The following is a 72089-nucleotide window of genomic DNA, read 5'->3' on the forward strand; positions in this document are numbered from 1 at the left end:
ATTTGCGTTTTTTTTCGCGGTATTTTAGCGCTAAATAGCGCATGCGTTTTTTTTTCCTATACTTTGCATGGGATGCGCTTATGTGCGCATACACATGCGTTTGTACGCGTTTTACCGCGCATGCGTTTTTTTGCGGTATGCGCTCGGGCGCACAAAATGCAACCTGTTGCATTTTTTGGGCGTCCGACTTGCCTCAAAAAAACGCATGCGCGCGCAATGCGTTTTTTTACAGCAAGACACCCATTATAAGTCTATGGTGACCATATGTGCGCATTGGCATGCTTATGTATGCGTTTTTTTGCACATGCGTTTTTTTTTTTACCATTAGTTTAGACAATGGAATTTAGGGGTTTGGGTTAGAGTTAGGGTTAGTTAAGGGGGTTTAGGGTTAGGGTTAGGGTCAGGGTTAGGATCAGGGTATGGTTTGGTTAAGGGTTAGGGTTAGGATCAGGGTATGGTTTGGTTAAGGGTTAGGGTTAGGGTCAGGGTTAGGTTTAGGGTCAGGGTTAGTTAGGGTTTAGGGTTTGGGTTAGGGTTAAGTATGGTTTGGTTAAGGGTTAGGGTCAGGGTTAGGGTCAGGGTTAGGTTTAGGGTCAGGGTTAGGGTTAGTTAGGGTTTAGGGTTTGGGTTAGGGTTAAGTATGGTTTGGTTAAGGGTTAGGGTCAGGGTTAGGGTCAGGGTTAGTAAAGTCATGGTTTGGGTTAGTGTGAGGGGCCACCTAATGTTGGAAAAAACGCAAACGCGGTAAAAACGCACTAAAAACGCATACAAACGCATAAAAACGCTGCGTTTTTTTCATGCATGCTCATAAAAATGCTTGAAAAAAACGCAGCAGTTGCATGCTTTTGTATGCGTTTTTTCAATGCGTTTTTTTGCGGGAAAAACGCGCTGCAAAAAAAAGCAAGTGTGAAACTAGCCTTACACACACACATACACACACACTATGACTTATCTCGGCTAAGATAAAGCCTAGATCCTCAGGCTATATTCACACTATGGGCGTAGCCAGGATCAAACCTGGGGGGGGGGGGGGCAGAATCTCATACTGTTCCGCAGAATTTCATACTGCACACCTCAGCTGCTGCAGAACCTCATACTTCACACCCCTACACTTGAAAATAAAGCCTGCACCTTAAGAAGACGTGGTGATGAATGCAGTCTATTTATTCCAACTATCAGTTGATGTTGATGTTACTGAAGACGAGCAATGCCTGTCCTGGGCGTCCTTTTGGGCAGCTATGTGTACCTGACTGGTGCTAAAAAAAAAAAAAAGGAGTGCTAGTCTGTGTGCTATCCGGCTTTCATTCTTTTTGGTACAGATATGATATGGATAGACAGATATGGATAAATGGATATATAGATAGAGCAGATTTCTAATCTGCTTTTGCTATTGAAAACATTATCTGTGAGCGCAAAAACCTTTCAGGTGATGTGGTTTTTTAAAAAGCTGATCTGCTTTTGCAACTGAAAAACGTATCCCCAAAAACGCAGGAAAAACGCTGTGTGTGAATGTAGCCTTAGATCAGGAATAGAACAGTCATTTATAGGACATTTCATAACTTTCCCAAATTCCTATGAAAAAATATTCAGCATATTCTGCATTGAACTACTGTACCCAATTTATTATATATTTTAGGAGTCTGAGTCGGTCCATTTTATACAGACTCCAACTCCGACTCCACCAAAATGAGCACCGACTCCACAGCCCTGTATAGAAATCTTATAAATATATGGAGTCTCAAAACTCCCAAACAAAGTAAAAAAAAAAAAAAGGTTTTCTTTACATTCATTACATAAGAGATAAATCTAAAGTACATAAAAAGGTTTTAATAATAAAAAGAAACTAGCTTGGTCCATGCGAAATTTTCGCCCATTGGTCATCGGGGGCACAGGCAATTTCAGAAAAAGCAAGCTGGTCAAAAGTAAATGTATTTCATGAGCTGATGAACACAGACAGGTATTTATATATGTAGATTGGTAATACAATAAATTGTTTTGATAAGAAGAGGCCAAAACATTGATTTTTGTGATAAACCGTAAAATCCTTTTCTCCGAGACGCTCATTGGGGGACACAGGACTGTGGGACTGTGGGTGTATGCTACTGCCGCCAGGAGGCTGACACTAAGTAAATGAGAAAAAGGTTATCTCCTCCTCTGCTGTATACACCCTCGCCCCGATTGCAGGTGAAACCAGTTTGGTGCAAAAGCAGTAGGAGATCAACAAGACGACAAAATTACCCTTAATGCAGGTAGCAACATGTCTAGAATACCCACCTAATATCAAAAATACATATTAGTAAACAAACAAGAGCCAATTGGCTAACAGGGTGGGTGCTGTGTCCTGCAATGAGCGTCTCGGAGAAAAGGATTTTACGGTGAGTTATCACAAAAATCCATGTTTCTCCTTCGCCTCATAGGGGGACACAGGACTGTGGGACATCCTAAAGCAGTCCCTGGGCGGGAAGTCGACTCACCAATCCAAGCTACATGCACCTCCTGTCTAAAGGTGCGCCACCGCTGTTTGGTGAATCCTTCTACCCAGGCTCGCGTCCGCTGAAGCCTGAGTATGGATATTGTAGTGCTTGGCGAATGTGTGCAGGCTGGACCAGGTTGCCGCCTTGCAAAACTGTTGCAAAGATGCCTGGTACCGAAGAGCTCAAGAGGCGCCCACTGCCCGAGTAGAGTGTGCTCTGATCCCTGCTGGAACCGGTGCACCTCTGATGCGGTAAGACTCTTGAATAGTCAAACGAATCCACCTGGCTATGGTCGATCTTGGGGCAGCGAGTCCCTTCCTGCGACCCTCGGGGAGCACGACCAGCGCGTCTGACTGATGAAAGGGTGCTGTCCATGACACGTACCTCCAGAGAGCTCTCACCAAGTCCAACGTATGAAGAGCCTTTTCCACACGGTGTACCGGTCTGGACAAAAAGAGGGCAAGACAATATCCTCATTAATGTGAAACGAGGAAACGACCTTCAGCAGAAAAGGAGGAGCTGGTCTGAGAACCACCTTATCCTTGTGGAAAATCAGAAACGGGGCTAGACAGGATAGAGCTGCCAGCTCCGAGACCCGCCTGATTGAGGTTATAGCTACGAGGAATACTACCTTCCAGGAAAGACATCCTGCAGCGGTTCGAATGGAGCTTCCTGCAGAACGCTTAGGACCAGGTTAAAGTCCTAAGGGTCCAGGGGCGCCCTATAGGGAGGTACCAAGTGGGAGACTCCCTGGATGAAAGTCTTTACCTGCAGATTGGTAGCAATCCTGCGCTGGAACAGGATGGATAAGGCCGATATCTGTCTCCTGAGGGAACTTGGGGCTAAACCTGAGTCTAGGCCAGACTGGAGAAAGGCCAAGATGTTGGGAATAGAGAATCTCAGTGGAGAACAACCATGGTCCCGACACCATGTGAAGAAAACCTTCCAGGTGTGGTGGTAAATACATGCTGAGGCGGGCTTCCGGGCGCTAACCATTGTAGCAACCACATTGCGGCCGAACCCAGCCTGGGTCAGAATCCAAGATTCAACGGCCAAGCCGTCAAACACAGGGCCCCTGAGTTCGGGTGGTAGATCGGGCCCTGGGAAAGTAGGTCTGGGCGCTCTGGCAGCCGCAAGGGAACGTCGGCGAGTAGCTGCACCAGGTCTGCGTACCACACCCACAGCAAATCTGGGGCCAGCAGAATCACTGGAACCCCTTCTGCCTTGATCTTCTTGATGACCCTCGGAAGTAGTGGCAGCAGGGGGAAATAGGTACGAGAGGCGAAACTGGTTCCATGGCAGAACCAAAGCATCCACAGCGATTGCCTGTGGGTTCCGGGACCGAGTGACAAATGCGGGCACCTTGGCGTTCACCCTGGAGGCCATCAGGTCCACATCCGGCATTCCCCAACGTTGGCAAATTTGCCGGAAGGCCTTGGGGTGTAGTGACCATTCTCCGGACACAAGACCCTGCCGGCGGAAGAAGTCTGTTGCCCAGTTCTCCACGCCCAGGATGTGGACTGCCGATATCACCGAGTGGTTTCTCTCGGCCCAGTGAAGGACGTGCCCCACCTCGTGCATGGCTGCCCTGCTGCGAGTGCCCCCCTTGATGATTTATGTAAGCCACAGCCATGGCGTTGTCTGATTGAATCTGGACAGGGTGGCCTGCTAGAAGATGATGAAAATGTTGCAGAGCTAGCCGGATCGCTCGTATCTCTAACAAGTTGATCGAGAGGTGCGCCTCCTGCGGCGACCACCGTCCCTGGGTCGTGTGATGGCGAAAAACCGCTCCCCAGCCGAGGAGGCTGGCGTTGGTTGTGATCACCAGCCAATGGCCTGGGGGAAAAGGTTTCCCCTGGAGAAGGGAGGAACTGGTTGTCCACCACTCGAGTGCCTGTCTGATCTGCACGGACAACTGGCACTGGCGATCGAGAGTGAATGGGTTCTTTTCCCAGGATGACAAGAGGGCGTGCTGCAGGGTAACGAAGATGGAGTTGGGCAAACGGAATCGCTTCCATTGCTGCCACCATTCTTCCTAGGATCCTCATGCAGAAACGGATGGTATGAGGGACTGGTTGGCGAAGTGTCCGGACTCCCTGCTGGAGAGCTAGGGCCTTGTCCTGAGGGAGAATTACCAAAGATCATCCCTAAAAAGGAAATCCTCTGAGCTGTAACAGGGGATGATTTCTTCAGGTTGACCAACCACCCTAAGCGGGAAAGAGTATCTAGCGTGATGTTGACACTCTCCTCGCATGCCCGAAATGAAGGACCCTTGACCAAGAGGTCGTCTAAGCAAGGTAAGACAACTATGCCCAGGGAGTGCAGGATGGCCATGATGACCGCCATGACCTTTATGAACACTCTGGGGGCGGTGGCTAGCCCGATGGGCAATGCTGCGAACTGGAAATGTAGGCCGTTGATGGCGAAGCGTAGAAATCTTTGATGCCGAGGGAAAATGGGGATGTGTAGATAGGCGTCTTGGATGTTGATAGAGGCCAAATATTCTCCCCGCCCCATGGCAGATATAACTGAACGGAGAGACTCCATACTGAAATGTCTGATCCTGATAAATCTGTTCAGGAGCTTCAGGTCCAGAATGGGCCTGACAGCTCCGTCTTTTTTTTGGACCGTGAACAGGTTAAAGTAGAACCCCTGAAATTTCTCGTTCTCAGGTACGGAAATAATGACTCCGTTGTGCTGGAGCAATTCGATGGCCTTGAGTAAAGCCCTTGCCCGGGCAATTACTTTGGGAGGACGGGAAAGAAAAAACCATCTTGGGGGGGTACTTGACAAATTCTACCTTGTACCCCGAGGACACCAGCTTTCTTACCCATGTGTTGTGTGTGACGATGAGCCAGACGTGGCGAAACCAAAGTAGGCGACCGCCTACCTCGCTGGTGTCGCCTCAAAATTGCCTCGAGTCATTTGGCTGAAGATCTGTGGGACCTAGGTCCCCTTGTCCTGGCTGGTGGGTACGCACTCTCCCCAACAGGTTAACTCTATATGAGACTTGCCGATCCCTGTCCTGGCTGGGACGAGCTTAAGTGGAGGGATTGGTCGCTGCAGCCCACCCCCGGGGTTGCAAAAGGACCGGAAACATGCCTGAAGCTGGTGATGAGAACTGTTTGACCCTTTGCTGAGGGAGAAAACTGCTCTTTCCCCCTGTGGAGTCAAGAGATGAGCTGATCTAACTTTTCTCCGAATAGGCGGCCGCTCTGATAAGGCAAAGAAGTCAAGGATTTCTTGGAGGTTGAGTCTGCCCGCTATGTCCTCAACCAAGAGCCCTCCTAATGGAGATTGCATTTGGGGCAGCGAGTGCCGCGCAGTTGGCCGCATCCAAAGATGCATTGATTAAGTAGTCTCTGGCCAAAGTGATCTCATTTGCGATCACTGATACCTCTCTGCAGGTAGGTCCATACCCTACAAGGCTCTGTTCAATGATTCTGACCAAGAAACCATGGCCTTGGCTACCCAAGTTGCCACAAATGAGGGAGAGAATGCTGAACCTGACGCCTCAAACACTGAGCGAGCCAAGCTCTCTCTGAGACGGTCAGTGAGATCTTTGATAGAGGAACCACTAGGTATGGATAATAGAGTTTTAGAGGCCAAGCGTGACATGGGTGGATCTACCGTTGGGGATTCTGCCCATTTTTTTTTACGGAGATCAGGCGCGAACGGGTATCTAGCCTTGAGCGCCTTCTGGCCTGAGAAACTCTTGTCTGGCCGTTCCCTGTGTTATTGCACTATGTCCTCAAACTCTGGGTGAGAGCTAAATACTCTATGAGACTGCTTGACTCGCTTAAAATGACACCTTGTGACCTGAGGACAAGGTGGAATCATCTTCAATCCCAAGAGTCTGGTTGACGGCCTCAATGAGGCTGTCAACTGTTTCCTGGTACCCTGGAGTATCTAAATCAAGCGGCTCATCCAAGTCGTAATCTGAGCTTTGCTCGTTATTGACTACTGGTGAAGGTGAGCGAGAGCCAGAGCTCATGGATGCCGAGGTACCGGATGAACCGGGAGACGCTGTGTGGGTTCATTTACCCCGCGTCTGCCTGAAGTGAGAGCGGCCCCTGCAGGCCGGAGGCTCCTGTGAGGTGGAGGACCCCTCTAAGACAGGCGAGCCACTGTCCCTGCCTTTATCTGGGGCTTGAAGGGACTCGATTGCTCTAGTAAGTGACGCCATAGACTGCGACAGAAATAGAGCCCATTCCAGGGAACTTGGTACACTGGGCTCGGTCACAGGGGAGGGCTCCTGGGCGCGTTCGGAATCGCCGGCTTTGCATAATCACTTGCTCTGTGCCTTCGGAAAAGCAGACCGACAGGGGATGCATGCAGCGTATAGAAACATGTGTATCTTAGCTTTTCTGGACATGCTGTATCTGCCAGGCTATAGCGCTGCAGACTGCAGGAGCGGAGTATGCACGCCCCGCTTTCGCCTAGAGTGGCCTCTGGAAAACCTCAGGACCCTAGTTCTGTGTCCCCTCACCGTCCTGGAAGTGCAGAGTGCTGCTCCCAATTCAAAATGCGCGGCTCAGCAGCAGGCAGGCCGCCGGAAGAAGGAGGAGTCCTGGGGACGGTACTTCCACCCGCGGCCTAGCGTTGATCCGAAGCTGGGGGGCTAAATTTTTCGCCGGGCCCGCCGGAAGTGACGCGCCGCAGTGGGCGGGACTTCCGCCCGCGGCCTAGCCACGGCCGAAGCCGGGGGCTGTATTTTTGGCATCCGCACGTGACGGGGCGACCTCACCATACACAGAGGCCTAGGCTGAAGACGCGTTGCATCTTGGATCCGGTGCTGCCACATGCCCAGAGCGCTCGACGACGCCCTACTTGCAGCGGAGGCCGCACCGCTCTGGCCCCAGGGAAATGGGGCAATGGATCGGAAAGCTGCTACAGGAGCCCTCCCAGGCGAAATTCGCACGTGCTCGCCCGTTGTTGGTTTGGGGAGATCGGACCCTTTCAATAGGGTCCGTCACCCCGTCTCATCTTCATGGGAGGAAAAGAAAAAAAGAAAGTCTGGGAAAAAAAAACAGACGTGTGCCTCCAATGGACACTGAGCATGAACTGGTTTCGCCCGCAATTGGGGCGAGGGTGTATACGGCGGAGGAGCTAACTTTTTTTCCATTTACTTAGTGTCAGCCTCCTGGCGGCAGTAGCATACACCCACAGTCCGGTGTCCCCCAATGAGGCGAAGGAGAAAAAAGTTTTCCAGTTGAGGTGCCACTTGCAGGTCATTGTGTCTTTCTGCATGTTTATGAAAATTAATGTTTAAACTGTATTTAGTGATAAAATCGTGAATGTGTGGTTTGTTTGGCTGTTTTCTTGCTGAAGAGGCAAGTTTACCTTTCAAATAGTGTATAATTTGTGTGTGTGGGTGCAGTATGAACGGGGATACAAAGGAATCACCGAAAAACAGTGTTTAGCAATAATAGAATAAATAGCTAAAAAATGGAGTCCTGCTGTGGGCCCGCTACATAGATGATATATTACTCATCTGGCAGGGTTCAGAGCAGGATCTCCTCGCTTTTGTGGGCTTGTTGAATGACAACATGCTCAATATTAAATTGACGTGCAAGTATAGTCAGAGTAACATCGATTTTCTGGATATTTTGATTTCGAAGGGCAGCAATGGCATTTTGGAGACCAATGTGTTCCGAAAGGAAACCGCAGTAAACTCTTTATTGCATGCCACATCCTCGCATCCACAACTGCTGATCAATGGGATTCCTACGGGCCAATTTTTAAGAACTAAAAGAATCTGTTCCAGCGAACAGGCGTTTGTGAATAAGCTAATCTCTTATCATTCAGATTTCAAGAACAAGGATATTCTAAGAGGAGTATTAAAAAAGGACTCCGGAGAGCAAGAATGACGCAAAGATCTGACTTACTACAGCCAACTATCAAATCCGCTAATGAATCCAAGGTATGATTCATTTCAACTTACAATCATAAATGGATGGATATGAGAAATATCCTGAATAAATATTGGCCAATACTACAGATGGACCGCACTCTGGCTAAGCATATTTTTGATTATCCATCAATCACATACAGGCGGTCACCAAATCTCCGAGACCAATTTTATTCATAGCTGATATTTTGGGCCTCAACTAAATAAGGCTTTTGGATCTAAGGGACCCAAATGGGGATTCTACCCTTGCGGAACATGTATAGGTTGTCCCAACATGTCAAGAGCCTGTACCTTCCAATCAAGTGACGGTAAGAAGGAATTCACAATCACACAACACATCACTTGTGATACCATAGGCATAAATTATTACGCAGTATGCCCCTGTCCTAAGGTTTCTTAGTGCTCAGAATGTGGATGATTGTACATCTCCGAAAGCCATACCCAGGCACTTTAGGGCTCATCGTAACTATGACGCCTTGGCCTTTAAGGTCACGGGTATTGACAGGGTACATATAGATTTGCGGGGGGGGGGGGGGGTGATTGGAGGAAAACCCTTGGGCAACTCGAGTCCAGGGGGATTTATAAAATACAGTCAGTTCAGCCATTAGGACTCAATGAAGTACTAAGCTTTGCCCCTTTTTTGTAAAATTGCTCCGTTTTTGCATATGTTTTTACATGTTCTTAACGTTTTTTAGTTTTTATACTTACGCTTTGATGTTCATTGTTAAAGATGATGCAGTCCGTCTGGCTTTCAGGATTTCAGCTATTGTCACAAATTTACATCTGTAAAATACAAGAATTGGACTTTAACATGATATGTTTACTGCAATGTGGCGTTGAGATTGCAGCATGTGAATTTGATTTTTTTTTCTTATCTTTTATTTTTCATTTTTTATTTTATTTTTTCACCACTATATTTTTTTGTTCTTGTTTTTTGTATAATTGGTATAACATTTGCACGTTTAGCACATTATTTGTGTATTAATATATTTATATACTTTGTAATAAATTCACTTTTATACAGTATCTTTCACTGTTTTGTTTAGGTGCACCACTAAGTTTTAGCACTTATATGCAATAAGAGGTTTATTTAATAATATGTATCTTAAGTTTCCCCCATTCATGAAATGAATCGATCAGCTACAATTGTGGCCAAAAGTATTGACACCGCTGCAATTTTGTCAGATAATACTCAGTTTCTTCCTGAAAATGATTGCACACAAATTCTTTGTCATTTTATCGTCATTTAATTTGTCTTAAATGAAAAACACAAAAGAGAATGAAGCAAAAAGCAAAACATTGATCATTTCACACAAAACTCCAAAAATGGGCCAGACAAAAGTATTGGCACCCTCAGCCTACTACTTGGTTGCACAACCTTTAGCCAAAATAACTGCGACCAACCACTTCCGGTAACCATCAATGAGTTTCTTACAATGCTCTGCTGGAATTTTAGACCATTCTTCTTTGGCAAACTGCTCCAGGTCCCTGATATTTGAAGGGTGCCTTCTCCAAACTGCCATTTTTAGATCTCTCCACAGGTGTTCTATGGGATTCAGGTCTGGACTCATTGCTGGCCACCTTAGAAGTCTCCAATGCTTTCTCTCAAACCATTTTCTAGTGCTTTTTGAAGTGTGTTTTGGGTCATTGTCCTGCTGAAAGACCCATGACCTCTGAGGGAGACCCAGCTTTCTCACACTGCGCCCTACATTATGCTGCAAAATTTGTTGGTAGTCTTCAGACTTCATAATGCCATGCACACGGTCAAGCAGTCCAGTGCCAGAGGCAGCAAAGCAACCCCAAAACATCAGGGGACCTCCGCCATGTTTGACTGTAGGGACCGTGTGCTTTTCTTTGAATGCCTCTTTTTTTCTCTCCTGTAAGCTCTATGTTGATGCCTTTGCCCAAAAAGCTCTACTTTTGTCTCATCTGACCAGAGAACATTCTTTCAAAACGTTTTAGGCTTTTTCAGGTAAGATTTGGCAAACTCCAGCCTGGCTTTTTTATGTCTCGGGGTAAGAAGTGGGGTCTTCCTGGGTCTCCTACCATACAGTCCCTTTTCATTCAGACGCCGACGGATAGTACGGGTTGACACTGTTGTACCCTCGGATTGCAGGGCAGCTTGAACTTATTTGGATGTTAGTCGAGGTTCATTATCCAACATCCGCACAATCTTGCGTTGAAATCTCTTGTCAATTTTTCTTTTCCGTCCACATCTAGGGAGGTTAGCCACAGTGCCATGGGCTTTAAACTTCTTGATGACACTGCACACGGTACACAGGAACATTCAGGTCTTTGGAGATGGACTTGTAGCCTTGAGATTGCTCATGCTTCCTCATAATTTGGTTTCTCAAGTCCTCAGACAGTTCTTTGGTTTTCTTTCTTTTCTCCATGCTCAATGTGGTACACACAAGGACACAGGACACAGGTTGAGTCAACTTTAATCCATGTCAACTGGCTGCAAGTGTGATTTAGTTATTGCCAACACCTGTTAGGTGCCACAGGTAAGTTACAGGTGCTGTTAATTACACAAATTAGAGAAGCATCACATGATTTTTCGAACAGTGCCAATACTTTTGTCCACCCTCTTTTTTATGTTTGGTGTGGAATTATATCCAACATGGCTTTAGGACAATTCTTTTTGTGTTTTTTAATTTAAGACAAATTAAATGAAGATAATACCAAAGAATTTGTGTTTGCAATCATTTTCAGGAAGAAACTGAGTATTATCTGACAGAATTGCAGGGGTGTCAATACTTTTGGCCACAACTGTATGTATATACTCTCTGCTGAGAGATTTATTTCAGCCTAACACCGTTTTGCAGTCTTAGTTGGTGAATGTTCACCCTTTGTATATGCCGTCACCATGGTAGCAGAACTCTTGCCAGCTCCAGCGGTGAGCGCTTCCGCTCACTTCCTGTTTCAGCCGTCACAGTGGTAACGCGTCTCTGCTGGCGCCTTAGCACTTCCTGTCACATGATGCTGACCTGCGTTGACGTCAGACGGGTCACGTGAACGGAAAGCGCTGTCATCATACTGCTGCCATAAATGACATCTACGCCCTATAAATACCCACACATAGGAGCAACAAAACACGCACACTACCTTAGAAGAACGTAAAACGCGCGTCGGGGTGCCACGGTTCACTAGAGGTACGGAGTATTTCACTCAGCTGCCATAATTGTTAATGAACTATTTCTCGTGATTTTTTTTTGCTGCATACTTTCTGAGCTGCATGTATCACTTTGCACTTTGAGTAAACCTACCTCTGAGAATAACAGATCTTTTATGTAAACTAGCTGCACTACCTGAGCCACTTGTGTGGGTTGTAGAGTCCGTCTCATGCTACCACAAGTATGAAAGCACAACCAACATTCCAAAGTGACCAAAACATCAGCCAGAAAGCATTGGTACTGAGATGTGGTCTGTGGTGCGCACCTGCAGAAACACTCATTTATTGAGGGTGTATTGATAATTTCCATCTGTTGTCTATTCCATTTGCACAATAGCATGTGAAATTGATTGTCAATCAGTATTGCTTCCTAAGTAAATAATTTGATTTCACAGAAGTTTGATTTACTTGGAGTTATTTTCTGTTGTTTAAGTGTTCCCTTTATTTTTTTGAGCACTGTATATGCTATAGAGATGTGTGAAGAAGACATTGCAGAGCTGTGTAAAATATTCTTCTACTTTTCCTAAATTGTAAACAAATCATTGAGGGGTTTTTCTAACAAAATGCTAGAAAACACCTATATTGGCGATGGAAAAGGAGGCTATGAGGGGATATGGAGGACGCCTATGGTTTTAAATTTTATTTTTCGGTGTGCAGATAATCTGCTGACAATTTTGGAAAAGTAGCTAAAAACCAAGGAAACTGTCATAATTGTTAAGTTTAAATATGTAGGATGCATGAAAGTGTGTCTTTTTTCTATAATATGCTTTATAATAAAGGTTTCTATGCACAATTGACTAAAAGTCAGCTGATTCTGTAAATGTGAATATGTTCTGCCTGCCTTGTCCCTGCTGAAATCAGGGTCTCTGCTCTTACATTATGCTCTGCTCTATAATAGGTGCTAAAAATCATGAGGGTAAATTCCTTTTAAACGCAATCTATTGACTTTTATAGGTCTTTTAAAAAAAAAGAAAAACACATGTTGATAAACCATTGAAATGCACTGGGAATGTTTTTTTTTTTTTTTGTGAAAAAATTATGTAATTAATACAATTCATAACATAGTATATGTGTAATATACCAGTAGGGGTTAGGTGGAAAGGTCACCGGTTAGAACACTACCTTTGTAGGAGGAGATTTCAGAGGTGATATAGCAATTTTGATGGATGTTTGAATCGATGACTCCATAGATGTCCCGACAACTCCTCCGCGTTCAGTGATTGTGATGGCTTTGGTTGCACCTCCAGAACTACTGTGGGAAAGGACTCCTGCCTGCAAAGGAATCATCAACCCCTTAATTTCCTGATTCTTCTTTTTAAAGTGTAACGTAATTGCCATTTTCCCCAAAGTACAAAAAACAGCCTGTACTCACCTCTGATGCCGGCGCCGTTCCAGCGACGCTGGGTCTCCTGAGGCGCGTGAAGCGTTGTTAGGACTTCAGCCAGAGGCTGCTTCACACTCACTTCCTTTAGATGAAACGGACATCTGGAATAAGTGAGAACTAATGCCAAACTGGCAGGTGCTGATTGGTTTCAGGGTTCACGTGACATAATATCACACTCCAGTAGACCAAGTACTGACGTCTCTGGAACGGCGCAGGCACCGGAGGCAACTACAGGCTGTTATTTTACGTGTTGAATATGGTGATTCAATAGGGGTTGTCCAAATAGTGGACAGCCCCTTTAAGTGAAGACATTATAAGATAAGGGCTGCATGGGTGATTTTGTAGATGGGAAACAAGCTCCTGGCTGTGAGATAGACAGGCACCATTGTAAGAGAATGGTCAGTTATAATATACTGAGCAGCCATGAGCGACCAGGCAGCCATTTTAGGAAAGTTAGGAAAGAATATATTCAATTTTTACAATAGAAATAATACGATGCACCCTGTAAAAGCAGATGGAGGATGTAAAATGAGATCATGCCCATTAACAAATTTAGTAGATGTGCATACAGGTAAATTGGATCAGCCTCAGGGCAATGAAAAAATAAAACCAACGAATATATGGTAAATGTGTGTATTTATGATCGTGTTAGTAGGAAACAGACTTCTACAATTGTCAAATGTATGAATTTATGGGTTTAATCTAAGAGCAGTAATAAGATTAATGACAGTAGTTAGAGATAATATTGGATTTATGTGTTTTTTAATGTGGTCTGGTGAAAAGTTAATTACTGATGTAATGTTGTGCCACTTCTTCCTTTATCCAAAAGGATATGATGTAACCATATACGCCCTTTTGCTATAATATGTATACAGCTTTCTTTGTTTGCATAATGTATAAAAAGCCCCTGTTACTGTTTCTCGGGGCCATTCCATCGCCATCATGCCACTGTGCCTCACCATGGCCAGGGCACAGAGCCTTTATCACCGCCAGACTTCCTAGCGAATCTCTGCCCGTCTGAATTCCTGTTTTTGCCCGCATATTTCAACTTCTCTGATTTTCTGTTCTGTTTTGCCGTGTATCTCCGAATAAACTTTGACCTCAGCTTGATAAGAGATTGTCTACGACCTTTTTCCCGGCTCTTCCAACTCTCCCAATTAGGACTTTTTCTTACAAGTGGCGATTGCCAGCCAGGAGGAGCGGCTCCGGAGAGCGGCCTCCAGAAGAACCACCATAAGAAAGCTGTAGATGAGGGCTTGGAGGTTGGAAGAGTGAAGAAAAAAACAAAAAAAAAGCGTATGGCCATACGTTAAACCGATCAAAGGAAGCCAGCCTGAAGGAGAACCTCTCGTGATCGCTCCGAAACCGCCTGCCCGATTTTTTTTATAAGAAAACTACAGAAGAAAAAAAAAAAAAAGACTATAAAAAAAATATATGAGCAACTAAGAAGAAGCTATCTATAAGGACGTGAGAATTTGTTGTGGCGGGTAGCAAGAAGCTTTAAAAGGGCGTGGGGAGATGCTTGTCAAGCATAACGAGTGAGGCTGGAATCACGGCTGCACCTCTTTTGATATCTGGTCGACCCCAAACAGCTGCAGCGAGGTCTTCCATCTGAGAGATGTGAGTATCTAACTTTGCTTAAATTGCATTTGTTGATACTAGAACAGAGTAAAATTCGTCCTTGTAGACCACTGTAAATATGGAGTGGTTATGGAAGCAGGCAGAGAAATATGCTGGCACACCCCAGCTGGAGGGGGTTAATGTGGAAACCACGTGGTTAAATTATATGCGTTGGTTTACCACAGGGAACAGGGAACTAGATAGAAAGAATTCGCTAGGGAAAGCTAACAGCCGGCTAGCGGCTTTGTGTAAGACAGTCATATCTTTTGATCAGGCTCTTGATAGACAGCCTAAACCGCAGTATGTGTACGGGGTCACCCGGGGAGGGACAGTGTATGGGGAGAGATTAGAACAGTTGAATGAGACATTGAGACAAGCAGAGGAAACACAAAAGGAGGGGGTTGAGTTTGAGTCTTTGACAGCACTTATAGCACAGATGGAGTCTGCAGTGGAGAAGTGCGGGGCTGACGTAGACACAGTCTCAGAATGGAAGTCAATGTTAGGAGACTGGATCAGAGAATATACAAATACACAGGATAGATTGTCCCGGCAGATTCAACATATGCAGACACAGCTGGGTAAAGAGTTGGCAGAGGATGAGGAAAGAGATGATTTATCCCAGGAGGAATATAAAATCCCTGCCCAAATGCCCCTGGTCCATCTTAAATTTATTAAAAATTTGCCTAATTGGGAGGAAAGTAAGGGAGTGTTTCGTAATGTTCTTGGTTTTGAGTCATGGCTAGATAAATTTCAAATTAAATCTAAGGAAGATGCTTCCCGTTATTTCAGGTCTTTTGTGCCCCGAGTTCATGTCCCATCTTCGAGCCCAGCAAGCGAAGGGTGTTCTGTGTGATCTGACAGAGCCGCAGGGAAGAATGAAGCTTGTGATTTCACAGAAGTTAGGGGGGAGAAAGCCCTCTCCGGCATTGTTAGATTCTTTTAAAAATTAAGAAGGGGAGTGATCTCAGGATAGAGGCAGATAAATGGGTTGCAGCCTGGTGCGTTGTGTTTGATAAGACCTTAGATACTATGGACCAGGGTGATAAATTTGCTATGATGGAACAATTTGTAAAAAAGGTACCCCTGGAAGGAGTTTTTAAATCAGGAGTTTTGCAAAATGCGGAATCAATTGAGGAAGTGGTGGAGGCTTTATTGACCAATGTTAGAATGATGCAATCCGAGGTGAAGGGTGATGAGTCTAATGTTTTTGCGTACCATTCACCTCGGGGTGTATCTGCTGATTCAGGGAGGCCAGGAGTTCCGGGGGGGGTATGCGCAGCTGCCGAGAATGGGCAGGTCCCGTTCGGCAGAGCTCCCACGGGATCCCATGAGAGGTCCCCCCTTGTGTTATTTTTGTGGACATCTAGGACATGTTAGACGTTTTTGTCCCAACCTTGTGCCAGGGATTGTACCTCGAGAACCCCGGACACCATTTAACCCCCAACAGCCCCGGGAGTTCTCTAGACCACCTTTCGGAGTTAGACCTCCGTATCCAGCAGTGAATGACCCTAGACAGTATCAGCAGTACAACGGTCTTCAAATGGTTAACCCAGTCTCACAGGAGCCTTCTGCTCCTGCTCCCTCCCCAATAGCTTTCACTCATCCGCACCCGGAGGTCCATGCTATTCAGGCAGGGGTCACTCCTCCTCGTCCCTATGCTCCGCTGATTAGGGAGCTACAGGAACATGAGGACTGGACCCTAAGGATCTCTTTGGGGCGGAGGTGGCAGCTGTTGGACGGAAGCCGTGTCCAGATGGGGATGATGGATTTTTCGAGTGCTCCCCCTGTTCCCCTTACCCTCCTTGCCCCCCTTTCCCTGGGCAGGGACGGTAGACCTTATGTTAGATGGAAAATAGAGGGGCTGCCTTGGGAAGACATCCTCATCGATACAGGAGCCTCAGTTTCAGTAACAAGACACAAATTGCAGTCACCCCCTGGACTGCCTGAGACTACCACTTTGGTAGGATTTGAGGGCTCCTGTATTCAAGCAGTAAAAAGTCGTCCAGTGAACCTGAGATTTCAGGACACAGGGGGATCGAAGCAAAGGGGTCTTCGATGCGCTTTTTGGGTAAACCCACAGTTACGGTCCACTATTTTGGGAACTGATGTTTTGGGAGCAATGGGAATTGTTGTTGATTTATGTAACAAAGTCTGGTGGCGGAACAAGGAAGCCACTATCTGTTCTGTAATTGTACCTGTGGAGGAGGATGAGGGGAGTCATAAATTACCCATTGCTGGCTTCGGAATAGGTGCTGATGAAAATGTTGAAAATGCTGCTTTGAAAAATGTATTGAAGCAAAGGTTCCCTGAATTGTGGATCTCAAAGAAAACTGATTGTGGGTTAATGCAAACTCAGGTTAAAATTGATGGTGAAAAACTGCCACCTTTCCAGCGTCAGTACCGTATTCCTGAGAATGCAATCCCTTACATAAGGGTTGCAGTCAAAGAGTTGGAAAAGCAAGATGTTGTTGTGAAAGATAATTCCCCATGTAACAGTCCTATTCTACCTGTAAAAAAGGAAGATGGCAGTTTTCGAATGGTAGTAGACCTGAGACTTGTAAATAAATACACTCCCTCAGCAGCCCACCTTGTTGCATCTGTCCCTGAAGTTATGTCACAGCTGAGGAGTGATTGTAAAGTGTTTTCTTGTTTGGACATTGCAAATGGCTTTTTCTCAGTACCCCTAAAACCTGAATCTGCCCTCTGCTTCGTATTCACTTTTGAGAATGTGCAATTCTTGTTCACGCGGTTACCCATGGGATTTCACAGTTCTCCTGTGTATTTCCATCAGGCATTGGCTCAAGTGTTAGAACCCCTTGGCTGCGGAGACAAAGTCTTACAGTATGTGGATGATCTATTGATTCAAACTGTCGATGAATGTGAACACAAAAAGACCCTTGAAAATGTTTGTCAGGCTTTACAAGATGCAGGACTCAAAATGAGTCTAGACAAAGTACAATTGATGAAATCAGTGGTTAAATTTCTGGGTGTGTCTGTCGCAGCAGAAGGAAAGAAACCCATGCATGATAGGGTTAAAGCTATTCAGGCTGTCCCCATACCAACCAATATCACTGAGCTCAGAAAATTTTTGGGTCTTATCAACTTTTCCAGAGAATTTATTTAAGATTTTGCTTATCTGGCTAAACCACTGTATGATTTATTGAAAGATGTTAAGGATGATTTTGCACCTGTCAATGTGGAGGGTGCCGCCTTACAGGCTTTTGAGGGATTGAAGCGCGCCCTTACGGCAGCTGCTGCATTGGTTAACCCCGATCCTTCCCAGCCTTTTTACACTCAGACTCATACCAGTGATGTCTCTATTTCTTCTGTGCTTCTACAAAAATGGCCTAAAGAAAGCCCAGAAGTGTCTAGTCAGTTGTATGCCCTAGGCTACTACTCTAGGTTGCTCACCCCCGTTGAGAAAGGATTCACTTTGTGCATGAAGCACCTACTGGGCGTGCACTGGACTATGAATCAAGTGAGACATATAGTGGGGTTTGCTCCTTTAATTTTACAAACCCTGCATGTCACTTTAAAAACTTTGCTGAAAGGAAAACCTTCAGGTATTAATTCACAGAGAATGGCCCAATGGATCATTGATTTTGAGACAAGAGACTTACAAGTTGAAGTGGGTGAGAAATATCATTTAGCTCACATGATGCAATATGCAGGAAAAAGTCACGATTGTCAAATCGAACAGGCTAATGTCACTCCCTCCCCCTTCCGAGCAGATTTCCAAGAAGGAATTTCTTGTGCCTATATCGACGGAGCTCGCTATTGGCATGAGGGGCATTACGTCACCGGCTTCGCTGTGTGGCTTGCAGCTAAGCCATTGCTGCTGCAGTATAAACTCCCTGGTCATTTCTCCGCTCAAAGAGCTGAATTGGAAGCAGCTTTACAGGTCATTCTTATGTGCACAGAGCCAATGAATATCTTCAGTGATAGTGCATATGTCGTTTCCTCCCTCACCCTGTATCTCAATGTATGGGCCCTGAGGGGGATGGTTTACTCACAGAATAGGCCTTTGCAACATGCAGAAATTCTCAAACAAATTGAGCAGTGGGGTAAAGAATTCCCGAATTTATGGTCCTTCTGTAAAATCAAGGGGCACCAAAGGAGGACGTAAAGGCCCAGGAGAAGGACGGAGACTCATCCCTGTTCAATTCCCTTGAGTCCCTGTCCATTGAGGCGGAGTGTCTGTACTACAAAAGAATTAATGACAGGCTGGTGCCTTATATCCCAACAATAATGATTAAGTCTTTGCTCAAATTTAACCATTCAGTCTTTGCTCATCCAGGACCAGAGGCTCTATTAGAGCTTGTTCAACAAAAAATGTGGCATCCCCAATTAAGAGCTTTATGCCAGGAGATACATGATCAGTGCCTTATTTGTTTACAGAATAACTCCAAAGGAAAAGGCAAGCCCCATCTCCGCAGAATACAAGTAGCAGAGGGGCCCTGGCAGTCAATCCAAATTGATTTCATTGGTCCCTTCCCTCCTGCTAAAGGTGGTTTCCGATATGCCCTGGTTCTGGTAGATGTCTTTTCAAAATGGGTAGAGGCGCTCCCAGCCACTAATACTGCTCTTACCACAGCCAGACTCTTGTGGAAAAATGTGTTTTCACATTGGGGTATCCCTAAAATTATTGAAAGTGACAATGGCCCTCACTTTGTGGGTCAGGTTATGAAGCATCTCTGTGCTCTGCTGGGGATCCAGCAGCGGTTTCATGTCCCCTATCATCCGCAGTCGGCAGGGATGGTAGAACGCATGAACAGGACCCTGAAGTCCAAATTGTCCAAAATGATCCAAGAAAAAGGAAATTATTGGATTAATCATCTACCAGCTATCCTGTTAGCCATCCGTGCAGTAGCATCCAAATCTACCGGCATTTCCCCATTTGAATTAATGACAGGAAGACAGATGCCTGTCCAGTTGCCAAGTGACATTGTACTTCCTAGCCCGCAACAAGCCGTAGTACAGAGGGATCAGTGGTTACAGCAAGTGCAGCAGCACATTACACGCCTTCAACAGTACGCTGCTTTCCAAATGGTGAAGAGTTGTGCTGATCCTACTGACAAATCCTATGAGTCTAAATTCGTTATAGGAGCTCAGGCCATGGTCAAAAATGTCAGAAAAATAGGACCCTGGGAAGCTAATTGGGAGGGTCCCTTTGTTGTCACTCAGATCATAGGCCCCACAGTTTTGGGAGTATGGAGAAGTAGCAAACCAAGAGACAGGGGTGTCAAAGTCATTCACATTGATCAATGTAAGCTTCTTAAGAATTCTACTAAGACCACTGGTAAGAACTGATACTTCGCTTTTTTTGTTTTCATAGATCCTTGACGGGACTCTGGAGCCATGAATCCACGGGAGTTTCCGGACACAGTGCTTCACACTATAAAGTTGGAATCTGATAGTGTGACAGAGGGAGAAGACTTCGAGGATCCAGAAACTGGAGGACCGGAGGAACAGGACACATGTAACAGAGCATTCAAGGACTCTTGCGGAAATCCTTGTTACTTTGGGACTCAAACGTTACTGACTTTTATTGTACTTTTATGTCTTGTACTGGGGTTGTTTGTTCTCCCGATACGGGCCCAGGAACAAGTTTTTCATTATAGTAGACCAGTTAAGGAGAGAGATCTTTTTTTTTTTGAGGACGGGTCATTCCCAAGAGAGGGGAGGCCTTGTTCTTTTACTTTTGGTATTGATGGAGTAGCATCCACATGTGTTGGTCTCTCACGTAGAAAAGATTATGCAACCACAGTATCTGTATGTGTTAAGGAGTGTTGTATCTTGAATAGAGCTTTAGGCATTAATATTGAAGCATTGCTACAAAATTTTACTCTGACCTTACGCTTAGGAAGACAAATTTGTGCTACTAGTGTAGATATTGTGACCACATGGCATATTCAAATAGTTACTCAGTTTACAAATGAAACTGCAGAGGGCAATTGTCGTGTTATGATTGGAAAGGAGTGGAGGGATCCCTTTGGTGGAGAAACACCCCGGATGGGGGAAATGGGAAAGAGAAAGACATCTTGGAATTGTGATAATGATTTCACAGTGTACCCATTACACCTTAAGACCTTGTCCCCTGAAAGTACTACAGACTATCTTGATTTCTTTGTATTATCTACCAATTACACACGGTCACGCATAGCTCCAAAAGTACCAAGCCCGAGTGATGGATTATCTTAAAGCTCAGATTAGAGCATTGTTCCAGGTTACTAGAGAAATTAGCAATGTAACCCAACATGCCCTTGCTTGTATTGCCCTTCAGGGGGAGATGCATACTAATGCTAAGATACTCCTCCAAACCCTTCTTAACGGTCACTGGCCATGGGAGATGGGCCGCACGTGGCCAGGTATAACTGAATTTGCCAAGAAACATGTTGATTGGTGGAAAATTGGGTGGATGGGTTGTACCAATCTCGATATGGAAGATTGTACCTTCGGTGCTTTAATACCCATCCGAGGTACTGTTCACCCCCTTCTGAGTCAAGTTGATATGGGACTGGTCCATCAAAATTTATGGGTTCGGACACAGTCAGACACTTCTGTTAGTTATGTCCGGACTCCAGATGGAATTCAAAAAATTTCTATCGCCTTATGGGGGCAAGAACGTTCTGATCTGGAATGCCCTTATGGCGTCACTAATCCTGCCCAGAACAATCCCTGTTGGGACAATGAGGAGACTACCTGTCCTCTCATTCTCGATATCGCTGTTCCAGTCCAAAGTTCACAAGGAGTTAATCCAAGGACCAAGCAGTGATTATAACTTTCTTTTTATTCCAAAAACTCTACGCGTTTCGTGTACACACTGTACACTTCCTCAGGAGCAAAGTTACACTGGCATCACATTCCATTCTCCTTATATACTAACTCCCCCAGGAAGTGAGGTAGGTGCTCATTGCACTTAAAAAAATTCACACATAACTATCAACATAATGTAAAATCACAAAAATCACTAAAATTCATCTATAAAACACACTTATATAAAAACACACATATGTAAAACTTCACACTAGAAAAAATGTAAAACATTATAATAAAATTATGATTATACTCAATAAAAGTCTAAAATTCTTGGTACATCATATCAATTAGCAGAACAACATTCACAAATCTCTTATATAACTGCACTTATATTTTCCTTTCAGTATTAACCCGGACTTCTCTCCTTCCTATATATGCAATTCTAGTGACCGGCTGATTGCTGCAGTTCATCGGATCCTACCCATTTGTGCTTATGGTTGTTGTGTTCCACACAACTGAACCAGGTGAGTGGATCCATATCTGTTGAAACGTTTATATCATTGGATAAGACCCTATTGTGCGCTTCTGTCTCCCCCTTTTTTATACTCTCATTCTCGAGGAACTTAGAGGTCCCCTGTTTTGGCAGTTCAATAATGGAGAAATGTGTTTCCATGTCCCTACTAAACAATTTGTCACATTTCGAACTCCATCCTTCATGATTACAGACCTGTCCCAGCCAGCCTTGTAGTGTACGACTACACCAATTATCGATATTAGAGTTGATGAACAAAAATGGGTTTACCAGCCAGTTATCCTGTTGAAAAGAGAATTTAATGTAATATATCGTTCTCCCAGGTTAGCCTTTCCCCATCTGTCTATGGGTAAAGGTCTGTATCAAATGATTCAGGACCTAGAAGTTCTGGAACATTTCCAGAAACTGTACAATCAGACCGGTCAACGAGCTCTAATCACCATCGCCCACAATAAGGAAAAAATTCAGAAAATTATTAAACAATATGATGAGGTGAATATCTCTTGGTGGGACAAGATTGTCAAATTTTTCTCAGGAAAATTTCCCCCACTGAGGAGTGCAGCAGTACACTTCTTCACACATCACAAACTTTGGGTATTCATTGTAGGCGGAATTGTTTTTGGTTGTTTTATTTGTATTTGTTGTAAGCAAATATTTCTGCGCCAGAATATTGGCCATGTCGAGGAGCTGTGCAGGCTGCACTCCCATGCCCACAATTATAGGCCAGTAGTAAGACGTTACAGGAGACTCCTTCCCACCACGGATGTTAATCCTCCTAGACCCACTCCAACTACTACTGAGTCAGGTACCGACAGCCAATCTACCTCAGCTTCCCGTGTATATGAAACAATGGATCCCGTTTACCACAACACACCTACTCGTGATGCACATATCCGTATTACCCATGTGTAAAGGTTGTACTCTGGACAGAGTACAAGAGGGGGATTTGTAAGAGAATGGTCAGTTATAATATACTGAGCAGCCATGAGCGACCAGGGAGCCATTTTAGGAAAGTTAGGAAAGAATATATTCAACTTTTACAATAGAAATAATACGATGTACCCTGTAAAAGCAGATGGAGGATGTAAAATGAGATCATGCCCATTAACAAATTTAGTAGATGTGCATACAGGTAAATTGGATCAGCCTCAGGGCAATGAAAAAATAAAACCAACGAATATATGGTAAATATGTGTATTTATGATAGTGTTAGTAGGAAACAGACTTTTACAATTGTCAAATGTATGAATTTATGGGTTTAGCCTAAGAGCAGTAATAAGATTAATGACAGTAGTTAGAGATAATATTGGATTTATGTGTTTTTAATGTGGTCTGGTGAAAAGTCAATTACTGATGTAATGTTGTGCCACTTCTTCCTTTGTCCAAAAGGATATGATGTAACCATATACGCCCTTTTGCTATAATATGTGTACAGCTTTGTTTGTTTGCATAATGTATAAAAAGCCCCTGTTACTGTTTCTTGGGGCCATTCCATTGCCATCATGCCACTGTGCCTCACCATGGCCAGGGCACAGAGCCTTTATCACCGCCAGACTTCCTAGCGAATCTCTGCCCGTCTGAATTCCTGTTTTTGCCCGCATATTTCAACTTCTCTGATTTTCTGTTCTGTTTTGCCGTGTATCTCCGAATAAACTTCGACCTCAGCTTGATAAGAGATTGACTACGACCTTTTTCCCGGCTCTTCCAACTCTCCCAATTAGGACTTTTTCTTACAACCATGAGGCGAAACTGTATGTTACAACAAATGAAATTAGAGTCCACACGTCTTAGTGAAGTGAAAAAAATGTGCTCTAACTGTGGTGAACTAACTATAAAGATATGCACTCTGTAAGCAATTATGTATATATACACACACACACTGAATTAATTTTAATTGCCTTTCTTCTACACAATGTTACAAAATTTGGGGGTACTAATACTAAACGAACAGTTTGATCAAATGATATGCACCCATCTGCCACCAACAAGGTGCTCTTCAGATGGGACCCTACACTAAACCTCCTGGGATGAGGCCTACAGAATAGGAATGCAAATAAGATCCAGCTACGCTCTGTTGCACTTAAATGGGCTTTCCAGGCTGAGAAATAAAAAGCCTGCAGTCATGAGACTGCCCACTTGCTGCAACTACAGGCGAGTCACTATTCGGCAGTCTGCAGTCACAGAGAATGACTGCGGACTTCTCTCCCCTGCCTGGAAAACCACTTTAGAACAGCTTTGGATACTTGGAGAGGCATGCGACTATTTCTATTTTAATCAATCGTGAGCTTTGGATAACTTTTTTTTTTTTTAAGATCATTGCTGCATATTAACCTTTCAACGAGCTGTGATGCATATTTTCGTTACAGGCAGTTTACGGAATATATAGAGGGGACTCAGGAACTGAGCCTGCGCTAAACTGGGCAGACGATGGCTGTTTTATACAGCTAGCAGTTGCCTCTAAGAACATTGACTGGAGCTAATTCTTATCGCTGCCATTTATACATTAGATGACAGTAGCATTTAATTGGCTTGTTTGCATGCGAACCAGCATCCCCATCTGCCATAGCCCTTCTGTGAAGCATATTATGAGGCTGGGCTTTATAGAACCTCACTTTCTACTACCGTATTTTTCGGACTATAAGACAAATTTTCAGAAGGAAAATAGGGAAAAAAAATTAATGCGTCAAATGAGGGTCCGTCTTACAGTCCGAATTATTCAGCTTACCTGGGGGGTAGGGTGTGATATGGAGCGCTGGTGGAGTGGGGTCACAGGAGGTGGTCAGGCTCATCCCTGGCTGGTGCAGCAGGTTCGGTGGTGTAGAGGCTCTGCCATTTTGTGAAAGCCCACACACATCCATCCTAGGCTGATGGGCGGCGATTTGGCAGCTGATCGGTGGTGCAGGGGCTCCGCCGGCATTTTGTGAAAGGAGCCCCCGCACTTCCATTGTTGTAATGCTGATTTGAAAATGGTTGCGCATATTGAGATCTCGGCCATTTTCCTGAAGCTCTATTCAGCATTACATTGTGGCCACTTTCCTGAAGCTGAATTGAGCCTCAGGAAAATGGCCGCAGGAGGCGGCGCAAGTGCAGAGTGAGATCTCAGGAGACGAGATCTCGTCTCCCGAGATCTCACTGTGCACGGCCATTTTCAATTCAGCATTACAAGAATAGAAGTGCGGGGGCTCCTTTCACAAAATGCTGGCGGAGCCCTTGCACCGCCAATCACCTGAAAAAGTGTCGCACCAGCCCGGGATGGATGTGCGGGGGCTCTGGGATTTCCACCAATGCCGGCGGAGCCCCCGCACCACCGATCATCTGCCAAATCGACGCCCATCAGCATCGGATGGTGTCTCCTGGTAAGTGCATCTGGACCATTAAGACGCACCCCCATTTTTCCCCAAAATTTTTTGGGGAAAAAAAGTGCGCCTTATGGTCCAAAAAATACGGTAATTACTATTTTGTATCTGTGTTCTCTAAGAAAGAAATTGTAACATCAACTGATCTTCAAAGTGCTATCGAAGGAATAAAAGAATCCACACTATCTATAAACAGAGAGATGGTGAGGGAACACCTAGCTAATTTAAATTAACTGAAATCTCCTGGTCCAGATGAATTACATCCTAGGGTACTGAAAGAGTTAGAGGAAACTGCAGAACCACTACTCAAAATCTTTGAAAAATCTTGGAGAACAGGATGATTCTTCAGGATGAAGCAGATATGCTCATCTGATACTAAATTTGAAAATCAAACAAGATCTTATGACTTGATTCATGGAGAGGGGGTATAGTAAAAGATGTGTAAAATGTGCATACAGCAGAGCAAGGTCCACCCTTCGCAGTAAATGACTGCAGTCAACAAAATGGAAAGATGATTCAGTGTCAACTCCGATTCATTTCCACTTATAACCACAATTGGGGAACTACAAGAGCCATTCTTGAGAGACATTGGTCCGTGCTACTAGCCGCCGAACCGTCCCTTTCTTCCCATTTGCAAAAGTCTCCTCTTAAGACGCCTTGACATTGTAAAAGCCTTAAAGATATTTTGGTTAAAAGCTAGTACGTTCCACCAAAACCTAACCCATTTATATCTAAGGGACCCGACAGCGGGTGAATTCCTTATGGCCACTGTATGGCTTGCAACAACGTCTCTCGCAGTACTGAATTCTCAAATCCATCTGGCAATCGCCAATATAAGATCAATCAATACGTCTCATGCGGTAGTTCCAATGTGATATATTACACAACTTGTGGTTGCAGAAAGATATTAGTTTAATATGGTGTAGGCCCACCTTTTGCGGCGATTACAGCCTCAATTCTCCGAGGTATGGATTCATACAAGGTGTGAATTGTTTCCAAAGGAATTGAAGCCCATTCTTCAGTTAAAACACCCTCCAGTTCTTTGAGCGACGATGGCGGCGGAAATCGACGTCTAACTTTAATCTCTAAAATCGACCATAAATGCTCAATAATGTTGAGGTCTGGGAATTGTGGGGGCCAGATGAGATGCTCATCTTCATTACAATGTTCCTCGTGCCATGCTTTAACAATTCTAGCTGTATGAATTGGTGCATTATCATCCTGAAAGATGGCGTTCCCCTCCGGGAACAGTGCTTGAACCATATGATGCACTTGGTCGCCCTAAATAATCTCAGCTGTTAATTCTTCCATGAAGGGATATCATTGGCCCGGCGGATCTCCACGAAATAGCACCCCAGATCATCACAGAACCTCTGCCATGTTTTACGGTTGGGAGAAGGCAGTCTGGATGGAATGCTTCTTTCGGCTGTCTCCAAACGTACACTCGGCCGGAGGTCGGAAATAGGGTAAACGATGATTCGTCTGAGAATATCACGTTTCCACTGCTTGAGGGACCAATTCTGGAGGTTTCTACACCACTCTAAACGCTTGGAAATATTTGTCATTGAGAGCAGCGGTTTTCAAATTGCAGCTCTTCCGTGGAATCCAGATTTGTGCAGCTCTCGACGAACAGTTTTCGTGGAAACTGGGTTCTGTAGGTGTTCATTGAGCTCAGCAGTGATTTTCGGAGCAATGGTCCTGCGATCCTCTCTCACAATTCGCTTTAGAGTCCGACGGTATCTCTCAATCAGCTTCGACTTTCGGCCGGACCTGTGCTTTGCTGCGGATGTTTTTCCTTCTCTTCAAACGCAGTCATTACTTTGGAGACAGTACCTCTTGACACGCCAAGCATTCGGGCACTTTCTGTTACACTAGCGCCTGCCATACGAGCACCAACAATTTGGCCTCTTTGAAAATCCGAGAGGTCTGCCATTGGTATCAGGTTTTCATCAATGTTCTTACAATTCGGAAAAACAAACAGTTAATTTACATACACATAACACAAATAATCAACTACAAAACAGTACCATACAGTGGGGCAAAAAAGTATTTAGTCAGTCAGCAATAGTGCAAGTTCCACCACTTAAAAAGATGAGAGGCGTCTGTAATTTACATCATAGGTAGACCTCAACTATGGGAGACAAACTGAGAAAAAAAAAATCCAGAAAATCACATTGTCTGTTTTTTTTTTTATTTTATTTGCATATTATGGTGGAAAATAAGTATTTGGTCAGAAACAAAATTTCATCTCAATACTTTGTGATATATCCTTTGTTGGCAATGACAGAGGTCAAACGTTTTCTGTAAGTCTTAACAAGGTTGCCACACACTGTTGTTGGTATGTTGGCCCATCCCTCCATGCAGATCTCCTCTAGAGCAGTGATGTTTTTGGCTTTTCGCTTGGCAACACGGACTTTCAACTCCCTCCAAAGGTTTTCTATAGGGTTGAGATCTGGAGACTGGCTAGGCCACTCCAGGACCTTGAAATGCTTCTTGCGAAGCCACTCCTTCATTGCCCTGGTGGTGTGCTTTGGATCATTGTCATGTTGAAAGACCCAGCCACGTTTCATCTTCAATGCCCTTGCTGATGGAAGGAGGTTTGCACTCAAAATCTCACGATACATGGCCCCATTCATTCTTTCATGTACCCGGATCAGTCGTCCTGGCCCCTTTGCAGAGAAACAGCCCCAAAGCATGATGTTTCCACCACCATGCTTTACAGTAGGTATGGTGTTTGATGGATGCAACTCCGTATTCTTTTTCCTCCAAACACGACAAGTTGTGTTTCTACCAAACAGTTCCAGTTTGGTTTCATCAGACCATAGGACATTCTCCCAAAACTCCTCTGGATCATCCAAATGCTCTCTAGCAAACTTCAGACGGGCCCGGACATGTACAGGCTTAAGCAGTGGGACACGTCTGGCACTGCAGGATCTGAGTCCATGGTGGCGTAGTGTGTTACTTATGGTAGGCCTTGTTACATTGGTCCCAGCTCTCTGCAGTTCATTCACTAGGTCCCCCCGCGTGGTTCTGGGATTTTTGCTTACCGTTCTTGTGATCATTCTGACCCCACGGGGTGGGATTTTGCGTGGAGCACCAGATCGAGGGAGATTATCAGTGGTCTTGTATGTCTTCCATTTTCTAATTATTGCTCCCACAGTTGATTTCTTCACTCCAAGCTGGTTGGCTATTGCAGATTCAGTCTTCCCAGCCTGGTGCAGGGCTACAATTTTGTTTCTGGTGTCCTTTGTCAGCTCTTTGGTCTTCACCATAGTGGAGTTTGGAGTCAGACTGTTTGAGGGTGTGCACAGGTGTCTTTTTATACTGATAACAAGTTTAAACAGGTGCCATTACTACAGGTAATGAGTGGAGGAAAGAGGAGACTCTTAAAGAAGAAGTTACAGGTCTGTGAGAGCCAGAAATCTTGATTGCTTATTTCTGACCAAATACTTATTTTCCACCATAATATGCAAATAAAATGAGAAAAAAAAAGACAATGTGATTTTCTGGATTTTTTTTTCTCAGTTTGTCTCCCATAGTTGAGGTCTACCTATGATGTAAATTACAGACGCCTCTCATCTTTTTAAGTGGTGGAACTTGCACTATTGCTGACTGACTAAATACTTTTTTGCCCCACTGTATGTCAAGGTTTGCATGTTTATAACATGTTAGAAGATTATGATGCCAAAACGTTAGGTGTTTCCATTATTTTGTCCAACCCCTGTATGTAGGTAAGAAAGTTATATTTGCACAAGGAAGACTAGAATCAATGTGATGAAACTGAAAGGGAGAAGATACAGATTAGATATTAGAAAAAACTTTTTGCAGTGATGGTGATCAACTAGTGGAAGAGGCTGCCACGAGAGGTGGCGAGTTCTCCTTCAATGGAAGTCTTCAAAATAGAGGCTGGACAGACATCTGTCTGGGATGATTTAGTGAATCCTGCTTTGAGCAGGGGATGGACCAGATGACCCAGTAGGTCCCTTCCAACTCTACTATTCTATGATTCTATGACTTACATCTAGGGATCTGAAAGTAAGGATCAGAGAGCATGTGAGTGACACTAGTGCGGCGAGGACAGTGGCTGACATGACGCTATTAAAGACAATACCACGTTATTTTGAAATATACCATGATAGTAATCCCAGAACTTTCTTGGTATGTGACATTGACATTATTCATGGTGGAAAACAGGGTGGTAATGTGAAAAAAAACTTTTTGCCCAGAAGGAGACAAAGTGGATTGTGGAGCTGGGAACCAAGACCCAGAATGGTCTTAATGAGACTGTCAGGAACACCGCAATGCACTTGCTCACTGAGCCAGTGCGCGTTTCCTGAGAAAGACAAACTGTGCTCAGAGATGCCTGTGGAGCGGGCAGCAGCAGAGAAGGTGCATGCTTCAGACCAACAGGACCTGAAGAACGTGACTGCTGGGGGCGTGGCCTAAACCTCAGAGAGCTAGGAGCTGCAGGAAAACTCCTAGCAGGGTAACTACGGGACAAAGTTACCAAGGGGCATAGACAGGGACGTAAACAGATGAAGCCGGGGTCAAAGCACGAGATAGCACGACAAAACCAGAGGATTAGACAAAACGGAAAGTCAGGACGTAGCCAATGAGTCATACACTGAGATAGCTGCAAAGTACAAGAGGGGCGAGCAAAGAATAGTCCGGTCACAGGCAATGAGTCATACACAGAGAGGATAGCGCAGTACAGAATCGACAAACTCACAACGGGGGACAGAACCGGGTCAGAACCATATAAGCAAGCTAGAAGACAACGAACAGGCACACAGGGGTCAACACACTCAGCCAAAGGCAAAAGTATAACTGATGGGGATTGGAGTTTCCCAGGGCTATAAGCTCTCCCTGAACCAAAGAGAGGCCACAATAGTTAACCCCAGGTGTGCAGGTCAAAGCCTGCACTGGGCTCCAGACATTAACCTCTGACGTGCAGGTCAAAACCTGCACTGGGATCATGACAGAGACTTTGAGTTTCACCTCTTTTCTTTAATATGTAACTCTTGCGGATTTATAATTTTATACTTTGTCTTTTGTCATTGTAATCTTCCTTTCATAGCTTTTTCGAGCCATCTATAACATATATGAGAACTATTAATGTTAATCAAGATGGCAAGGAGTCATCTTTTGATAACACTTATATTGAGTCACTGTATTGCTTTATATTATATATGATTGTTATAGATCTATTAATGCATTGATGATCAAATTGGTTGCATTGACACTACAAGCATATCAAAGTTGTGTTCCGACATATTCACAGGATGGCTCTTGGTGTGCCACACTGTTCCACGCCCCTGACATGCTCCCGCCATCTACATGGGGTCTGCGCATGTCTAAGAACCTTGGCAATGCATCCTGGGTCCCCGGTCATGTGCAGTCCACCTTGATGGCCAGTGCGGTTCCACTGGAACGCATAGCATGGTGCACATGCGCCAATTAAAGGGGATATCATTGGCCGATTCCCGCCTTGTGATCACAGCTCCTGAAAGATAAAAATGAGCATGGAAGGTCTTTTAACATCCCCCCGAAGAAGCTCCAAATGCAACGCGAAACGCACGTTGGGGCTGTTTTAATCTATCCTGAAGACTATCCTCTGGCTCTATATGGGTAAGGGTGCAATATTAGTGGTTTGACTACTGGAGAATTATAACTTAGGGCTGATCCTGATCATACGGTCTATATAACCACAGTGATGCTTTTAGTTACTTTATTACTCATCCACAGTATACACTCCAATCCCCACATGACACTTAGAAATAGGTGTCTGGTTCTCGTCCTTTTTTAATTATATGAGTCCATTTAATTATTGTTCAATAAAGCGTTTAACTCTTGCCAAAAAAACTCGGATTGCTCTATATTATTTGGAGTGGAATTAAAAACCCATCCCCTTTTGCCATAATATGGTCAGTGAGTTTTCTGTTACTGTGTACAATGCGAGTCTATTGCTATTTACTGAAAGGTTTCGCAGAGGAAATTGCAGAACCACTAGCCAGAATCTTTGAAAAATCCTGGAGAAAAGTATAATTCACAGAAGATTGGAGAAGGGCAAATGTTGACCCCATCTTCAAAAAAGGAAAGTAGATGGAGCCCAGAAATTACAGGCCAATGAGCTTTACTTCTCTACCAGGAAAGATCTTTGAACAAATTATTAAACAACATGTATGCAAGTACTTGGATAAGAATAGAGTAATTTACCAGTGCCAGCATGGGTTTGTAGCAAACAAGTCATGCCAGATTAATTAATTTCCTTCTATAATGGAATCACCAACTGGGTGGATCAGGGAAATGCAGTAAGTATATCTCAATTTCAGCAAAGTATCTCATACTATCCTTATTGATAAAATGACCAAGTATGGGATTGACAAGGCTACGGTTAGGTGGATTCATAACTGGCTCAGTGATCTTACTCCAAGACTGGTAATAAACGGCTGTACATCAAATTGAAAGAGTGTTTCAAGTGGAGTACCACGAAGCTCTGCCCTGGCCCCAGTGTTGTTCAACGTTTTTATAATTGATCTAGATAAATGAACTGAAGGTAAACTGATCAAATTTGCAAACAATGCAAAGCTAGGAGCGATAGCTAACACTATAGAATACAGAGAAAGGATTCAGGAGGATCTAGATAAGCTTGAATAATAGGCAGCAACCAAGGTAATGGTATTTACAGGGAGAAATGCAAGATTCTACATCTGGGCAAGAAGAACGAAAATTACATCAACAGAATGCTAGGAATAGAACTAAGCAACAGCACACAAAGACTTGGGTATACTAACAGATCACAGACTGCACGAGTCAATAGTGTGATGCAGCAGCAAAAAAGGCAAACAGTTCTAGGATGTATTAAGAGAAGCATGGACATTAGATCACATGAAGTAATTATCCTCTACTACTTGGTCAGGCCTCATCTGGAATACTGTGTACAGTTCTGGGCACCACGTTTAAAAAAAGACATTGAAAAACTGGAGCAAGTTCAGAGAAGAGATAACAGGATGGTGAGCAGACTGCAAAGTATGTCCTACAAGGAACGGTAAAGGATCTGGGAATGATTAGCTTGCAAAAGAGAAGGATAGGAGACTTAATAGCTGTCTACAAACATCTGAAGGGATGTCACAGTGTAGATGGATTATCATTCTCATTTGAACATGGAAACATGAGAAGTAATGGAGAGGCTGGACAGACATCTGTCCGAGATGGGGTAGTGCATCCTGCATTGAGCAGGGGGTTAGGGTTAGACATGATGACCCTGGAGGTCCTTTCCAATTCTAACACACACACACACACACACACACACACACACACACACACACATATTTATTACACATACATACATACACACAGTGCCTTGCAAAAGTATTTGGGCCCCCTGGAACTTTTCAACCTTTTCCCACATATCACGCTTAAAACATAAAGTTACCAGATGTAAACGTTTGGTGAAGAATCAACAACAAGCGGGACACAATTGTGAAGTTGAACGAAATTTATCGGTTATTTTAAATTTTTGTGGAAATTCAAAAACTGAAAAGTGGGGCGTGCAATATTATTCGTCCCCTTTACTTTCAGTGCAGCAAACTCACTCCAGAAGTTCATTGTGGATCTCTGAATGATCCAATGTTGTCCTAAATGACTAATGATGATAAATATAATCAAGTATTCGTATAAATGCACCTGCTCTGTGATCGTCTCAGGGTTCTGTTTGATGCACAGAAAATCATGAAGACCAAGGAACACAACAGGCAGGTCTGTGATACTGTTGTGGAGAAGTTTAAAGCCGGATTTGGATACAAAATGATTTCCAAAACTTTAAACATCCCAAGGAGCACTGTGCAAGCGATCATATTGAAATGGAAGGAGTATCATACCACTGCAAATCTACCAAGACCCGGCCGTCCCTCTAAACTTTCATCTCAAACAAGGAGAAGACTGATCAGAGATGCAGCCAAGAGGCCCATGATCACTCTGGATGAACTGCAGAGAACTACAGTTGAGGTGGGACAGTCTGTCCATAGGAACACAATCAGTCGTACACTGCACAAATCTGACCTTTATGGAAGAGTTGCAAGAAGAAAGCCATTTCTCAAAGATATCCATATAAAGTGTTGTTTAAAGTTTGCAACAAGCCACCTGGGAGACACACCAAACATGTGGAAGAAGGTGCTCTAGTCAGATGAAACCAAAATCGAACTTTTTGGCAACAATGCCAAACAATATGTTTGGCGTAAAGGCAACACAGCTCATCACCCTAAACACACCATCCTCACTGTCAAACATGGTGGTGGCAGCAGCATCATGGTTTGGGCCTGTTATTCTTCAGCAGGGACAGGGAAGATGGTTAAAATTGATGGGAAGATGGATGGAGCCAAATACAGGACCATTCTTGAAGAAAACCTGTTGGAGTCTGCAAAAGACCTGACACTGGGACTGAGATTTGTCTTCCAACAAGACAATGATCCCAAACATAAAGCAAAATCTACAATGGAATGGTTCACAAATAAACGTATCCAGGTGTTAGAATGGCCAAGTCAAAGTCCAGACCTGAATCCAATCGAGAATCTGTGGAAAGAGCTTAAAACTGCTGTTCACAAACGATCTCCATTAAACCTCACTGAGCTCGAGCTGTTTGCCAAGGAAGAATGTGCAAGAATTTCAGTCTCTCGATGTATAAAACTGATAGAGACATACCCCAAGCGACTTGCAGCTGTAATCGCAGCAAAAGGTGGCGCAACAAAGTATTACGTTAAAGGGGCCGAATAATATTGCACGCCCCACTTTTCAGTTTTTAATTTCCACAAAAATTTTAAATAACCAATAAATTTCATACAACTTCACAATTGTGTTCCACTTGTTGATGATTCCTCACCAAAAATTTACTTTTGGTATCATTATGTTTGAAGCATGATATGTGGGAAAAGGTTGAAAAGTTCCAGGGGCCGAATACTTTTGCAAGGCACTGTACACGGTGTTCCAAATTATTATGCAAAAAATATTTCCTCATATTTTCTCTAAATTATCTATATGAATTGCAGTCATTGTTATTTTCCAGTCATCTAATATTCTAGTATAATTGCAATGTTTTTGAACAAACTGCATATGAAAACAGTATATTTTTAAAAGAAACACTCAAAATGCATGTTCCAAATTATTATGCACAGCAGAGTTTTCAACCTTTTTATTTTTACTTTGAACAAAAAAAAAAATGGTCAATTGTGAAATTATAAGCATTATCAGCTTATTACAAAATGAAATCAAACAGTTTTCAAGTCAAAACTTTATTCTAGGTGATGTTACATTTGCACATAGGACCCCTTGTTGGAAAGAAGCTTCTGAACTCTCTGGTCCATTGAATTTGTCAGTTTTTGGATGGTTTGTGCTTCAATTGTTTTGCATGTGGACAGAATACCCTCCCAGAGCTGTTGCTTAGATGTGAACTGCCTCCTGCCATCATAGACACTCCTTTTGATGATGCTCCAGAGGTTCTCAATGGGGTTGAGGTCAGGGGAAGATGGTGGCCACACCATAAGTTTGTCCTATTTTATGCCCATAGCAGCCAGAGATGCAGATGTGTTATTTGCAGCATGAGACGGTGCATTACCATGCATGAAAATGATCGTGCTGCGGAAAGCAGGGTTCTTCCTCTTGAACCATGGCAGGAAGTCCTGTTTTATAAACTCCACATAGCTGATGGAGTTCATCTTTACCCCTTCAGGGATCCTAAAGGAGCCGACAATCTCTCTCCCCATGATTCCAGCCCAAAACATTACTCCACCTCCTCCTTGTTGGCGCCTTAACCGTGTTTTCATGGGGTGTCCATCAACCAACCATCCTCCACTCCATCCATCTGGACCATCGAGCGTTGCACGGCACTCATCGGAGAACAGAACAGTTTGGAAGTCAGTCTTCATGTATCGTTTGGCCCACTGGAGCCGTTTCTGCTTGTGTGCAGTGGATAGAGGTGGTCGACAGGATGGCTTACGCACAGCTGCAAACCTCTGAAGGACCCTGCATCTTGTTGATCGGGGGACGTTGGAGGCACCAGCATCTTCAAAAACTTGTCTGCTGCTATGACAAGGCATTTTTGCAGCTGCTCTTTTAACCTGACGCAATTGCCTGTTGGAAAGAGTCCTCAATTCTTCCTTATCAGCATGCACACGTGTTGGGAATCAGCTACATACTTCTTGATTGTGCGATGATCACGATGAAGTGTCTTGGCAATGTTGATTGTAGTCATGCCTTGACCTAAATACTGCACAATTTGTTGCTTCTCAGCAGCCGACACATCCTTTTTCTTTCCCATTTTGGCAAAAAATGTAGGCTGCTTAATAATGTGGAACAGCCTTCTTAAGTAGTCTTGCCTTTATTTGGACACACCTGCCAAACTAATTTGCACAGGTATCTGCAATTGCTTTCAGTGATATAAAGAGCCCTGACACACATCACCATCAATGAGTTTAAATGACAAACAAAAAAATTCTAACCTTATCACTCCTAAACTCTTTTGGAATAATAATTTGGAACACAGTTTATATTACACACACATGATATATTACACACACATATACATAATATATTACACACGCACATATAAATAATATATATATTATTTTTTTAGTTTTTTTTTTCTTTTCAGTTCAGGTGACAATGCGTTCTATAGGAAAAATAAAAACTATTTTTATCCAAAGCCTCACCCCTTATAATTGTTACACATAATGATCTGTAATATCCTTTAAAAAGTAGTTTCTTTTGGTTGTGTTTAAAAGGTGGCTCAATGTCAGCCCTTGAACACTTAATAGCAGTTAAATAGGATTTGGGTATTTTTAATATAGAGCAGTAATAATGGCCTGACAGCTCCTTGAAACTCTCTCCAGTTTACTTATTTGGAAAGAATATTTAATATTATTAATATCTAATATATAATTGCCAATCGGCTCTGTCACAGCTTCTGTCGATTGTGTTGCTGTCCCACAATCCACCGGGGCCGGAAGCTGTGACAAAAACGGCACCGCCATATTGGAACACCCATGTTATGGGTATTCTGATATGGCGGCCGGGATTCAATGAGCGGTTCAGGATTCAAATCCCCCGCCACGCTGGCTGAGCCAATGAGCTTTGCCACGCGGGATTTGAATCCCGCGCTGCACCGCTTATTGGCTCAGCTGGCGGAGCTGGGGGATTACATACTTAAAAGACTGGGAGCGTTGCCGCGGCGCTTCTCTTCTCACCGGAGACGGGCAGGAATACGGTGTCGGAATCACGCATGCGCATATAGCGCTATCCGGCGCCATTTTACTGAAGAAACATTTGCAGTGTGCCTTCAGCAATATGGCGCTGGACAGCGCGGTATGGGCATGAGCATACTCCGGTGCCACACTCCTCCCCCCCTCCGGCAGAACGTGACAGGGCTGGAGCACAGGGAAGAAAGGCGAGTATAAATGTTTTGTTTTTTTTTGTATGTGTGCAGGTTAATAGGGGTGAGAGGACCATACATATCAAGACAGGGGGGTGAGAGGTAGCATGCATACCAGGATAGAGGATGAGGGGACCATGCATATCAAGATTGGGGGGGTGAGGCGACCATGCATACCAGGATAGGGGGGTGAGAGGACCATGCATACCAGGAAAAGGGGGTGAGAGGACCATGCATACCAGGATAGGGGAGTGAGAGGAACATGCATACCAGGATAGGGGGGGTGAGAGGACCATGCATACCAGGATAGGGGGGTGAGAGGACCATGCATACCAGGATGGGGGGGGTGAGAGGACCATGCATACCAGGATAGGGGGGGGGTGAGAGGACCATGCATACCAGGATAGGGGGGGGGTGAGAGGACCATGCATACCAGGATAGGGGGGGTGAGGGGACGATGCATACCAGGATAGGGGGGTGAGGGGACGATGCATACCAGGATAGGGGGGGTGAGGGGACGATGCATACCAGGATAGGGGGGGTGAGGGGACGATGCATACCAGGATAAGGGGGTGAGGGGACCATGCATACCACGATAGGGGGGTGAGGGGACGATGCATACCACGATGGGGGGGGGGCGGTGAGGGGATGATGCATACCAGGATAGGGGGGTGAGAGGACCATGCATACCAGGATAGGGGGGTGAGAGGACCATGCATAACATCGGGCCTATTTCTAGTCAGTTTATATTTCCTGTTTCAAAGTAGACTTGCCAGATTACAGACAATATTCAGGATTACCGTATGTTTGGACTATAAGACGCACTTTTTTCTTCCAAAAATGTGGAGGAAAATGGGGGGTGCGTCATATAGTCCAGATGTACCGGCTCTGGCTGTGGTGGGGAGGTGGTGGGGCAGCATTGGCGGAGCAGTGGGTCACAGTGGCAGGAGTCGGCAGCTGCGGCTAACTCCTGTGCATAACTCCTGGTATGATTGGCCCCATCAGAAAATGTTTATTTAAAAAAAAAAAAAACCTTTACACTTACCTTCCCGGAGCTCCCTCACAGCATCGTGTTCCAATCCCAGCAGCTGCTTTATGCTTGTAAGCAGCGCATGGCAGGGACGTCACGCGTTGCTTGCAAGCCGAGGGGCAGCTGCCGGAATACTCAGTGCTCTGCACGCCAGGACTGTGTGCGCAGAGAGCAGTGAGTATTCATTGCTCTTTAATAGCGAGCAGTGTCAGCCGGAGCCTTTTTGCAGCTGCCGGTGGTCACGTGTGTAGCTACTAAAGGGACTGAATGTTCACCGCATTCCACGCCCATGGGCATGGAATGCTGTGAATATTAATTTCTCTTAAGTAGCGGCACTGGTACAAAGGATGGTGTGCGCGTCTTGCGCTGGAAACTGTAGAAAGAACTACTGAGTTTGCCGTGTAGGAACCACATACGCAAACTAATTATTGCAAGCGTGTTTGATAAGTTGTGGCCAGCATCAGCAGGTACAAATATAAAGATGTTTGAGAGATTTTTGGCTGCTTGGAATCAACTGGATAAAACCTTGTTTTCGGCTGGACATATTTTCAACTGAGCTAGATCCACTTAAGGAGTGTCTAGTTCAATTCTGCATAGACCAGCTTGCACAATGCCATCCAAGAGATGATTACAAGGAATTGTTAGCACTGGCACTCCTGTTACTTGGTTCGCTGGCGAACCCAGATGTACTCATCAATGCTTCGGGTACATAACATTGGGCCCGATGCATGGCCAAAGTGATATACGCTCTGAAGCTCTTCATGTTTCATCACCAATTTCATTTAATGCATGGATAAAATCAGTATGACTGCGCCATTCTGCCCATACCTTTAATTTAACATGGACATTCCTACTGACAGGTTCCCTTCAAATTACCCCTCGTTTTCTTCCCTTTTCCCTCAGCTCTGACCGCGGCTATCAGACATAGAGGTCAGCTTTGCAATATAGCGGGCAACTCCTGCCCATGATGTTAATTTACGTCCCAATTATATTTTTAGAATTTTAACACACTTCATAAAAATAAAAAAAAAATTACAAACATAACAACCTGTACTACAAAAAGGCTGGACCAGTAGCGTAGCTACCAGGGGGGCAGTCGCCCCGGGCCCCGCGCTCTGAGGGGCCCACCCGGACCTACGCTACGTAACTGTATGGGCGTGCACAGCGCGCCGATACAATTGCATTCTGCAGTAGAGCAGGGAGAATCGATCTCCCTGCTCTGCCGCCCGGCCGCTATAGGCCCCGAGCAGACGGTGGGGGGCCTGATGCCAGCAGTGGGCCCCCCGCCTGTCATTGCAGGGTCAGCTGTATCGGCATCTAGCCCATACAGCTGACCGCAGTGCTGAGAGAGGGAGCGAGCGCTCCTTGTCCCATCATCCCCCTCTCCCTGACAGCGGGCGCGATGACGTCACTGCCCGGCGCCCGCTGTTAGGAGATGAGCGGGAGAGCAGGGAGCAGCACAGGAGCTGGGAGAAGAGAGGTGAGTATTAGATTTTTTTTATTTTTGTAACGGGGTGAATTATAATAGGCTGCCTATAGGGGTACAGAGGCTGCCTATGGTGGTACAGAGGCTGACTATGGGGGTACATTATAATACAGAGGCTGCCTATGGGGGTACAGATAGGCTGCCTATGGGGGTATATTATAATACAGAGGCTGCCTATGGGGGTACAGAGGCTGCCTATGGGGGTACATTATAATACAGAGGCTGCCTATGGGGGAACAGAGGCTGCCTATGGGGGTGCATTATACTATAGACTCTGCCTATGGGGAGTGCATTATACTATAGACTCTGCCTATGGGGAGTGCATTATACTATAGACTCTGCCTATGGGGAGTGCATTATACTATAGACTCTGCCTATGGGGAGTGCATTATACTATAGACTCTGCCTATGGGGAGTGCATTATACTATAGACTCTGCCTATGGGGAGTGCATTATACTATAGACTCTGCCTATGGGGGTGCATTATAATATATTGAGGACTATCTGCTGTATTTTATTATATCAGGCGTCCCCAACCTGTAGCTTGGGAGCCACATGTGGCTCGCGGTCCCATGAATTGTGGCTCGGGGCTGTCTGCCAGCTTGATGCATTAGGTCCAGGTCTAGCAAACAGGTATGAAGAGAACATCTCAAAATAGTGATTTACGTGAGTAGCCCTGCACAGAAGAGCAGATCTGGATGCACATATACTGTCTTGGGGTTTAGAGATGTTTTAGGTATGCTACACTGAAGGATGATACTACCTGTTAGAGGAGGTGCTCAAAGCTGGATGTGACAGTGTGTTGGGAGTCCTTGATGGGAGAATACTGAATGGGGGTATTGTGGGAACCCCTGGATCTCAGTGTACTGCTTTGGAGTGATTTCTGTGGAAAAGCATTGGTTATGATTATACCTGTAATGGGGGCTTTGGTTGACACTACTTTGAAGGAGATGAGAGCTGGATGTGGCTCGCTCCCCTCTCTCAGTGCTGAATGTGGCTCGCGACCCTCTGTCTAAGCTGAATATGGCTCTCAAGGTCAGAAAGGTTGGAAACCACTGTGCTATATGGATGCTACCTAGGGGGCCATCATACAGTGTGGGGATTATAGTGACGGGGCCGTCATACAGTGAGGGGGCATTATACTGTGTATAAGAGAGCATCATACTGTGTATAGGGGGGCTGTACAGGGGGGAGAGTTGGGACATTACTAAATGTAAAGTGTGCACTTATTAAAGGGGAACTTGGGTTACTATGCCTGTCAAAGGGGCACATACAGGGCACTATTACTTTCTATGGGACAAAATGTGGGCACTGTTTTCTAGGGCACTTGCACCCGGCATCACTATATTCTAGAGGTTTGCTTTAAAATTTAGAGGTCACACAGAACCACACAGTAGGTGCAGTAACAGGGATACATACGGCAGCAGTGGCTCAGTATTGGGGTATCAGCAGGATGAGGGGTTTGTGCAGGTTGAGAATAGTCCAATTGGTGACAGTGCTGAAAATCTGAGAAGTGAAATGTGTCTTTCTTGTATTCTCTGTAGCCGAGTCCTGGCTGGAGGAGTCGTCATGTTGGCCTGGGCAAGATGGAAAAGGCGTGAAAAGTGAACAATTCCATCAGAAAGAACGTCAGCAGTAAGACATTATCTGTAACTCTGCTGTAATCTATTATATGTTCTGTAGGACTGGTATTATTTACCTCTGACCATATGGCGGTAATATCAATATTGGTATTTTTATATATATATATATATATATATATATATATATATATATATATATATATATATATATATATATATATATATATATATATATATATATATATATTATTTTTGGCAACAGCGCAGTCATCTGTTGAGGTTCTCTGGTTAGGGGCCCACTCAGAAGTTTCGCCCCTCCTGAACCAAAACCCTAGCTAGGCCTCTGGGCTGGACACTTACCAGTACATACTGAAGTTGATTGAGTGGTCTGCGAAGAACCAATGGGTTTATTGTTTGATGGCTTTGCAATGATGAGCTTGGTGATAACAGCGCCAGATGAGGTTGATAGAGGAACTTTATTACCAATCTAGCAACAGAAAATACACAAGGTGAAATACCAATGTTTCAGATATTAACACAATGAAATACTAGCGCTGTGCATTTTTATCATTTCTTATTCACAGCTATTTTCCAAGTTTAAAATGTATTTTCTATAGATATTGCCTGCCGAACAAAAAAAACCCATTCCCATTAGACTAATGTTGGGTGAACACGCTGACAGGTTTGACCAACAGTGTATCTTGTATAGGGGCCCTGACAGATGATGCCAGGTACATAAGGATCTACCAAGTCCAATTTAGGCCTGCCATCCCATTTGTTCTAGCATGGTGCCAGTACTGGAGGAGAATATAGCCTCACACGTTCAGTATTTGGTCAGCATTTTACCTTGGTGTTTATAAGCCAAAACCCAGAGTGGGTGATAATACAGAAGTGGTGATGGGTTTCTGTTATACTTTTATTCTCATTGTTCCACTCCCAATTTTGGTTTACAAATAGTGAATGTGTTAACATGGCCTGACACTCACCTCCAGTGCCAGCGCCATTCCATCGGCAAGTTAGCAGCAATTCCACAACTCATCAAGCATGATTTGCTACAGATCTTGCCACTACATATTTTGTGCCCGAGAAATCCTCAGTGGGTAAACCCCAAAGAAGAACTGTATTTTTCCTCACATCACACAGATACAGCACATGAATGTTGCAAACACCGGCAATAAGCTCACATCTATTTAGTGAATGAAGTTTAAGTTAAAGAAGCCCTCCTCCCATCAAAATGTTTATCCTCTTAATAAATTGCAATCTTCATATTATATAGTTCTGTGTACTTACAATTGCTCATTTCACCTTTCTACACAGCTCATTTTTCTCTTTTCCTTTAGGTCTATGAAATCACGTGATTAAAAACTGACAAGCTGAATCTTTCTAAGCTCTATGTAGATAATCTATTTTCCCTGCATGAGTCATAATAAGTCGCTGCAAAACTCCCTGGCGGGAAGAGGAGCAGAGGAGCTGGGTCAGGACTTCATGAGATGAATGATTTCCGCAGGATCAAGACACTTCCTGTTTCTACGTAGGAAAGAAAAGAGGAGAATTTGCAAGGTAGAAAGGCAAAATGAGCAATTGTAAGTACACACTGCCATATAACATGATGATTGCAATGTACTAAGTGGACAAAAACTTTCATGGGAGGAGGGCTTCTTTAACCCCTTACCGACATCGGATGGTATAGTACGTCCAATGTCATTATCCCCCCCCCACACACTTTGATGTGGGCTCCGGCGGTGAGCCCACCTCAAAGCTGGAACGTCAGCTGTTTTGAACAGCTGAAATGTGCCCACAATAACCGAGGGAGGAATCGCGATGCGCCCGTGGCAGCATGGTGGCTCAGTGGTTAGCGCTGTAGCCTTGCAGCGCTGGAGTCCTGGGTTCGAATCCCACCAAGGACAACATCTGCAAGGAGTTTGTATGTTCTCCCCGTGTTTGCGTGGGTTTCCTCCGGGCACTCCGATTTCCTCCCACATTCCAAAGACATACGGATAGGGAATTTAGATTGTGAGCCTTCAGGGACAGCGATGCTAATGTGTGCAAAACTGTAAAGCGCTGCGGAATTTGTTAGCGCTATATAAAAAAAATAAAGAAGATTAACTAGTTAAATGCCTATGTCAAAGTGACAGCGGCATTTAGAATCATAGAATCGTAGAGTTGGAAGGGACCTCCTGGGCCATCTGGTCCAGTCCCCTGCTCAAAGCAGGATTCGCTAAATCATCCCAGTCAGATGTCTGTCCAGCCTCTGTTTGAAGACTTCCATTGAAGGAGAACTCAGCACTTCTAGTGGCAGCCTGTTCCACTCATTGATCACACTGTCAAAAAGTTTTTTCTAATATCTAATCTGTGTCTCCTCCCATTCAGTTTCATCCCATTGCTTCTAGTTTTTCCTTGTGCAAATGAGAATAAAGTTGATCCTTCTACAATGTGACAGCCCCTTAGATATTTGTAGACAGCTATTAAGTCTCCTCTCAGTCTTCTCTTTTTCAAACTAAACATTCCCAAATCCTGCAACCTTTCCTCATAAGACAGGGTTTGCAGACCGGTCACCATTCTGGTTGCTCTTTTCTGAACTTGCTCCAGTTTGTTGATGTCTTTTTTAACCCCTTCCTGACATCCGACGTACTATCCCGTCCACGGTACCCGGGCCCGTATGACCGTGGACGGGATAGTACGTCGGGCCCTTTAATGCGATACCGCGACTAAAGTCGCGGTGATCGCATTAAAATTCCGACGCCATCTCACCTTAGAAAAGATGTCGTCGGCATCCCGGGCTGCGATCCCGCCCCCCCGGCATCCAGAGCGCTGTGATTGGCTGTTCAATTCTGAACAGCCAATCGCAGCGTTTCTCATTGTTTCAGCCAATCAGCTTGGCTGAAACAATGATGTCCTAGGCTGGGATCGAGTACCGATGTACTCGAACCTAGAGCCGGTGCCTGGCAACGCCAGGCACCGGCAAAAAGCACCCGGATTGGCGCGATCGCCGATCGGATCGATCGCGCCAATCGCAGTGCACAGCGGCGCTATATCGCCGCTGTGCCCTGCCAGTACCGGCCAGGATCGGTGCTATATTAGCACCGATCGTGCTGGAGCCTGATGCAGGCCCAGCAGGAGTTGGCTGGCGCGATCGATTAGATCGGCGATCGCGCCAACCACAGGGCACAGCTGCGGTCACGTGACCGCTCTGTGCCCTGCTGGTGACCTGGGCATGACCTGCCCAGTAATCGGAGCTGTGAGCTCCGATTCTAGGCAGTTGCCATGGTCACCAGGCAGATCAGGGATTGGTGGGATCGATGTAATCATTCGATCCCACCAATGACAGGTCACAGCAGCGATGTGACCGCTCTGTGACCTGCCCCCTGACCTGTCTGCAGGGATCCTCACTCTAGCTGAGGATTCCTGCAGAGAGGTCGGACGCAGCAAGAGCTCCTGTGCTGGGTATTGTGGTGCCACAGCTTGTAGCATCACAATCCCTGCAGAAGAAAGAAGAAGAAAGAAAACTACAATTGTAAGTGTTAATTGATCCCTGATCCCCTGCCCAATCTATCTTCACCCCCCCAATCTATCTTCATCCCCCCATCCCCCTCCACCCCCCCTCTACCCCACTTTTGCGCCACCTCCGTGCGCAGCCGGCGAGCGTTGATCGGTGACGCAGTTCACCGATCAACACTTGAGCTCGCTTTTTTTTTTCCTTAGCCCCCTTTGCGCCACTTCCGTACACACATCCCGCAGCCGCAAAAGTTGGATAAGTGACACACGTCACTTATCCAAGCTTGTGCCTGCCGCTTTTCATTTTTTTCACCCCCCTTTGTGCCACCTAACTACAACCCTAACTGTTGATCCCTGCCCAATCTCTCTTCATCCACCCCAATCCCCCCATCCCCCTATTTTTACCCCCCTCCACCCCACTTTTGCGCCACCTCCGTGCGCAGCCGCCGAGTGTTGATTGGTGACGCAGTTCACCGATCAACACTTGAGCTCGCTTTTTTTTCCTTAGCCCCTCCGTACACACATCCCGCAGCTGCGAAACCTGGATAAGTGACACAGTTCACTTATCAGAGTTTGCCGTTTTCCTTTTTTTTTCTTTTCCACCCCCCCCTTGCGCCACCCCGTGCGCACATCCAGCAGCCTAGTTTTGATAAGTGACACTTATCAGCTAGGGCCTGCTGTTTTAGACTTTTTTCCACAGCTTTTTCTTAACAGAAAGTTTACACCAATCACTCCCCCCCCCTCACGTACACATACAGTTTTCAATAAAGTGTACACCCAAGCACCATATTTACACAAAAATGTCATCAAATTCATCCCAACAGCGCTATTCAGTGGAGGAGGCATATGCTTTACTTGCCTCCGAAACTGATAGCGATTTGGATGACGATCCGACTTTTCTTTATTTTTCGGATTCTTCATCCTCTTCTTCTTCCTCTTCCCCCTCCTCATCTTCTTCCTCGGGTCCTGCAGAACCGCCACGCAGACGCTCCAGGACAGAAGATGAGGCAGCGCCCACCATGCCCGCAGCTGACCCAGTGCTCCCCGTATGGACCTCGCCCCCCGAAAATTACGAGCCACTGATTCCTGATTTTGTGGCAGAATCAGGAATCAAGTTTGACACCACCGGCCTCACAGAAATTGACTTTTTCAAAGTCTTTTTCTCTGAGGATTTTGTTAACCTCATGGTGGAGCAAACTAATTTGTACGCTCGTCAATTTTTGGAGCAAAACCCGCATTCAACATTTTCAAACTGGTCTCCTGTAGACGCAGTTGAAATGACGCAGTTTTGGGGCCTGGTCCTCCATATGGGGATACTGAAGAAGCCGGAAATTCGGCAATATTGGAGTGTTGATATTTTATACAACACTCCAGTGTTCCGAATGGTCATGGCCCGGACGCGTTTTGAGGCCATCCACAAGTTTCTGCATTATACTGATATTGCAGAGTGTCCCGCACAAGATGACCCCAACTTTGACCGTCTGTTCAAAGTTCGGCCGGTCATCGAACACTTCAACATAAAGTTTGCTGAAGTGTACGTGCCCCAAAGGGACATCTGCGTGGATGAGTCCTTGGTTCACTTCAAGGGAAGGCTGCGATTCCGTCAATACCTGCCCAGTAAGAGGGCCAGGTACGGAATCAAACTCTATAAGTTGTGTGAGAGTACCTCAGGGTATACCCACAAGTTTAGAGTTTACGAAGGGAAGGACACCCGGATTGAACCCCCTGAGTGTCCTCCTTTCCTGGGAGTGAGTGGGAAAATTGTGTGGGATTTGGTGCACCCACTGCTGGATAAAGGTTATCACCTCTACACTGATAACTTTTATACCAGCATCCCACTCTACAAATCCCTCTCTGAGCGACGTACCGCAACCTGCGGTACTGTCCGCAAAAATCAGAGAGGCCTCCCGAAGACGCTACTTGGGCAGATGCTCCGAAAAGGTGAGCGCAGAGCCCAATGTAGCGACCACCTGCTGGTGGTCAAGTACAAGGACAAGAGAGATGTCCATCTCTTGACCACCATACACGGTGATGGCAGTACCCTCTGCACTGTACGGGGTACCTCTACACAGGTCCTCAAACCGACATGTGTAGTGGGGTACAACAAAAAAATGGGGGGAGTTGATCTCTCCGATCAACTCCTCCAACCGTACAATGCATTGAGGAAGGCCAAGGTGTGGTACAAAAAGCTGGCCGTGCACATCGTCCAAATGGCAATGCTCAACGCATTCCTGCTGTCACAATGTGCATGCCCCAGCGATACGTCGTACCTTCATTACCAGGAGGTAGTGGTTAAGGCCATGATGTTTGGCGCTCAGGAAGGAGCGGGCCCCAGGACTTCAGGAACTGAAGGTGCTCGTATTGTCCCAGGTCAGCATTTTCCGGGGGGTGGTCCCGCCAACCCCAAGAAAAGGTAAGCCGCAAAAAAGGTGTCGAGTGTGTTACAAAAAAGGAATACGCAGGGACACCATTTACCAGTGCGACACCTGCCCCGAAAAACCTGGCCTGTGCATGAAGGATTGCTTCAAATTGTACCACACCTCCATGCACTACTAATTTACATTAGATTAGTTGGGGGCACATCTAGATATGTTCATTGGGGGTCTAGTATCCAAAATGATGTCATATGTGGGTTTTTTTCCTGTTTAGGCACATCAGGGACTCTGCAAATGGAACATGACGCCAGCAGACCATCAAAGTCTGCATTCCAAAACAACACTACTTCCCTTTCGAGCCCCAACGTGTGCCTAAACAGTTTTTTCCCCACATGTGGGGTACCAGAGTACCCAGGACAAATTGGACAACGACTTTTGGGGTCCAATTTCTCCTGTTACTCTTGGGAAAATTAAAAATTGGGGACTAAATGATCATTTATGTGGGAACAAAACAGGATTTTATATTTTCACGCCTGGGCATTATAATCTTTAGTGAAACACTTGGTGGTTCAAAGTGCTCACCACACATCTAGATAAGTTCCTTAGGGGGTCTAGTTTCCAAAATGGGGTCACTTATGGGGGGTTTCTACTATTTAGGAACATCAAGGGCTCTGCAAATGGAACATGACGCCCGCAGACCATTCCATCAAAGTCTGCTTTCCAAAACGTCATTACTTCCCTTTCGAGCCCTGACGTGTGCCCAAACAGTAGTTTTCTCCCACATGTGGGGTATCAGGGTACTCAGGACAAATTGGACAACGACTTTTGGGGTCCAATTTCTCCTGTTACTCTTGGGAAAATTAAAAATTGGGGACTAAATGATCATTTATGTGGGAACAAAACAGGATTTTATATTTTCACGCCTGGGCATTATAATCTTTAGTGAAACACTTGGTGGTTCAAAGTGCTCACCACACATCTAGATAAGTTCCTTAGGGGGTCTAGTTTCCAAAATGGGGTCACTTGTGGGGGGTTTCCACTGTTTAGGCACATCAGACGCTCGTCAAATGTGACATGGCGTCCGATCTCAATTCCAGCCAATTTTAGGTTGAAAAAGTCAAACGGGGCTCCTTCCCTTCTGAGCCCTGCCATGTGCCTAAACAGTGGTTCCCCCCCACATATTGGGTATCAGCGTACTCAGGACAAATTTGGCAACAACCTTTGGAGTCCAATTTCTCCTGTTACCCTTGGGAAAACAAAATATTGGGGACTAAATGATCATGTTTGTGGAAAAAATATGATTTTTTATTTTCACGCCCGGGTGTTATAAACTTCTGTGAAGCCCTTGGGGGTTCAAAGTGGTCACCACACATCTAGATAAGTTCCTTAGGGGGTCTAGTTTCCAAAATGGGGTCACTTGTGGGGGATTTCCACTGTTTAGGCACATCAGACACTCGTCAAACGCGACATGGCGTCCGATCTCAATTCCAGCCAATTTTAGGTTGAAAAAGTCAAACGGGGCTCCTTCCCTTCTGAGCCCTGCCTTGTGCCCAAACAGTGGTTCCCCCCCATATATTGGGTATCAGCGTACTCAGGACAAATTTGACAACAACTTTTGGGGTCCAATTTCTCCTGTTACCCTTGGGAAAATAAAAAAATTGTTGCTAAAATATTATTTTTGTGACTAAAAAGTTAAATGTTCATTTTTTCCTTCCACGTTGCTTCTGCTCCTGTGAAGCACCTGAAGGGTTAATAATCTTCTTGAATGTAGTTTTGAGTAGCTTCAGGGGTGCAGTTTTTAGAATGGTGTCACTTTTGGGTATTTTCTGCCATATAGACCCCTCAAAGTGACTTCAAATGTGAGGTGGTCCCTAAAAAAAAATGATTTTGTAAGTTTTGTTGTAAAAATTAGAAATCGCTTGTCAAATTTTAACCCTTATAACTTCCTAACAAAAAAAAAATGTTGTTTCCCAAATTGTGCTGATGTAAAGTAGACATGTGGGAAATGTTATTTAGTAACTATTTTGTGTCACATATTTCTCTGTTTTAAGGGCATACAAATTCAAAGTTTGAAAATTGCAAAATTTTTGCCATATTTCTGTTTTTTCATAAATAAACGCAAGTTATAGCGAAAATTTTTTACCACTAAAGTGAAGTACAATATGTCACGAGAAAACAATGTCAGAATCGCCTAGATCCGTTGAAGCGTTCCAGAGTTATAACCTCATAAAGGGACAGTGGTCAGAATTGTAAAAATTGGCCTGGTCATGAACGTGCAAACCACCCTTGGGGGTGAAGGGGTTAAAATGTGGTGCCCAAAACTAGACAAAATATTCCAGATGAGGTCTGACCAAAACATTTAACAATCGCTTCCGGCCATGCGGCCGGAAATACGCTCACCGGTGACCCGCACATCTCGTGGTCGCGGGTCACCGGTGTGTTGGTATAACAACCATTCATGGTTGTTGATGCCGGATTGCTATGAGCGCCACCCTGTGGTCAGCGCTCATAGCAAGTCTGTAATTCTGCTAGAGGCGATCTGAGCACTGCCTCTATGTAGCAGAGCCGATGAGACTATGGCAGATTCTAGCCTCCCATGGAGGCTATTGAAGCATACAAAAAGTTAAAGAAAAAAAGCTTTAAAAATATTAAAAAAAAAAAAATGTAAAAAGTTCAAATCAGCCCCCTTTTGCCCCATTCAAAATAAAACAATAAAAAAGAAATCAAACATACACACATTTGGTATCGCCGCGTTCAGAATTGCCCGATCTAGCAATAAAAAAAAAGGATTAACCTGATTGCAAAACGGCGTAGAAGAAAACAATCAAAACGCCAGAATTACTTTTTTTGGTCCTAACGACATTGCATTAAAATGCAGTAACGGGCGATCAAAAGATCTGCACCAAAATGATATAAAAAAGTCAGTTCGGCACACAAAACATAAGCCGTCACCCAACCCGAGATCATAAAAAGAGAGACACTACGGGTATACGAAAATGGTGCTTTTTTTTTTTTTTTTTTTTTTCTATAGCAAAGTTTGGAATTTTTTTTCACAACTTAGATAAAAAAGAACCTAGACATGTTTGGTGTCTATGAACTCGTAATGACCTGGAGAATCATAATGGCAGGTCAGTTTTAGCATTTAGTGAACCTAGCAAAAAAGCCAAACAAAAAACAAGTGTGGGATTGCACTTTTTTGGCAATTTCACCGCACTTGGAATTTTTTTTCCCATTTTCTAGTGAATGACATGGTAAAGCCAATGATGTTGTTCAAAAGTACAACTCGTCCAGTAAAAAATAAATCGTCACATGGCCATTTTGATGGAAAAATAAAAAAGTTATGGCTCTGGGAAGAATGAAAAATGAAAACGAAAAAAGGAACAAAACAAGCATCTAAATACAAACAGGAGGGTAAAAGCTTGTTCACACATAGCATATCTTTTTCCTATCTTCTTTTGAGGGTGAACCAAAAGGAAAAAAAAAAAAAAAAAAACACGGCAAATTAATTCCCAATTTTAATTAGTTCCTTTCTTTTCTTTTTATAAAAAACGCAGTATATGGCTATGTGCACACGGTGCGGATTTTTCCGCGCAGAATGTACTAAATCTGCAGGTCAAATAACCTGCATTTTTCCTGCGGATTTAGTGCATATTTTGAGCGGATATAGGCTGGTTTCACATTAGCGTTGAAACAGCGCTGCGCACTGCGTCGGTAAACATGCTGCATTTCGGCGCGCACGGCGCACCGTCAAAAGTGCGCAGCACGCTACTTTCACACTGGCAGCGCATGATCTGCGCATCCTATGCTAAAGATAGGGTGCGCCGATCGCATGCGTGCAAATGCGAAATTAGGCGGTGATCCCGGATGGGGCGGGCAGGGAGCCGGATCGGGGCGGGGCTTACCGACGCAGTGCGCAGCGTTGTTTTAACGCTAATGTGAAACCAGCCTTACTGCAGTTTTTCACCGGTGGATTTCTAGAATGGAGCAGGTGGAAAACTGCAGCAAAACCGCACAAAAGTAGTGACATGCTGCTTCTTTTAATTCCGCGTGGAAAAATCCGCAGCATGTACACAGCGGATTTTGTTTTCCATAGCCAATAATGGTACTGTACATCACCTGCAGTTCTGCGGCGGATCTGCAGCAGAATCCGCACCATGTGCACAGGGCCTATGAATGCTTTCTGCATTCTTTGCTTTTTTTTGTTTTGACCAATGAGATCAATAAAGCTGAGCATCAACAGAAAAAAACCCAATAACAACAAACAAATACGCATGTTCTATTCTCATCTGTCTGTCTCTCAGCTGGTAAGCTAAAGCCTCATTCACACATCTGTGTGTCACATCCAGAGTACAGACCATGGTGTGTGACTGGACGAGGGTCTCGTAACCTGAACTTCACAGCTTTGTATACGTCTACGAGGCCATCAAGTTCAAGTTGGAAGACCTGCAGCCGGTCTGTGAATTTTTCCACTGCGGAATCGCCGCGAAAACACAAAAAAACCTGCATCCCCTGCAATCCTCTGGGATTCCGCATTGCTGTGCTAATGCTGCGGATTTTTCCGCTGCGGAATCGCAAAGCGGAAAAATTTGCAGCATGCCCATTCTTTTTGCGGAATCGCGGCGATTCCACACCCATAGGAATGCATTGATCAGCTTACTTTCCGCATGTGGCTATGCTCACCATGCACAAAGTAAGTGGATCATGTGCGTATGGTACCCAGGGTCTGGAGGACAGGAGACTGTCCTCCAGGCCCTGGGTACCATAATCCTGTAAAAAATAGAATAAAAATAAAAAATAGTGATATACTCACCCTCCGATGGCCCCCGAAGTCCTTCCTGCCTCTCACCACACTCCCGGCATCTTCGGGTCCCAGTAATGCTTTGCGTGAATGACCGCTAATGACGTCGTGCTCTAGCGAGCATGACGTCATCTCAGGTCCTTCCCACAAAGCATTACTGGGACCGGAAGATGCCGGGAGCCCGCAGGGCAGATCGGGGGCCGTCGGAAGGTGAGAATAAGAATATTTTTTATTATTTTAACAGCCTACCTATCACATTTCCAAATGATGCTAATCGCTTGGAAAGCGCAAGCATTCCGCAAGCGAAAACCGCTTGTTTTCCGCGGGAAAAACGCATGCGAATTCGAATGCGTTTTACCCGCGGCGGGAGTGTGGAAATGTTGCGGAAATTTCCGCAGCATTTCTGCAATGTGGGTACATAGCCTGAGAGTGTAAAAAAAAAGGGATAGACATTTTTATTATCAGGTGCCTATTGCACACAACAAAGCCATAATATTACAGCTGCAGGTCCAGCACACAACTGGTCTTAGGCCGGGGTCACACTTGCAAGAAACTTATACAAGCCTTGCGTCTCAATACCCGGCACTCGGGACCAGAGTGTGCGGCTGCATGTATTTCTACGGTCTGAGTGTCGGCGGCAGTGCCGGGTATTGATGCAAGAGACTCAAGCGAGTGTCTCGCAAGTGACCCCGGCCTTACTGGGAATATGATAGCCACTCTGCAGATTGTCTACTGGCTGCGATCAAGGACTGAGCGGCCCGAGACGTTGGCCATCTAGTACATGACACAAAGTGCATTTCTCCTCACAACAATGGAGTTCTGGGGTCTTTCCATCCCCCCTGGAGGGCAGATCATCTCTACTCAACATTACATGGTGGCCAGAGGGTTTCCCCGTTACGGCTCAGAGTGGGGTCTCCGCTCTGATGGTCATACACAGCATATCGCAGTGGGTGGGACCGGGGGGCGACTTCATGGCACAAACCCACTCAGATAACTGCAGAGGAAAACCAAGCCCAGGAATGAGTTGCTGCCATCCTGCCACCCGTTACCTGCATGTTCTGGCCCTGCAGTGAAGTCTTGGCAGTGGTATTAATGAGCTGGGCGGACGTCACTGTGGACACCCGGCCTTGCCCCCCGATGGTGACCAGCTTGATCTGCTGCGGGGCTCCTTTTGAGTCGGCGCGCAGGTTTTGGGCAGCTTTTTGGGCGCCTGACATCGAGTGCTGCGGTATGATGACGATGGGGTTGCTTCCTTTCCCCAGAGTTGTCACGTACACCTTCTCTTGTTTTATCACCCGACTGCCGGACACCAGCTCCGACGCCTTATTAAGGATCATCTGCCCGGGCAGAGGGGTGCGCAGCCACTCTGCAGGACAGTCTTCATGGCCGTGGCTGAAGGGCTAGGACTTGGCTTGGGCACACTCACTACCGCTGCCAGGTGGCTGCCATGATTGCCCGGGTCGGCAGCGGCTTCCATCACTGACGCACTAATGCATTCTCGGCTGCTGCTCACTTCCACTATTTCTTCCAGGTCGGTTTCCATGGGTACCTCTTCCACCAAGGGGGAGGAGACTGTAACGGCCTCTGTACTGTCTTCATCCGCTACGGACATGCCGGGTTCCATGATCTTGTCCGGTAGGGCGCTGTTCACATCCGCAGATATCACACTCATCCTTCCTATAGTATAGTGACAAAGATCCTGAAAAGAGAAGGACAGAGATCCTTACAGCCAAGGGGGGTGGCCTGCAGCAGCAGGAGAGGAGCTCAGCACAGGACTGCCATAGGTGACGTTATATGTGGACGACAAGTCACCAGATTTGAAACTGTGCGCTCCCAGCATTACCTCCAGGAAGTGAGCAAGTTGTCGGCCAGCGCCTGCGTCCCGGGGATGGCGGCCTTACATCCGTCACCCGCCTTCTGCACCGTCACGGTGACACCGCCATAGCCGCCGGGTGCTAGATCGGAAAGGGCGCTCTTTTCCAGCAGGTGCCTAACAATAGACACCTCTCCGGGACTCAGCAAGCAACACTGCGCATGCGTCAGCCTACTGCGCGTCATCAGTAATTGCAAAGCGACACGATCGGGAGCCTGCGCATTCCTGTGCGGAATGAAAGAAGAACGTAAGGCGGGCGGGAAAGGGATGACTCAAAAGTATGAGGGAAGCTGCACACCGTCACAACAAATGTGCCTGTGAGGCAGTGAACGTGCAGCTTTCTGTATGGCGGGAACGGAGGGTTTTATTCGACTTTGTAGACTACCCATTCCCCTGCCGTCATCCATGATGTTACCTCATCTATTTGTGGTTGTGGGAAAATACACATATTCAGGAATCTTAAAGGGATTCTCCACCTTTGGAGACACTATGCTTATATGTAGGGCTGCAAATCACTTTTGCACTCAAATTTCTTAAACAAGCCTGCCCACAAAGTGTTTCTAACTACACATGTAGTGTATGTGTCATATATTCACTAGTGATGAGGGAACGTGTTGGGATAAGGTGTTATCTGAGCATGCTCGGGTGCTAACCGAGTAACTTCGGCATGCTGGAATAATATGTTCTGAATCCCGGCAGATGCATGTCTCACAGCTGTCAGCAGCAACACATGTAGGGATTTCCTGTCAGCCAACCCCTGCATGTAGAACAGCCGTGAGAAATGCAGCCACGAAGACTCGGACATATTATTCGAGCACGCTGAAGTCACTTGGTTAGCACCGGAGCATGCTCAGATAACACCTTACCCGAGCGTGCTTGCTCATCTCTAATACCTGTCGCTATTTTCTCTGGAATCCAGCGCCATTCTGTGATGTCACCGCTCTTCAGACTCTGCGGATCATTCTATGACCCTGATTCATCATTTGTGGGGTCACTTTCCTTTCTTTGTCTTGTGATATTAGTTGCCGTTTTTGGTGCCAAATTCATCAAAAAGGTGCACTTGATTCCTGAATTTTACGGCAAAAGGAGGGCACTACTAAATAACAGGGATAAACCTGAGGCATGTAACAACAAAGACCATAAATCAAAGAAGAGAAAAGAGACATGCCATATACACAGGGATCACCTAAAATGCACAAATACTGTATTTGGTACTGCAAAAAACTAGGAAAAAAAAAACATTTTTAAAGTCATGAAATCACATGAATGTGACCCGCAGTAGTGCCACAGCCCTCAGTCAAGTGACATAACATGTAAATGAATACACAATTCAAAATACAAAGTTATTTAGCCCTATATGGTCAGCACACCAAAAAATAGTACTTAGGTTGGATATCATACCGACTAAAAATATGTATGAAATATCATAGACAGGACAATTCCCACTAAAGGTATGCAACTAGGTAATGAGGTATTTCAAAAGGTGAAGCAAGGACCTACGTAGTATCTCGCCTGTAAGTTGAGCATATCCCTGTCAGTGTGTAAAGGGTGTTTACAAGTATGCATCCTCAAAATTGGAACAACCAGATTTCACATAGAAAGCCGCATAACAAGTGCAAATGGCCAAACACCATAGAGACATCTAATTACAAATAAGACGTGAAAACCCTAAGGCAATGTGCACACGTTGAGTATTTGCTTGCAGAAATTTCTGCAAGGTTTTTGCATCTTTTGGCAGCAAAAATGCAGCAATTTTTGCTGCAGTTTTGTATGCGGCTTTTGCATGCATTTTTGTACAGCACTGAAGGCTTTTTTTTAGCTAAATAAAGATGTAAAAAGAAGTTTTGTGATGTAATTTCTTGGTTGAACACCACCTTATTCATTCTGATGCAGTAGCATCAAAGTAATTGGATTAGAGCTTGATGTCAGCAGCTGTCATTGACACCATGCCCTATGCTTAGTAATGAAAAGGTGTCAGCCGACACCCTCATTACTAAGCCGATAAGTAACCCAAGCACACACAAACACATTGTCACAAGCCTGTGTAGGAGCATTAACAGAATTAACCCACATAGGCTGTAACCACCAAACAGCAACTCTTAATTTAAAGAAAAAAAAATTGCGTGGGCTCTTGTATAATTTTCATAACCAGCAGAGGGAAAGCCGACGGCTGAGAGCTGATGTTAATATTCTGGGAAGGAGGCAATAGCCATAAAGGTTCCCAGGCTATTAATATCAGCTGTCGGCTTAGCCTTTACTGGCTATTTTACAGGTGTACCCCAGAAAAAAATTGTCAGTCCCCCTATAAAATCTAACCAGCAAAGGCTAGGCAGACAGCTGCGGGCTAATATTAATAGCCTAGGAAGAGGCCATGGATATTGGCCCCCTCCCAGACTAAAAACATCAGCTTTCAGCTGCCCCAGAAAAGGCGCATCTATTAGATGCGCCAAATCTGGCGCTCTTGCTCTGTGGCAAGTGGGGTGATGGTTGGGGGTTGAAGTCACCTTTGTATTATCAGATGACATCAAGCCCCGAGGTTAGTAATGGGGGCGTCTCATAAAACCATACACCCAGAATAAAGTCCTATATTTGAAATGACACAGACTCCTTTATTCAATCTAAATTAAGCCATACTCACCGAACGCCCAATCAACTGACGCCAACATCTCCTGCAACAAAAATAAAATAATTATCCACAGTCTCATCAACCAACACCTATTGACCTGCGGTAAGCTTTTTACCATGGGTCACAGTGGAACACAGTGCTGTTGGAATGCTCTACTGAGTAAGGTCGATTTCACACTTCCAGATAATTCCGGTACTGGAGCTGTCCGTGTGTAAATTTGTAACATTCGTGTGGCATCCGTGTGCTATCCGTATGTCCGTGTGTACCATCCGTGTGTGATCCGTGTGCTGTCTGTCTGCTGTCTGTGTCCATGTATTGGAAAAATTTGTTTCAATGTTAACTCTGTGACTTTTAAAAACGCTCACGGATCGCACATGGACCACACACGGATGTGATCCGTGTGCTGTACGTGTTTACACGCACCTATTGACTTGTATGGGTCCGTGTGATCCGTGCTGTTGCATAAAAACGGACATGTCAGCGTATTTTGCACACGGACACACGGTCCATGAAAACACGCAGATATGTGCATAGACACATTCATTAGAATGGGTCTACGTGTGTCAGTCTCTCCGGTACGTGAGTAAACTGTCACTACATGTACCGAAGACACTGACATGTGAAACCGGCCTAATTGCAGGCGACTACTACTTGTCGATTATTCATTAGATGAATATAGATAATCTATTGGGGTTAGAATCTTGCGTTTTCTATTTATTACAAGGTGGTTATTTTAGCAGCAGGAAATCAAATGGAATGGCTAATAACTAAAATTGGTAAATGGGGGTTTAATACAAATATACAGGTGTATAATGCCGTCAATACTTATTAAGATATGGTGTTTCATATATTAAGACATAGGATTCCCTTAGGCAGGGTGGAGTTAGTGTAATAGATAGTGGCAGGCATGAAGTATTATTCAGTTAGGTAGCAGGATAAATAATCTATATGAAACAACTGAAGGTGAGCTGATCATTCAGACCAAAAGGTGTTACAATTATCGTGTGTGCACACGCTGCGGATTCTGCTGCGGTTCCGCAGCGGATTTGGCCGCTGCGGGTCTGCAGCAGTTTTTGCTGCAGTGTACAGTACTATTATTCCCTATGGGAATACCAAACCGCAGTGCAGACGGTGCGGATTTTTCAGCGCGGTTTTCCTGCGGTTTTGAAACCGCAGAAAGAATTGACATGTCAATTCTTTCTGCAGATTCCGCAGCGGTTTCATATCTCCACCATTGTGGAGATGGTGAAACCGCAGGATAATCCGCAGATAAACCGCAGGTCTTTTGACCTGCAGATTTTACAAAATCCGCGCGGCCAAATCCGCACCCCATTCCGCAGCATGTGCACGTAGCCTTACAGTATTTAAATGAAAGATCCACTTTGTTCCAGTCTGCAAAATAAGCCTATCCCAGTCACCTTTTCTCTGCAGTCTTGGTATGTGGTCAATCTCCATGAACTTGAGCAGTGTGGTATTTCCCCCATGATGGTTATTAATATGTCTGGTGAGGGGTGTGTTTATGATGTTCAATATCACCCATGTGTTCACCTATTCTGTGTCATGTATGCACATATGGTCTTAAGGTACTGTCACACTTAGCAATGTACCAGCGATCCCGACCAGCGATATGACGCGGTCAGTATTACTGGTACATCGCTAAGTGGGTCGCTAGTGAGCTGCCACACAGGCAGATCTCACCAGCGACATCGCTGGGGACGGGGGTCGCTACTTACCTGTCACCCCAGGCGATCCTGCGTCCTCCCGCCCGGCTCCACGCGTCGCTCGTCGTCACAGCAGGAAGCGCCGCAGGAAGCTGACGACGAGAAGCGGTCCTGAACGTTCTCGCTCGATCAGCGATAGCCAGCGGGGGAGCTGGTCGTAGGTAAGTATCAGACACAGCGATATCGCTTAGTGTGACAGTACCTTTACCCACATATTCGAGACAGCATTCACAGCTAGCCTTGTAGACTACCTCCTGTGCACGACAATTGATAAAACATCTAATCTCATTCTTTATCTGTGGCATTGCTCCTGAAATGTGTTCCTGTCTTAAAATGTTGGCACGCTACACAGTTGTGTCATCTGTAGTAGTCCTTGTGATTTTCAAGCCAAGTCGGTGTTCGAGACATTCTATAATGGCTGTGTACTAATCTGTCACTGAGGGATCTGCCCTTTCTGTACTGATTTGTGGTTGATTCGTTGGCTTCCGATCACCATACATCGGTAGGACCTACTAATGTCTATTAAGGATCTCCCGAACCTGTTAAGCCACATTATCATAAGTTGTCACAAATCTGACAGCAGATAGTCATATTCTGTGTTACTTATTATCTTGGTTTCCTGGGCTTCATCAATGATGGTTTTAAATTCCATGATATATTTTTCTGTGGGGTTGAATAGTAATTTTTATTATCCCTGTTGATTGCTTAGAAGATTCTCACAGATTTGTTTATAGTAGGAAGTTTCCATGACAACCACATTGCTGCCCTTGTCAGAGGGCTTCATGACAATGTGGTTGTCACATTCTAGTTGTTTCAATATCTAAATTTCGGATTTACTGCAATTGTGCAATTGCAATTAGATTAGTTGGCCTGACTAGAGAGGTTCTTAAGGTCTCTTATGACCAGGCTGCAAAAAACGTCTATAGCTGAGACATCACTGGAGGGAGGTGGGGTTCTGCTGCTTTTCGTTTTCAATGTTGTGAATGGGTCTTGTCACATACCAGCTTCTCAGCACGTGATCAATTAATACATTATTTTTCTTCTCTAAACACTCTTTGTGTAACCTTTCTTCTCATAGTAAATAGCAATTAACAGGTCCCATTTGGCATCTTCCCTCAAAGCATCAGAGTTGTGAAATGTAAGTTCTCAGGAAGGTACCCTGGAGTCTGAGACCAGGAAAACTGCCTTTTCTCAGGATAACATATGTTTTGACCTTTGTGAGAGCTGCAGCCTAAGGACAGATGCTAGTTTACTGCCGGGCCATACATATACGTATTTTCACTACAGGCCTAAACCCAGCTGGTTTCAGTTTACATCTATACTGTTTAGTAGTCTCACATCGGGTAGTATTTCGTTTGTAATTCCCAAATCAAGGCATAGACAGTTATCTTGTTTGATTAAATGTTTCCTCCATTTTAGTTTGCGTAGGAACAGGTTGAGATCTTTGATGGGTCTGAAGAGGTCCTAGTCAGAGCTAGGTACAAATGACAGCCCTTTGCTTAAGACTCCCAAATATGAGTATCTGAGCAAAGGGTCTGAATACTTATGACCTTGTGACATTTCAGTTTTTCTTTTTTAATAAATTTTTTTATAAATTTGCCAAAATTTCTACATTTCTGGGTTTTTTAGTCAAGATGGGGTGCAGAGTGTACATTAAAGAGAAAAAAAATGAACTTTTTTGAATTTACCAAATGGCTGCAATGAAACAGAGTGAAAAATTTAAAGGGGTCTGAATACCCACTTTATTTCCTCATTAATAACCGGGTTAAAGCAGCACCAATAAAAGAATGACATACCGTATTTTTTGGATTATAAGGCGCATAGGGGTGCGTCTTATAATGCGGATATACCGTGTCTTGTGGATTATAAGACGCACCGGATTATAAGACACAGCCCAAATTTTGAGGAGAAAAATAGGAAATAAAACTTTTTTAATAAAATGGTGGCGCTTCTTATAATCCATGCGTCTTACTGCCTAACGGGGGTGGTGGCTGCGGTGAAGCAGGGTCCTAGGGTCACCGCTGGAGGAGGCAAGAGTGGAGCGTTGCAGGCTGGGATGAGGGGGTGTTCCGATGTGCGCCGCTGCGGGTGTTCGGTGGTGCGGGGGCTCTGCTGACATTTTGTGAAAGCCCAGAGCCCCCGCACTTACATGGTTTACTGTGCAGTGGACTCAGGGAAAATTGCTGCTGGGACATGCACAGATGGAGATCTAGGCACCAAGATATCGGGAGATGAGACCTCAGTGCCTACAGCAATGCTCCACTATTGCCACCTCCAGCAGAGACCCTGTGACCCTGCTCCACCGCATCCAGTAAGGTACTGTATATTTCGGATTAAAATATGCACTTCCACCAAATTTGGGGGGAAAGTGGTGCGTTTTATAATGCGTATATACCTTACCAGCCGTGGAGAAGCAGGGTCCTAGGGTCGCTGCTGGAGGAGGAAAGAGTGGCCCTTTGCTGCAGGCTGGGATGATGGGATGAGGGGTTGTTCTGATGTGCGCCGCTGTGGGTAAAAATGGCTGCGGTGGTGCGGGGGGCTCCGCCAACATTTTGTGGAAGCTCGGAGCCCCCCCATATCCATTACTGCAATGCAGTGGCCTCCAGAAAAATAGCCACCGGGGGCGGCACATGCTCAGATTGAGATCTCGGCAACGAGATCCTGTCCCGAGATGTCGGGAGACAAGATCTCAGATTGGCTGAAACACCGAGGTCCCAGCCTAGGATCGAGCATCAATCCTAGGCTGGTGCCTGGCAATGCCAGGCATAGCCAGAAGGAAAAAACAAGGGAGGGGGTGCAGACATAGGGCTTCTCCTGGTATAAATCAATGAAAATGAAAAAAGTACTCTGAAGTACTCACCCTTTATGGGTTGTGTTCAGACGCAACCACTCACAACATTTTTTGCAGTTGTATAGCTGCTGCAGAGCTCGTGCAGGTGGAAACGTCCACTAGGAATCACAAGTTGAGGATCAAGAAAAGCACTTCTGAGCAACCGCGCTGCTACAGTGACACGAATTCTTCAGAAATCCATATAAATATTTCAAGTTCTTTATTAAATGTACTACAAAAACTACGCGTTTCGAGGAGACAAACCGCACCTCTTCTTCAGGTTACAGTACAGAGCATCAATCCTAGGCTGGTGCCTGGCAATGCCAGGCATAGCCAGAAAGGACCTCGATTGGCGCGATCGCGCCAATCGCAGGGCACTGCCGCGGTATGACCGCGCTGTGCTTTGCCGGTGACCTGCCTAGGATCGGAGCTGTAAGAACACCGATCCTAGGCTGATGCCTAGCAACACCAGGCATGGCCTTGAGCCACTGATTCGCACAATCGACTATTACATCGATCACGCCAATCACAAGTGTGAGATCGGCATGTGCACATCCAGCAGCCGCCCAACTTTGATAAGTTACGCAGTTCACTCATCAGAGCTCATGCCTGCTGTTTTCCATTTTTCTTTCTCACCCCCCCTTGTGCCACCCCCATGTGCACATCCAGCAGCCGCTAAACCTTGATAAGAGGCGCAGTTCACTCAGAGCTTGTGCCTGCTGTTTTCCATTTTTCTTTCTCACCCCACCTTGTGCCACCCCGTGTGAACATTCAGCAGCCGCCAAACTTTGATAAGTGACGCAGTTCACTCATCAGAGCTCGTGCCTGCTGTTTTCCATTTTTCTTTCTCACCTTCCCTTGCGCCACCCCCGTGCGCACATCCAGCAGCCGCCCAACTTTGAGAAGTGACGCAGTTCACTCGTCAGAGCTCATGCCTGTTTTTTTTCCATTTTTCTTTCTCAGCCCCCTGCGCCACCCCCGTGCGCACATCCAGCAGCCGCCAAACTTTAATAAGTGACGCAGTTCACTCATCAGAGCTCGGGTCTGCTGTTTTAGACACTTTTCTTTCTCGCCACCACCGTGCGTACATCCAGCAGCCGCCGAGTTTTGATTAGTGACGCAGTTCACTTATCAGAGCTCGTGCCTGCTGTTTTACATTTTTCTTTTTACAGACTTTTTTTCTCCCTGAACCTAGTACCGCTGAGTGTGGTGGAAGATGATAACGACAGGGTGCCAAGTGGAAATAATAGATGCAACAACACGTGAAAATGAATAAAAACACCTTTATTAAAATATAAATGGGTGTACACTTAAAAAGAATAATGATAAAAAGGCATCCCAAATAATTGCGTAATGTTAAAATATAATAAACTTCAACATAGGGTTAAATACATACCCATATAAAAAGGCTCAATGTTGTACAGGTAAAATTTAACTATACACTTCATAGAGCTCCCAGAAAAAAGTGCATGTATAGTGCAGTGACATAAAATTGTGCAAATGAAAAATGCAATGATAGACAAAAAAAATTAAAATGAAAAATTATAATAATGATAAATAACCAACCAATATGATTATATAGTGGACAAATGATGCTGTGCATACTAGGTGCAAATAAAGCAAAAAAGGCAAAAAAGTATTAATAAATAGTGAGCAGTGAACGCGCGTTTCGGAATGGATCTTCCTTCGTCGGGGCGCGTTCTCAGGCATTCCAAGGCACCTATTATTGGCTCACCAGGTATCTTCCTGTTCATTCCCAGCTCCCATTTCCCTTTACACTGTGTGGCACTACAGCAGTGTCATTTTTTCCATTGTACACTGCTCACTATTTATTGATTAATACTTTTTTGCTTTATTTGCACCTATTAAAACAAAAAGGGTGATGAACTTAATAAATTCAATACTTAATAGAGCACTATGATCAAATATAATAAAGTAAAACCCGAGTTGGAACACCCCTCTGAAACTATGGATGGCAGACCATCCGGAGAGAGTGACTGTACACACTGAATATGGGGGAAGAAAAACCGGCAAGGTGGCAGGTGAAAATAAATAAAATATATGCAACAAAGTGTGGTTATAATAAAATACCCTTTATTAAAATATGGGTATACACATAAAACAATTAAAAGAAAGACATACCAGGCATGTACACGGTATCATAATATAGTATGTTGTAGCATGAAGCTTGATATATAACCATGTAAAAATAAAGGAACAAGCTCAATAATAAACAGGTAATAGTTGTATATTTCTATATAAACCCCAAGGATAAAAAGGTGATAAAAGAATCAAAGAAAAAATATATAGTGAGGTATAAAATATATATGAATGTTGTGTATATAATAATATACAAATGAAGTGACACAACAGTAGTCAATGTAAAATAAAAATAGTGAAGACGCACATAATCTAACCAATAGTGTGCAGAAGAAATCACACTGAATGTGTGGAAACCACAAAATAAAAATCAGGGGATGAACAACTACCTGGTGAGCTGTATAATGTGCCTGGTGACGCGCCCCGACGCGCGTTTCGGAATGAATTACCTTCGTCAGGGGGAGAAGATACTAATAGCCGGCACTTCCATTTATAGTGAAGTCAATATCGGGTGGGCCACAGAACGGCACATGCGCCGCCGCCGCGACCCGGAAGACACATCGCGCGCAGCGTCACATGACAAAACACTGCCGGGTAAACCCGGCGTGTCAGGGCATGGAGAGACGCCGTCGCCATGTGAACCACCGGCGCCTAGGCGGCGCACGCGCACAAGTTCCCATCCAGGAAGAAAGTAAGAGGAAGTGTAAATGCAGCGATAGCTACAAGAGGACCGCTTGTCCAGCATAACACCACAATGTGTATGTGGGAGTATAGAATCCAATAGAAAGAAGAATAAAATGAGAAATAAAAGTAATAATAAATAAAGGTAAGTGAATAGACAATGCTAAGGGAATAGACAATTCACATATAGCATGTGGAGATGACACTAATTGTGATAACAAATAAAAAAAGAGGAAAAAGTGTATAGTACATAAAATGTGGAAACAGTGCTGAAACATAATAATGGGAAAATAGAAGTATATTAGAAAAATATATATATATATATATCTCCATATATACTACAAAACTCAAAATATATCACCATTGCAAAATAAGTTAATCTAAATAATGCTGAAAAGAATTGCACATATTCACATAGTAATATGTATCTAGATATAATTAATAATCCAAGTGCAACATTGTTGCAAGGTAATAATTGTGTACAGTGCGAAAAAAGAAGGAGATAACATATTATACATAATGTATATATATGTATATTGCTAGAAAAGTATATTTCTATATCCATCCACATTCAGTATCATGATGTATACGAGAAGATCTTGTCACTGTTTCCTCTTTCTCTGAAATATGCGGTCCATAAGAATACAACGTGCCGACCAAAGGATCTAAGATAAATACAAACGGAATTAAAAAAGTACAAGGGTATTGTTATAAAAACGGAATAAAAGATAAACTCTCATTCAGACCCAGTGGGGACACAGTATTCAGTGTCCAGATCCACTGGGTTTCTAATTGTGCAAGACGCTTGCTGACATTGCCTCCCCTGGCCCCCTTACAAATCATGTCAATGCCAGACACTTTTAGTGAAGTAGGATCACAATTGTGATAGATTTTAAAGTGCCTTGGCAAGGTTTTAAGGGAAGCAATGTCCTCAACCTCTCTCGCTGCCTTTATGCCTAAAACGTGCTCACGAACCCTCACCTTGAGCTGGCGGGTGGTGAGGCCCACATAGATGAGGGAACATGGGCACGTGGCATAATAGACTACAGCGGTTGATGAACAGGTGATGGATTGTTTGATGTTGAAAATGCACGAACCATCTGAGCTTGCAAAAGTGCAGGCCCTAGCAATGTTACAACAAGCAACACAAGAGCCGCAAGGTGTGCATCCTGCGGGTCGTGTGTGATGAGACGTAGGATTGTTGGCTGGTTTGGAAATGTAATGGCTTTTCACTAACAAGTCACCAAGATTAGGTGATCTACGAAAAGCAATATTAGGACAGTCGCCAATGTATTTAGAGATTATCGGGTCATTTTTTAAAATAGGCCAAAATTTTTTCAAAAGAAATCTCATTTGTTCGTTGTGACCATTAAACATAGTGATAAACCTAACCACTTCCTTGGATTCGGATCTGTTCATATTCGTATAAAGTGCATTGTGACGTGACGTATGCTTGGCTCTATTAAAGGCTCTCTTTAATGATCGTCTGCTATAGCCACGTTCAAGGAATCTTTCCTTTAAAAGATCAGCCTGTTTAAAAAAGTCGGTGTCTGTAGAGCAAATGCGTCTTAAACGCAAGAATTGTCCAATGGGTATTGAATTAATAAGCGTACGAGGGTGGGAAGATGAAGCATGGAGAAGGGCATTGACGGAGGTGTCTTTTCTAAATAAATCCATCTGAAGATGATTGTCAAAGTCCCTCATAACCAGAACATCAAGAAATTTGATGGTTTTAAAATCACTGTGATATGTGAGATGCACATTGATGTTGTTAGAATTCAATACATCCATGAAATCAGGCAACATACCGATGGGATCCTGCCAAATAAAAAATATGTCGTCAATGTAGCGTGTCCAAAAAGGGACACGCTCCATCTGTTCAACTTGACCGGAAAAGAATAAGTCCCTTTCCCACAGACCCAGGAACAGGTTGGCATATGAAGGGGCAAAAGAAGCACCCATGGCTGTTCCCTGGGTCTGTAGGAAAAAGGACTCCTTGAAAATAAAAAAATTGTGTGATAAAGCAAATTCTAGTAAATTGATGAAAAATATAATAAAAGCTCGTGAAAACGAAGAATGCTGTAAAAAATATGAAACAGCCGCTATCCCATCGGTGTGCCTGATGCTAGTGTATAAAGATTCTACATCACATGTGACCAAAAAAGAATTTTCATCAATGTGTAAACCATCAACTTTCTTGAGGAAATCATTAGTGTCTCTGGTGTAAGACGGGAGGGCAGTAACAAATGGTTGTAGAATGTAATCTATGTACTTATTTACATTTTCTAAAAAGTTACCCCTCCCTGATATAATGGGCCTACCAGGTGGTGTCTCTCTGTTCTTGTGTATTTTAGGCAATAAGTAAAGGGTGGGAATGGTCGGTTCATGGACCTGCAAAGCCAAAAAAAGATCTTTGGTAATAATGCTATCTTCCTTAGCGTCATTTAATAATGCTTTTAATTCAGACTGAAATTTTAGAAGAGGATTGAACGTCAACCTCTTAGAGCAATCCAAATTATTTAACTGGCGAAATGCCTCGGCTTCATACGTGTCCTTGGGCCAAAACACCGAGGTCCCAGCCTAGGATCGAGCATCAATCCTAGGCTGGTGCCTGGCAATGACAGGCATAGCCAGAAGGAAAAAACAAGGGAGGGGGCGCAGACATAGGGCTTCTCCTGGTATAAATCAATGAAAATGAAAAAAGTACTCTGAAGTACTCACCCTTTATGGGTTGTGTTCAGACGCAACCACTCACAACATTTTTTGCAGTTGTATAGCTGCTGCAGAGCTCGTGCAGGTGGAAACGTCCACTAGGGATCACAAGTTGAGGATCAAGAAAAGCACTTCTGAGCAACCGCGCTGCTACAGTGACACGAATTCTTCAGAAATCCATATAAATATTTCAAGTTCTTTATTAAATGTACTACAAAAACTACGCGTTTCGAGGAGACAAACCGCACCTCTTCTTCAGGTTACAGTACAGAGCATCAATCCTAGGCTGGTGCCTGGCAATGCCAGGCATAGCCAGAAAGGACCTCGATTGGCGCGATCGCGCCAATCGCAGGGCACTGCCGCGGTATGACCGCGCTGTGCTTTGCCGGTGACCTGCCTAGGATCGGAGCTGTAAGAACACCGATCCTAGGCTGATGCCTAGCAACACCAGGCATGGCCTTGAGCCACTGATTCGCACAATCGACTATTACATCGATCACGCCAATCACAAGTGTGAGATCGGCATGTGCACATCCAGCAGCCGCCCAACTTTGATAAGTTACGCAGTTCACTCATCAGAGCTCATGCCTGCTGTTTTCCATTTTTCTTTCTCACCCCCTTGTGCCACCCCCATGTGCACATCCAGCAGCCGCTAAACTTTGATAAGAGGCGCAGTTCACTCAGAGCTTGTGCCTGCTGTTTTCCATTTTTCTTTCTCACCCCACCTTGTGCCACCCCCGTGTGAACATTCAGCAGCCGCCAAACTTTGATAAGTGACGCAGTTCACTCATCAGAGCTCGTGCCTGCTGTTTTCCATTTTTCTTTCTCACCTTCCCTTGCGCCACCCCCGTGCGCACATCCAGCAGCCGCCCAACTTTGATAAGTGACGCAGTTCACTCATCAGAGCTCATGCCTGTTTTTTTTCCATTTTTCTTTCTCAGCCCCCTGCGCCACCCCCGTGCGCACATCCAGCAGCCGCCAAACTTTAATAAGTGACGCAGTTCACTCATCAGAGCTCGGGTCTGCTGTTTTAGACACTTTTCTTTCTCGCCACCACCATGCGTACATCCAGCAGCCGCCGAGTTTTGATTAGTGACGCAGTTCACTTATCAGAGCTCGTGCCTGCTGTTTTACATTTTTCTTTTTACAGACTTTTTTCTCCCTGAACCTAGTACCGCTGAGTGTGGTGGAAGATGATAACGACAGGGTGCCAAGTGGAAATAATAGATGCGACAACACGTGAAAATGAATAAAAACACCTTTATTAAAATATAAATGGGTGTACACTTAAAAAGAATAATGATAAAAAGGCGTCCCAAATAATTGCGTAATGTTAAAATATAATAAACTTCAACATAGGGTTAAATACATACCCATATAAAAAGGCTCAATGTTGTACAGGTAAAATTTAACTATACACTTCATAGAGCTCCCAGAAAAAAGTGCATGTATAGTGCAGTGACATAAAATTGTGCAAATGAAAAATGCAATGATAGACAAAAAAAATTAAAATGAAAAATTATAATAATGATAAATAACCAACCAACCAATATGATTATATAGTGGACAAATGATGCTGTGCATACTAGGTGCAAATAAAGCAAAAAAGGCAAAAAAGTATTAATCAATTAATAGTGAGCAGTGAACGCGCGTTTCGGAATGGATCTTCCTTCGTCGGGGCGCGTTCTCAGGCATTCCCAGGCACCTATTATTGGCTCACCAGGTATCTTCCTGTTCATTCCCAGCTCCCATTTCCCTTTACACTGTGTGGCACTACAGCAGTGTCATTTTTTCCATTGTACACTGCTCACTATTTATTGATTAATACTTTTTTGCTTTATTTGCACCTAGTATGCACAGCATCATTTGTCCACTATATAATCATATTGGTTGGTTATTTATCATTATTATAATTTTTCATTTTAATTTTTTTTGTCTATCATTGCATTTTTCATTTTTTATTTGCACAATTTTATGTCACTGCACTATACATGCACTTTTTTCTGGGAGCTCTATGAAGTGTATAGTTAAATTTTACCTGTACAACATTGAGCCTTTTTATATGGGTATGTATTTAACCCTATGTTGAAGTTTATTATATTTTAACATTACGCAATTATTTGGGACGCCTTTTTATCATTATTCTTTTTAAGTGTACACCCATTTATATTTTAATAAAGGTGTTTTTATTCATTTTCACGTGTTGTTGCATCTATTATTTCCACTTGGCACCCTGTCGTTATCATCTTCCACCACACTCAGCGGTACTAGGTTCTTTCACCGGATGGTTTGCCATCCATATTTTAGAGGGGTTGTGTATTTTATTATTAATTTTAATTTTTTATTAAACATCTTAATACTACCCCTTTTGTTCTAAGTTTTTTTCTCCCTGGTTGCTTTTTTTCTGTTAGCTTTTTCTTTTCAGACAAAAGTTTACACCAAGCACTATCCCCCCAAACAAACAAGCAAACAGTTAAAAATAAAGTACTGACACAATCACCATATTCATAAAAAAAGTCCCGCCCTTCCCAACAACACATTCAGTGGAGGAGGCATATGCTTTCCTTGCCTCCAACACTGATAGCAAGGGAGAGGATCTCACATTTCTTTACTTTTCAGATTTGTCGTCCTCTTCCTCATCTTCCTCCTCAGGTCCTGCTGAACCGCCACACAGACATCCCAGGACAGAAGATGAAGCAGCGCCCACCATTAGACAAGATGAACCAGCGCACCCCATTACATACCCTGTATGGACCACGCCCCTTGAAAATTATGAGCCACTGATTCCTGAATTTGTAGCAGAATCAGGAATCAAGTTTGACACCACCGGCCTCACAGAGCTAGACTTTTTCAAAGTCTTTTTCTCTGAGGATTTTGTTAAGCTCATGGTGGGCCAAACTAATTTGTATGTTCAGCAATTTTTGGCACAAAACCCCGATTCATCATTTTCTAACTGGTCTACTGTAGATGCAGTTGAAATGATGCAGTTTTGGTGGCTGGTCCTTCACATGGGGATCTTGAAGAAGCCAGAACTTTGGCAATATTTGAGTGTAGATGTTTTATACAACGCTCCAGTGTTCCGACTGGTCATGGCCAGGACACGTTTTGAGGCCATCCACAAATTCCTGCATTATACCGATAATGCACAGTGTCCCCCACGAGATGACCCCAACTTTGACCGTCTGTTCAAAGTTCGGCAGGTCATCGAACACTTCAACAAAAAGTTTGCTGAAGTGTATATGCCCCAAAGGGACATCTGCGTGGATGAGTCCTAAATTCATTTTAAGGGAAGGCTCAGATTCCGTCAGTACCTGCCCAACAAGAGGGCCAGGCACTGAATTAAACTATAAGCTGTGTGAGAGTACCTCAGGGTACACACACAGGTTTAGAGTTTATGAAGGGAAGGACACCAGGATTGATCCCCTTGAATACCCCCTGTCCTGGGAGTGAGTGGGAAAATTGTGTGGAATTTGCTGCACCCACTGCTAGATAAAGGTTATCACCTCTACACGGATAACTTTTATACCAGCATCCCACTCTTCAAATCCCTCTCTGCACAAGGTACATCAGCCTGCAATACTGTCTGCAAAAATCAGAGAGGCCTTCAAAAAACGCTACTTGGGCAGATACTCAGAAGGGGTGACAGCAGGGCCCAATATAACGACCACCTGCTGGTGCTCAAGTACAAGGACAAGAGGAATGTTTTTTTCTTGACCACAATACATGATGATGGCAGCGCCCTCGGCATTGTACGAGGTACCTCTGCATAGGTCAGCAAACAGGACTGTGTACACTGGGGTACAACAAAAACATTGAGGGTGTTGATCTCTGATCAACTCCTCCAGCCGTACAGTGCTTTGAGAAAGGCCAAGGTATGGTACAAAAAGCTGGCCGCGCACATCGCTCAACGCTTTCCTGCCGTCACAGTGTGCAGGCCAGACCTCTACGTCGTACCTTCAGTTCCAGGAGGTAGTGATTAAGGCCTTAATCTTTGGACATCAGGAAGCCACCAGTACTTCCAGAACTGAAGGTGCTCGTATCGTACCAGGTCAGCATTTCCCGGGGGAGGTCCCGCAAACTGGAAAAAAAGTAATGTTGCAAAAGAGGTGCCATGTGTGTTACAAAAGGAGAATACGCAAGGACTCCATTTATCAATGTGACACCTGCCCCGACAAACCTGGCCTGTGTATGAAAAAATGAAAGTGACCCCATTTTGGAGACTAGACCTTCCAAGGAACTTATCTAGATGTCTGGTGAGCACTTTGAACCCCCAAGTGCTTCTCAGAAGTTTATAACGCAGAGACGTGAAAATAAAAAAATAATTTTTTCCACAAAAAATTTTTTTTAGCCCCCAGTTTTATATTTTCCCAAGGGTAACAGGAGAAATTAGACCCCCAAAGTTGTGTAATTTTTTCTGAGTACGCTGATACCCCATATGTTGGGGTGAACCAGTTTGGGCACACATCAGAGCTTGGAAGGGAGGGAGCACCGTTTGAACGCAAAACTGGCTGGAATAAATGGTGGCACCATGTCGCGTTTGGAGACCCCCTGATGTGCCTAAACAGTGGATACACCTCAATTATAACTCCAACCCTAACCCCAACACATCCCTAATCCCAACAATAACCCTAACCCCAACACACCCCTAATCCCAACCCTAACCACAAGCCTAACCCTAATCCCAACCCTAACCCCAACAAACCCCTAACTAATGTTAACCCTAATTCCAACCCTAACCCTAATTCCAGCCCTAACCCTAATTCCAACCCTGAAGGATGCAAAGAGGCAGAAATAGAGGCTCTAGAGAAGGAATGTGAGCATGTCACAGCCATGGCAAGATTAAAGGTCCTGGAACAAGTTTTTAATGGGAGTCAAACATACTGCTTCACTTTAAGTAATTTTGATACTGAAGACCCTCTTAAGCGCACAAGAGACTATGTGCCAAACCAAAATAGTGCATTACTGACTCCAACAATCATTCCTGACATCATAGACAATACTCTTTGGCAACAGGGCGCAGATCATTCACCAGCATCCTACGTTCAAGGTCAGTACAACGTGCTGCTAACCCCTCATCATGAACCTTTTTCATGAACCAGAACTACCAGACCCCTGCACCTCATCAAAACCTGTACATGTAAACCTGTAAACTGTCCTTTGAAAAGGGAGTATTTAAGCATGATGTAAAGGGAAGCCTAAGCTGCAAATATACAGTAGTCCTGATCGGCTGGTGCTATGTAGTGTGTAGTTCAGTGCTGTATACTGTATATCTACAGACTGTATATTATACACCTACAAGAAGCAATATAAACACAAACCCTGCTATAACCAAATAAGTAAAAAACAAAAAGTACTTTTAAATAACACAGGGTCCCTAGTAATATAATTTTTGTTCAAATGGCTTTCATGCTATTTTTGATCAAAAGTCATATTACTAGGAATCCTGTGATATTTAAACACACTTTTGTTTTTTACTTATTTGGTTATAGCAGGGTTTGTGTTTATTTTGCTTCTTTTAGGTTTTTTCGGTGTTTGATGGCCAAGGTGAACATGCGTTTATAAGCTCCATTTTTTGTGCTTAGACTGTATATTATGTAGAATATTGTATACTATGTAGATAAGTATCAATGTGTCTTATCTTGATAGATATCTACATGTCATGTTGGAAAAAAGGAAGAAAGCAATACCAGTAACATTAAAAAAAAGAGAGCAAGAGGTTACAAGTATATTGAGCAGCAATACTCAATGTCAAGTAGCAACCGCAAAGGCACACAGAATTTTAGGGTTAAAAAGAGAGATAAAATCCCATGATCCCAGAAATTACAGTCAGTTCAAAGGTGGCCAACTAGATTATGACGAGGGATGGAAGGCTTCTCATATAATGAGAGGTTGAAAAAGTTGGGCTTGATTAGCTTAGAAAAAAAGATGCCTCAGAGGGGATCTTATTTATATGTATAAACTAACTGAACAGCCCAGCGCTGCCCGGGCATAGTAACTAACTGTGGTTAGTTATAGCAAATTATAATTATCCTTCATCCCATAGTCCCGTGCCCATATACCTATCATACATATCTACCATCCCATAGGCCCGTGCCCATATACCCATCATACATATCCTCCATCCCATAGTCGAGTGCCCATATACCCAT

General features: G+C 44.5%; 1 protein-coding gene across 3 annotated transcripts; it reads right to left on the reverse strand.

The window, feature by feature from the left end:
• Window positions 1-12692: 12692 nt before the first annotated feature.
• Window positions 12693-53790, reverse strand: LOC141089152 (protein lin-54 homolog). 3 transcript variants are annotated; one of them, XM_073575470.1, is made up of 5 exons: window positions 53241-53789; window positions 52447-53096; window positions 41090-41216; window positions 40566-40723; window positions 12693-12829 (listed from the first exon to the last, which is right to left on the reverse strand). In XM_073575470.1, the coding sequence occupies exons 2-4, from the start codon at window positions 52732-52734 to the stop codon at window positions 40578-40580; spliced, it is 561 nt and encodes a 186-aa protein (XP_073431571.1). In that variant the 5' UTR covers window positions 52735-53096; window positions 53241-53789; the 3' UTR covers window positions 12693-12829; window positions 40566-40577. The 3 variants fall into 3 exon arrangements, with proteins under 3 accessions (XP_073431571.1, XP_073431573.1, XP_073431572.1); XM_073575471.1 differs by lacking the exon at window positions 12693-12829 and adding an exon at window positions 22432-23601 and having other exon boundaries at window positions 53241-53790; XM_073575472.1 differs by lacking the exon at window positions 40566-40723 and having other exon boundaries at window positions 53241-53784.
• Window positions 53791-72089: the final 18299 nt, after the last annotated feature.

The sequence above is a fragment of the Dendrobates tinctorius genome, unplaced genomic scaffold, assembly GCF_039654945.1.
Source record: "Dendrobates tinctorius isolate UK_male_01 unplaced genomic scaffold, ASM3965494v1 ptg000044l, whole genome shotgun sequence".
Lineage (NCBI taxonomy): Eukaryota > Metazoa > Chordata > Amphibia > Anura > Dendrobatidae > Dendrobates > Dendrobates tinctorius.

Excerpts from the sequence above, each read along its gene's own strand:
- LOC141089152 (XM_073575470.1), bottom strand. The coding sequence starts at position 52,734 with ATGATCCTTAATAAGGCGTCGGAGCTGGTGTCCGGCAGTCGGGTGATA. Across the intron at positions 41,217-52,446 it reads TGCAGGGCCAGAACATGCAG|ATTGGTAATAAAGTTCCTCT; the intron begins GTAACGGGTGGC and ends TTCTGTTGCTAG. Across the intron at positions 40,724-41,089 it reads ATCAACTTCAGTATGTACTG|GCCAACATGACGACTCCTCC; the intron begins GTAAGTGTCCAG and ends CATCTTGCCCAG.